Source organism: Ochotona princeps, chromosome 11 (assembly GCF_030435755.1).
Source record: "Ochotona princeps isolate mOchPri1 chromosome 11, mOchPri1.hap1, whole genome shotgun sequence".
Taxonomy (NCBI): Eukaryota; Metazoa; Chordata; class Mammalia; order Lagomorpha; family Ochotonidae; genus Ochotona; species Ochotona princeps.
In genome coordinates, this window is record NC_080842.1 from 21707413 (window position 1) to 21779088 (window position 71676).

The 71676-nt window shown below is 42.9% G+C and overlaps 2 protein-coding genes and 1 long non-coding RNA gene across 3 annotated transcripts; 1 reads left to right on the plus strand and 2 right to left on the minus strand.

The window, feature by feature from the left end:
- Positions 1–9883: 9883 nt before the first annotated feature.
- Positions 9884–16709, minus strand: TRIML1 (tripartite motif family like 1). The gene is made up of 6 exons (XM_004597841.4): positions 16132–16709; positions 15791–15886; positions 14236–14466; positions 13421–13443; positions 13151–13248; positions 9884–10764 (listed from the first exon to the last, which is right to left on the minus strand). The coding sequence occupies exons 1-6, from the start codon at positions 16579–16581 to the stop codon at positions 10211–10213; spliced, it is 1452 nt and encodes a 483-aa protein (XP_004597898.2). The 5' UTR covers positions 16582–16709; the 3' UTR covers positions 9884–10210.
- Positions 16710–17270: 561 nt separating this feature from the next.
- Positions 17271–18232, minus strand: LOC131481433 (uncharacterized). The gene is made up of 2 exons (XR_009246329.1): positions 18108–18232; positions 17271–17336 (listed from the first exon to the last, which is right to left on the minus strand). It is a non-coding gene; the product is annotated as an uncharacterized LOC131481433 (long non-coding RNA).
- Positions 18233–41175: 22943 nt separating this feature from the next.
- TRIML2 (tripartite motif family like 2) lies at positions 41176–54357 on the plus strand. The gene is made up of 7 exons (XM_012930543.2): positions 41176–41444; positions 41700–41795; positions 44885–45079; positions 46287–46427; positions 48331–48353; positions 48509–48609; positions 53714–54357. The coding sequence occupies exons 1-7, from the start codon at positions 41265–41267 to the stop codon at positions 54262–54264; spliced, it is 1287 nt and encodes a 428-aa protein (XP_012785997.2). The 5' UTR covers positions 41176–41264; the 3' UTR covers positions 54265–54357.
- The last annotated feature ends 17319 nt before the right edge of the window (positions 54358–71676 follow it).

Genomic DNA, 71676 nt, shown 5'->3' on the forward strand with positions numbered 1-71676 from the left:
AAGAGAAAGCTGGACTGAAGATTACACGCTTGCTTTGACAAAGCTGCCATGCATTGCACCAGCCAAAGTCTACCAGCAGACGAGTTCCGTGTGTTCCAGAATTGGGTCTGCATTCTTATCCCTGCCAATCTGTATCACTCAGATCTGTAGGAACCATGACCCAACAACAGACAATGTGATGGGCTTCATGATGGTCTTAAAGTAGGAATGCTGATGTATGAACATTTTGAACAATAATTTGTTATATTAAAGAAACATACTCACAGGCCCGGCGCAATAGCCTGGTGGCTTATGTCTTTGCCTTGCACACGCCAGGATCCCATATGGGCACCAGTTCTAATCCCAGCAATCCTGCTTCCCATCCAGCTCCCCACCTGTGACCTGAGAAAGCACTCGATGATGGCCCAAGGCCTCGGGACCCTGCACCTGTGCAGGAGGCCAAAAGAAGCTCCTGGTTCCTGGCTTGGATCAGTTTAGCATCGTCCATTGCGGCCACTTGGAGAGTGAATCAGTGCATGGAGGCTCTTCCTCTCTGTCTCTCCTTCTCTCTGTGTATCTGACTTTCCATAAAAATAAATAAATATTTTTAAATGGATACTAAATTACATACACACACATATTGCTTAAAAAAGAAAAGGAAATAAATGTATTTATAGCCCAGGGCAGTAGCCTAGTGGCTAAAGTTCTCACCTTGGATGCCCAGGATAACTTATGGGCACTGGTTCTAATCCAGGCATCCCTGCTTTCCAACCAGCTCCCTGCTTGTGGCTTGGGAAAACAGTCAAAGATGGTCCAAAGCCTTGGGACCCTGTACCCGCGTGGGAGACCCAGAAGAGGCTCCAGGTTCCTGGCTTAGGATTGGCTCAGCTCCGACTGTTGTGGCCACTTTGGGAGTAAGTCATCAGACAGAAGATTTTTTTTCTCCTCCTATCTGCCTTTCCAATAAAAATATAATAAATCTTAAAGAAAAAAAAGAATGAAGGCTATTTTAGCTCAAGAGAGGCACTTGTGTGTGGTTGAGTCATCAAGTCATTGGAACTGAACCTCAACTAGAAGTACTGCACTGAACAAGCCTGCTTTCTGCCCCTCCTGTGTAACAGTCTTGGCCCCAGGAGCGTGGTCTGACATACACCCCCTTACAGTCCTGTATGGGAATCCAACCTATTATGAAACACAGACACTTTTTCAGAAGTTTTTGCTGAAGTACAATTTGCATGAAGAAATTGAACCTATAAGTTTCTACCTCACTGCATCTGTACAAATTGAACACAAGATACATCCAATCCAGAGAAGAACACTTACAGAATGTCAAAGAGACAACACATTTAACAATTACTTGTTCAAATGTCTTATGAAATTTTAACTAAGTCTAACAAGTCTTTAGATCTATGCAAAGGAAAGATAAAAGAAACCTATCTTATTAGCGCTGGTGCCTAGAGATCAAACAAAGGAAAAAGATTTAGACTTTAAAAACTAATGCTTTCAATATTTGTGTTGCTTAAAACTGGCTTTTGAACCATGCTCATTAATAGAAAAGAACTAGTTATCAAATAATTGGGATCACGCAAAAGCATAAATCCCTCTAGGTTCACCTCAAGAGAATCTCTTGGCTTCTGCTACAGAAAATTAGATGTGTATTTGGGTAATTTGTGCCACCTTCTCCACCTATTCTCCAGAGTTATTCTCGTTATTGCTCCCCTAACTGCAGAAACCCAAAGATCTTCTTGAGATACTCTTCTCCCACGCAGGTGTGCTGAAAGAGCTTTCCTTTCCTGAGAAGGGCACAAGAACGGAATGTGACAGAGGGAAAAAAAAGGCTCTGAAAACAGTTGTAGCTCCCACACAGCTGTCCTTGCACCATACACACACATACACGTACTCCATTTATCAGAGAATCCACTTTCCAGTTCAACCCAGTATTTATCTCCCACCTGAGTAAAAAGCAGAGGTCCCAGACACTCTGTCTCTAACAGTTGTCTTTCCAAATGAAAGCAGACAAAACTGGTAAAGGAGCCATCTCCTGTGAAGCAAGAATGTGGGTCCACCACCACTGCGTAACACACAGTCTGGAAAGAACATGCCAGTTCTGAAGGCTGCACTTTATCATTCAGGTTTAACTATTTGAATTGAAAGGAAAAGAACGAATTCAGTAAAAACTAGTATCTGCAATGCTGTGGGATATTTTGGAAGACTTCCTCACAGATCAGGACTGAAGGATAGAATTAGGATTCCAAAAAGACCAGAGCTCAGGCAACATGCCTTGAGGCCGTCACAAAATCAAAAGTAAAGCTTCCATTAAAACCACAACCAGGCCAGGGAGTAGAGAAGTGAGAGCCATAGAACGCAATTTGCTCAACTTCCAGGTGCCTGCTTGGTCAAACCTGGGAGATGCAGAGTCAGCCAAAGTGGAACACGAAATCACAAGCATATTCTAGCTTTAGCAGGTGCCAAAGCTTAGAATGAATATTAATAATTAACAATATATATGTCTTAAATCTGATGCAGTTCTATGTACAAGGGTTATGGCATATGACCATCCTAGGAAGCAGATACTATTTTCAACTACATTTTCTAATGAGACAACTAAGACGCAGGGAGACTGAGCAACTTTCCCAGGGCCGCACTGTTAGTAAGCGGCAGAGACAGGATTCCAACCTAGGTGATGTGGCTTTACTGTCTCCTACCTCACACCTTTGCACCTGGCTGACCCAGAGACAAAGGTAGCCTGATTTGTTTGAGGCCCTCTAAGATCCTATACCTAGTTTTATAATTTGTAATTTTTTATGATTTTTGTTAAAGAGGACTTCTCTCACTGATATTAGCCTCAGGAATCACAAAACCCATTTCATCCTGCTAACTTGCCAATAGGAAAGCCGTAACAGGACAGCTCAGGAAACTGCATATCTGCAGATTTTCTCTTTCTACATGTATGTGCGTGACTTCATGTGTACCAACATATGCAAGAAAAGTGTGGAAATGGAATTAACGTTAATTTTCATGCAAAAAACCTCATACATAGTTTTTACATAATATACATTTCCACAAACTTTTTCAAAGTGTAGTTTACGTTCTTCTACCTGGAATGTAGAGTGGCAAAGAGATAGATCTTCTGATCTGCTGATTCACTTCCCAAATGTACACAAAAACCAAGGCTAGAATAGTCCAAACCTAGGAGCCGGGAACACCAGCTGGGCCCTTCGCATACCTGGCAGGGACTCAGGCAGTGTCGCCATCATGTTACCTCCCAGGAGGAATTAGCAGGGTGGTGGATAAGAAGCAGAGTAGCCAGGACTGGAACTGACCTGAGTTATGACGTATGGTGTCCTCATTGGCGGCGTCACGGCCACCCCACAACACCCCTGTTTAAATGCTCTCCTATGTGTGTGATTTCCTAGAGGTGTAGGACGCAATGCTATCCAATCTCATCTGCTCCCTGACACACGTTTATGTAAGCACACAAAGGTTCACAGCTGGCACATCTAAACCCTAACGCAATAGCTAGAGGACACTCATCTTTAGACACGTCTAGTCCGTTTGAGCACAGTAGCTGCAAAGGACTACTTCCACCCAGTCCCCTGTACGCAGTCGTCAAGCACTGCACAAAGTAGTCATTAGCAACGTTTGTTCTGTTGCCTAGGAGCCCAGAGCAAGGATGTGAGATTCCCAAGACTGCAGAAATGAAACTGACATGAAATGACATCACCACGTTAAAGCTGCTACTTGTGCTCATTTGCTGTTTATTGTACTTGTTGCCTTTTTAAAAACGGGCAATGGGATGGTTATTGGCATGACGGTTAAAAGGACTTACACAAAAGAAAACAATTCACGGAGAAGTTCTTCTTTTCAAAGGCTGTGGGAGAGGGAGGAGTGGCATTGTAACTTAGTGAATAAAGTCACTGCCTTCTGCAATGCCATCACCCTACAGGGACACTAGATTGGGCTGCTCCACTCCCAATCTAGCTGCTTCCTAACGGCCTTGGAAAACAGCAGGAAATGGCCCAGGTGTTTGGGCCACTGTCACTGTTGAGGAGACACAGATGAAGCTCCTGACTCCGAGCTTCTGCCTGGCCTGGCCTCGACCCATTTGAGCCATTTAGGGAGTGAACTAGCAGATGAAAGATTTCTCTCTCTCTCTCTCTTCCAAGCTCTGACTTTCAAATAAATAATAAATCTTCTTTTAAAAAATAAATTAAAGGATTCATTTCTTTGATAGGCATAGTGATAGAGAAAATGAGAAAGACAAAGAAATCTTCCATCCACTGCTCACTCCCCCAACTGCCCAAAACAGCTCGAGCTGGGCCAGGCTTAAGTCAGGAGACAGGAATTCTACCCAGTCTCCATCCAGGTCTACTAGCTGCATGGCTTGGACCAAATACTTGGACCATCATCTGCTGCATTGCCAAGCACACAAGTTGGAATTAGGAGTAGCACTGGGACCCAAAGCAGGCACTGAGATAAGGGATGTGGCTGGTGTCCGAAGCAGCAGCTTAGCCACTATTACAACACCTGCCTGCCCTAGCTGAAGTTTTGCATGAATGCAATTTTCCCTAAAAGAGGCTTGGGGTTGGGGAAAGGCATTTTGCAAAGACTTGGATGTCTGTGTTTTTCACACTCCACTCCAGCATCCTACGGCTTTTCTGTGCCCTAATTGAGGAATTGCAAAATGAAGTCTTTAGCGGGGAAGGGGAGAACTTACAAAAAGCTATTGTGCCCAACTTGTTAGCTGCTTTTATGTGTTCCCACATGTCATAGCAACTTCGTATTTCTACTCTGAGCATTGCTGAAATAACTTGTGAAAGTTAAAACAGCTATTCAAACCAAAAGACCTGACTGTTTTCAACACCTAACACTATGCAAAATTTCCCAAGATACCTTTTTTTTTTTTTTTTTTTTTTTTGAGAATCAGATCAATGCATTTGGCAAAGACAGCTGAAGAAAACATGTTCATTCACCTGTCCCAAAGTGTGTCTACCGTTTGATATGAACTCTGAGTTTTGGGACCACCAGCAGTGCACGAAGAACTTTGACAAGCACATGGCTTCAGGACAAACAGGCAGATTTCTTGACTCCAGAAGATACACTTGGGAGGTAGTTAGAGATGCAACCTAAAGTTTGCATACACTCAAATTCCTTCCAGCATCATTTATAACAGTTACCAATAGGGGAAAGTCTACATGTGATACAGGAGGGAAAGGATTAAGTAAATTAGGGGCAAACAATGAAATACTGCTCCCATTAAAAATTGTATTTTCTGAGACAATTAAATTCAAGATGTGCTCCTATATTACTCCTAGATGTTCAAAGACTAGGAAAAAAAATAGCTGTAAAGAACATTACAAGGACAAGTGGCAATTTTTTAATATGGATTATATACTAGATGATATTGTATTGTTTATTGAGTGTAAACATTTGTATGTGATAAATATAATTTAATAAGTGTGATGCTTCTTCAAACACACAAGTTTATAAATGTAGGAATGAAAAAAATCATATTCTCAAGAAGTATCTAATAGTATGAAGGAGGTTCACTAAATATGACCAAGCAAATATTCATCTTCATTTTGCTTAAAATAGATGTACAAAACACATAACCATAAAAATAGATGACAAAATATAAGCGTTGATTATCTCTATTTGTCAGACTCCACATGATTGCTTTGTGCCTTGCACATTTCTGTGTTTCTCCATTGTCTGACTGTTGTCCTTTGTTCTGCTCCCATCCCTCCAAGACACAGGCATGGGGAGAAATTCAAGAATGTGGAAAGCAGGCCTAGGACATTCTTCAGTTAGTGCTAGAGGGTGTTGTAACGCAATCCAAAATCAGATAAGGTACCAATATTCTCCAAGCATTCTAGGCTGGAGTTATGCAATAGCCCTGGGGGTTGTGGAGATGGTTGGAACGGGAGAATAGAGGAGGAGCTCTTCTGAAAACTGGCATTTTGTTTTGTCATTTGTATTTTGAGGCAAGAATAGATTGATTGATTGATTGATTGATTGAAGCTGCTGAAAGACAAAGGAAATCAGAAAACAAAAGTCAAACTTTTATCCTATGTAGAAAATCACTTTTGATATCCTTTGATCTCACAACTGATCATTTTCTCCGTCTTCCAACTGGGGCGGGGGGGAGAAGAAAATAGTTATGATTCTAGATTCCATCTTGGCAATGCCCAATGAATAAAAGACTGTGAACTGCTACTCCTGAAGAAATTGTCCACTCAAGAAAAAAATCAATGCAGGGGTCTAAGGAGCTAAAAGGAAAATAAAGGGACTATTTAAGGAACAGTGACAAGCTTCCACATGGACACTACCCCTGTCAGGACAAAAGTGCTTTCCCAAAGGCCTAGGCAATGAAACCCCCAGCCCTACAAGGTTGCATTAGAGCCACCCTCATTTTCATCTTCACCACTATGTCTGTCTGGCTTTTGGTTTGTTTTGTGGAAATCCTCAGTGAAAATTTTCTTGCAAATTTTTTAATTGTTGCTCATGCAAAGCTAGAAGAATAAGAATAGTTTAGACTAGGCCCCGCACGACAGCGTAGCAGTTAAAGTCCTCGCCGGGATCCCATATGGGCATCGGTTCTAATCCCAGCAGACCCGCTTCCCATCCAGCTCCCTGCTTGTGGCCTGGGAAAGCAGTTGAGGACGGCCCAAAGCCTTGGGACCCTGCACCCATGTGGAGACCTGGAAGAAGCTTCTGGCTTCAGATTGGCTCAGTTCCAGCTGTTGTGGCTGCTTGGGGAGTGAATTATTGGACAGAAGATCTTCCTCTCTGTCTCTCCTCCTCTCTGTATATCTGCCTTTCCAATAAAAAATAAATAAATCTTTTAAAAAAAAATAGTATAGACTGACCCTTCTCGACACACCCAAAATCTGTGGTGGGTCCAGTATAGTCAATGGTAAAGGAAAGTGCCACTCAGGATGAATTTGCCAGAAAAGAAAACAGGCTTACTTCTTTAGCAGTATAGATCCCTTTAAGACAATGAAGAAAAAGGGAACTATCACCTGACTTTCACTACAATTAAATGTAATGCATACTAACTTAAAATACTTTATCATTTTCATATGCTTTCATTCAAAAAAGTGATATTTTTTGGTGAGAAATATTGTCATTTTTGATGTGCGCTTCTGAGACTTTCTTTAAAAGATTTACTTACTTATTTGAAAGGCAGACTGACAAAGAAAGCTAGATCTGCCATTCTCCAGGTCACCCCCCAAAAACAGACAACAGCTGGGACTGAGCCAAGTCCATCCATATTTCCCATGTCGGTAGCAGTGACTCAAGTGTTTGAGCCATCATCTGCTGCTTCCCAAGTACATTAGCAAGAAGCACCCCATTATGGGATGTGGGCATCCCAAGCGGCAGCCTGACGTGCTGCACCACAATGCATGTGCCTCTGATGTCAAAAATGAATAGAGTCCATCTGATGACATCGCTGATAGGAAACAAACTGGTGTTGGGTTCCGCTCTAGAGTTCTCTGTCTGCCTTTAGGATGAAAACCTAAATCACAAACACAGAGAAGGAACGGGAGCATTTTCAGGGATTCCAAGACTGTTTCGTGTCTGTCTCCGTGCCTTTGAGACGCAAAGTGAAAATGTATAAAGTTGAAAGACAACAGATGTGGATCAATGCGACTGAAGAAACAAACCCTGAAATATGACCTCCCTCTATGGCCTTGCATGCTGAGTAGCAGATTCAGTTGTCAGTTATCGCCCATCCTAGTCTTCAACTCATACTGAAAGAAAGAAAAGAGGGGAGGGAGGGAGGGAGGGAGGGAGGGAGGGAGGAAGGAAGGAGAGAGAAAGAGAAAGAAAGAAAGAGAAAGAGAGCGAAGCAGGAAGGAATCCTACATGGGCACCAGTTCGGGTCCTGGCTCCGCCACTTGTGATCCAGCTCCCTGCTCATGGCTTTGGAAAGCAGCAGACCATGGCTCAAGCTCATGGGCCCTTGCACCCATGTAGGAGACCCAAAAAAAGCCCCTTGCTCCTGACTTCAGTCTAGCTCTGGCTGTTGAGGGAAATTTGTGATACTCAGCATTAGATGGAAGACCTCTCCTCTGTCCTTTCCTTTTCACTGTAACTCTGCCTTTCAAATAAAAATAAAACACATCTTTTAAAAAATAAAAATTAGGGCCTGACACGGTAGCCCAGTGGCTAAAATTTTTGTCTTACAGGTGCCTGGATCCCCTAGGGGCACCAGTTTGTATCCCAGCTGCTCCACTTCCCTTCCAGCTCCCTGGGAAAGCAGTCGAGGACAGCCGAAAGCCTTGTGACCCTGCATCTGTGTGGGAAACCCAGAAGAAGCTCCTGGCTCCTGGTTTCAGATCGGCTCAGCACCGGCTGTTGCAGTGACTTGGGGAATGAACCAGCAAATGGAAGATCCTTTGTCTTTCATTCTCTTTATAAATCTGACTTTACAATAAAAATAAAAAAAATTAAAAACTAAGTAATTAATTTAAAAAATAAAAAAAAATTTAAGCATGTGATGAGCTTTTTTCCCAAAATTTTTAGGAATGACACTGTCAGTGTTGCTTAGGTCTAACTGATTGTCTTGTCTGCTTTACCATTCTGCCTTCTCTGAGTAGTAGGAGACGGTAAAGGAGACACTGCCTGTGATTAGTGATGTTCTGCCATGTGAGTAAAGAATTCCATCACACATCACTCTGGATAAGATGAAGAGGAGGGAAGAATGAGGAATGTGAGTGCAACCTTCTACCCACCAGAATGTGGTCTGACACCAGACAACAGGAGCTCAGCCAGAAACCTGCCCTTAACACTGAACTGCTGAAAAGTAGCTTCATTTGGCCTACCAGAGAGTGAAAACCTTTAAAATATATATTTTTTTCATTTACTTTATCAGAAAGACAGAAGGAGAGACAGAGAGAGAGAGATCTTCCATCTACTGGTTCACTCCCCACCTGGCCACCACAGCCAGAATTGAGTTGACCCGAGGCCAGGAACGAGAAGCTTCTTCCAAGTCTCCAGTGCAGGTGCAGGGTCCCAAGGCTTTGGACTGTCCTCCACTGCTTTCCCAAGTCATAAACAGGGACCTGAATGGGAAGTGGAGCAGCCGGGACACAAACCAGTGCCCAAATGGGATCCCAGCAGTGCAATGTGAGGATAGCCACTAGGTTACTGTAATGGCCACTGAAAGCCTTCTTAACATGAACAACAAAAGCACAAAAAAATAATTTAATACAAGGTTGGGTGGAACTCCTTGGTATCATTGTCAAGATGTATTTATTGAATAGAAACTTTGTCATCTTCTGTTATACCAACAAACAACAGAAGGTGCCAGTCTCTTGTGATTATGGTAACACAAGTGATATTATTCTGAACACATGAGCTGTGATGAATGCAAACACTCAGGCCTCATGAATTAGAGAGAAAAGTAACTTTCAGAGAAGGCTGAGTCCTCAGTTCCTATCACCTACCCTGGAGAGCAGGACACATGTACCAGAGACCTCAGGAGGTCTGGGCTGCCCCAGTCTGTAGAGCTCTACACGCAGGACAAAGACACAATATTAAAAGAGTCCAGTGAAGGGACTGGTATTGTGGCACAGAGGGTCAATCCACTGCTTGCAGTGCCAGAATTTCGTAGAGGTGTAAGTTCATGTCCTGGCTATTCCACTTCTGATCCAGCTCTCTGCTAGTGCCATGGGGAAAGCAGAAGAAGATGGCCTAAGTGTCGGGGATTCTGCTGCTGAAGTGGGAGACCTGGAGGACATCAGATCCTGGTTTTGCCCTTATTCAGTCCTGGCCTTGCAACCATTTGGGGAGTGAGCCAGCAAATGGAAGTTCTCTCTGTATGTCTTTTCCTCTTCTTGGGTAATTCTGCCTTTCAAATAGATAATTGGAAAAAAAAAAAAGAGTCCACTGAATTACATATACTTAAAAATGGCATGTATTTATAAAGCTTGGCCTAGGTGGGATACAAGGTAAGAAAGGCTAGTTCTTCCCCTATGATTTGGGTGACAGTACACACACGGGGTAGCCTGAATGATGAATTAAGTTAGCAACACAGGATATGAACAGCAGTGTTGAAGTTGATTGTCTAATAGGAATGTTCAATGAGGGCGCAAGTCAATGGAAACTCTTAAGGAGGGGAGTTGCTCAGATCACCCGATATTCATACTGTCAACGCATTAATCATCTTAATCAGCAGTCATTTGTTGGTTTTAGCCCACATTCTCAGGGAAGCTCAAGGCATTGCTCAGGCACGGCTGTTCAGTGAGCAGATGGTAAGAGGGTCTGTATTTGTTCCTTCATTTGGGAGACAAGGGGAAAAGATAGGCCTGAGGCCTAAATTTTGGAAAGAGACTGGCGGGAAACTGTAGATGAGGGACTCATCTGTCACATTATAGAATGCTATGTGTCCACATTCATAGTCTAAGAAAACACCAACCCTGTGTACAGGCTCTTTAACATGCTGGCCTTTTAAGGGGGATGAGACCCAAAGACTATAATCGTCTCCGATTTTCAAACCTATGAGTGAGAAAAGGTCGCCAGGGGGCTTGGGGAGGTTCCCCTTTCTGCTCACTGAGTCCTTGCAGATGCCTACTTCCCACTCCGTCTTGTTGCCCACTTCCACCTCCCAGTAGTGCCTCCCAGTGGTGAAGATCTGAGCACCCAGCACCGTGGCAGACTGGTCAAATCGCTCCGGGTTGTCAGGCAACTGCTGTCGCGTTGTTCCGTATCGCACACTTTTCAGGTCCTCAGACAGGATTAGATAGGCGTTGGCTGTGGCTGGATCCAGGGTTACCTCCGCTGCAAGATGAGGAAAGAATGAACCCTGTGGCCTTCCTGAAAAGCCTTATATATGAGATAGGATTTTAATTAGGTCCTTAATATTTAGTCCTGTGTCAGGCACGCACAACAGCATAGCGGTTAAAGTCGTCGCCTTGCATGCCTGGGATCCCATATGGGCCCCAGTTCTAATCCCAAGCAGCCCCACTTCTCATCCAGCTCTCTGCTTGCGGTCTGGGAAAGAAGTCGAGGACGGCCCAAAGCCTTGGGACCCTGCACCTGTGTGGGAGACCCGGAATAAGCTCCTAGCTCCTGATTCCAGGCTTTGGATTGGCTCAGCTGCAGCTGTTGTGGCCGCTTGGGGAGTGAATCACTGGATGGAAGATTTTCCTCTCTGTCTCTCCTCCTCTCTGTATATCTGACTTTCCAATAAAAATAAATAAATCTTTAAAAAAATACTTAGTCCTGTGTCTTAAAATACAATTCAGGTGAATATAATGGAAGGGAAATGGGTTGTCAGAATCTCTGAACTGCATGAAATAGAATGAATCTTTAAAAGCAAACAGCAGAGAACACTTGTTGGCTTCGCTGGGAAGAGTGAGCAATCTCTGAGAGCAGAATGGAAGCAGTGCTGTTGGGAGACGGCTTTAGATCACAGCTCCATATTCTCCCAAGGATACCTGGCTTGTTTGTCAGCCAGGGTGGGAGGAAAACAAAAGCCGTTGCATTTGCTGAATTCCTCGCTATATGCTAAGTTGCTTCTCTTTATTAAAGATTTTATGTATTTAGAAAATGCAGTATGACAAAGAGACAGAGACAGGGACAGAAATAGAAAGCCTTCCATTCACTGGTCTATGCCCCAGCAGACCCCAGCTGCTGGCAGGGGCTTATTACAGCCCACAGCCAGGAGCACAGACCATGCGGATCTCCCACATGAACACAGGTGACCGAGCACTTGCTCCATCCTCAGCTGCCTTGCAGACACATTAGCAGAAAACTAGATGGGAAAAAAAGCCGCCTGGACTCACACGAGTCCTCCAATGTGGAATTTCAGTGTCACAAGTACCAACTTAGTCGGCTGAACCACAACTTCAGCTCCCACACCAAGCAGCTTCTATGGATTCTCATCTCATCGTTGTAATTTTCCCCATTTATATAGAAAAGGATAATAGGCTCACAAAGTTTAGGTCACTTCACCAAGTTATCAAGTCCTTGAACTGCAATTTCTCAACAGCATTTTTCATCATGCCACGCTTGAGGCACAGCCTCCTGTGAGTTAGTGGAAGCCCCCATGAGCATTTGATGAAGCAATTGATAAAACAGAGCTTCACAGTGACACAGGAAGGTGGTCATTGAAGGGCCTCCAATGTTTACACTCCATTTGCACAAAAACCAAGTGCCCGAGTCATATAATTTTATATTTTCATTTATAAGTCAAAGCCCAACTAATTATTTGTTAAGATTGAATTCTGTCTCCTCAGTTTCACTGAAAATTCTCCAAAAGCAAAGTTAACATCTGTCTCGCTCATCACCCTAGCAGGCTCACAGCCCAACAGCATAAAACTCAGCACACAGTAGCAAGTACCAAGTACCTACTAAGTGTGAATTTCTCTGGCCTGCGTCTGGGGACACGATGGTCCACAGGACAAAACCAAGAAACAATGCTGATCCCTCTTCATCTTAGACCACCTAGATAACTGAACATTCTCCAAGGATAGAGCCTCTTTGAATGTTCCTTCCCTGAGATGAAAGAGTTGAAATTGGCTTTTATCTTAGTGGGAACCGAGCTAGAAAAGAAGACACTTCTGCATGAGGGCTGAGTACCTGCATGCGAGTGTGTATGTGTGGGTGTGTCCGCACATGTGCAGCGGATGGAGCGGACAAAAAGAAAACAATACAAACGAAAGGCTAGGACTCCTTAAAAGGCAAACAAAGCCGGTGAAACATCTCCCCTGGCCACTGGCTAAGGCTCTGCTTGGAATGCCTAGCACCTACTGGAATGCCTGGCTCCAGTACCTGCCCTGCTCCACATTCTAGCTTCCTGAGAATGCATACTCTAGAAGACAGCAGGTGAACTCTCATCCGGGAACCAAGCCAGCTAATGGGAGTTCTCTCTGCTTCCCCTTCTCTCTCTCTCTCTCTCTCTCTCTCTCTCTCTCTCAAATAAAAGCTTTAAAAAGAGCACCAGTCATGCTCCACTGCTTCTGCCTGCCCAAACACAGAAACAGTCTTTGGCTCCAGCCTTCCCTGGTGTTTGTGGCTTGCTCGGGATGCCTGAGAACCTGGCGTCCTATGGTGGATATTTCACAAGAGAAGTGGCTATCCAAGCACTGTCCAAGCACCGCTTACGAAATGCTGGAGTTAGCTTTGGGCCCCCTAGGAACTCTGCCAAGTCCAACTGACTTACAGCTGAATTTTCGTAGCATCTCTCTCATTCCAGTGACGCGGCACAGACTCAGTTCTGTGGTGGTGGCCTCTGGACACTGAAGCAAGAGCGACTCACTCCTGAAAAAGAAGAGTGACCCCCAAGCTGTCCTTGGCACACTGCATACCTTGCTCCCATGTGACAATACATCTCATTTGCCCCAGTCACCTAGACAATCCCTTCCACATTCACAATCTATTCCATCACCACCATATATATCCAAATCTTACATAAGACAGAACGGAAGCTTACCTTTCCAGTGCTACTCTCACTTCCTGAGGGCAGAAGAGAAAAGTGATTAGCACCATGCATTCTAATCACTAGTGAAAACTGAGCCTTTGCAAAATCCACAGAATCTGCTTCCCAGGGCCCCAGCATACCTTACATGGAAGCAGGAAATAAAGTGAGACTAAGCCTATGTAAGTGTGGAGAAGCTGTTTGAGAGATACTAAAAAGTAGCGTTCTCCAGAACTGGTTCAGGAAAGTGATTTGAAGCTGGAGATAACCCACATGGCTTATATTTCAGACGATCCCAGAGAACACAGTACGCCCGAGCGGCAGTAGGGAAAAAAATTTGGTGAGGAATGCAGGCAGAATGGATGTAACATCTGGACTCTACCACCATGGAGTTATCTCATAGGTTAATTGCCTCACCGCCTTGCGTCTGAATTACCATGTCAATGCTACTATACCTTCATTCTGTAGATGACAAACACCTGTAGCTCGTATCTTACTAATACCTTCACCAGATGTCTGTGAAGATGAATGTACCAGCACATAGTAAGTGCTAATGAACAAACTTAATAAAGTAGTTGACAAAGCTGAGCTGCAGAGGGGTAGGCGCAGAACAAACTGGAGTCCTTTTCAGACTCACTTGGGACAGAACTTCTTCTGGCGTTTTCACCTCTTACTGGCATGTAAACAATCAATTACTTCGGCACATTGCTTTTGGGCTAAAACTGAGATTTTTCAAGTGAGGAAAATGTATTTCCTTGAAATACTATAAGTTTGTATACCTTTTTTTTTCTCATGAATTTTCCCCGTACACTCACAAAGTTTAGTCTCACCTCAAAAGATTCTATGGTTGAGTTCTGAAATGCAGACTCGATCTGCCCAATCATCTTGCTTAGGCTTCTGATTTGCTGGGTCAGCTGGATCTCACTGTCCCTCAGTTTCTTCACGTTTTCTCTCTCTTCCTTTTCCAGTAACTGAAGCTGTAGCTGCTCCTCTTCCTTCAGGAACTGTTGCATTTTCATATACTCTGACACAACAACTTGTTTACAAGTCTCTGTCTCTTCCTAGCACACACACACACACACACACACACACACACACAATGTAGTGAGGTTAGTAGCAGAAACACAACTGTGGATGCTTAATCCTCACAAAGATTCAGAGTTCTGCCGTGATAATTCTTGACTCTTGATACATACTTAGTCTACTGAGTACCAGAGTGGAGAAGTTGATGTTTTTGAAAGTATGCATGTGTGCTGCATGATAGCAAAAAAAAAAAAAACAAAACAAAACAAAAAAAACAAAAAAAAACACCTCAAAAGTTTTACTTCCAGGAGCCTGTCAGTATAGTGGAGAAAAGCAAAAATAACGCAAATGGCAGCTGCTGACCAGTACTATGAATTTAAATAGCAAAATGAAGGAAGAAAATTATGAAAGAATGGTGTGTTTCTTTACTCAACAAATATTTATCTAATGAAAAAGACTTTGCATTTCATACAAAGGAATAGAAATATACATCTCTCCCACTTAAGAACTCAAAGTCTATTGAGAGAATCAGATTCACTTATCTTTTTATAGCTAATTAAACATTTAGTTCTTTGCTTTAACTATTTGGCAGCTCAAATCTAAATCTGTGACTAATCTTGAATATAATTCAGCCTACTATTTTGCTTTTCTGCCCCCTTGTCTTTCTTTTTAGTGTGTATTCCCTTGTTTTTCCTGAAATCATTTGAGGTCATCTTTTTTAAAATTTATTGCAGGACCTGGGATGGTGGTGTAGTAGTTTAATCCTTGTCTTGCCCACACCTGGATCCCATATGGGCGCCAGTTCTAATCCTGGCTATTTCACTTCCCACCCAACTCCCTGCTTGTGGCCTGGGAAAGCAGTCGAGGATGGCCAAAGCCTTGGGACCCTGCACCCACATGGGAGACCTGGAAGAAGCTACTGGCGTCTGGATTTGGATCAGGTTAGTTCCCGAGGGATGGCCACTTGGGGAGTGAATCAACAGAGGCAAGATTTTCCTCTCTGTTTCTCCTTCTCTCTGTATATCTGACTACCCAACAAAAGTAAAACGTCAAAAAGATGTTTAAAAAATTTATTGCCATCCCATGTTATGTCCGTAAAACTATTATCCTAAATAATTACAATCAGAGTCTCATAATAAAGTTCGTTAGGTGCACAAAGCAAGGGAGGAAACATGTCTGCTTAGAAATGAGGGAATTTGAACTGAATCTTGAAACATCCAAGTGGACAAGTCAAGCAGGACAGGGATACTACTATGTGTATACTGGGAGGAAAAAAAACCGTTCTGATATGAGGTATGCCCCTTATAGTTCCCTTCAAAATACCAATGACAAATAAAATCCAAAAGTAAGAGCAGTACTAACCTTACAGAGTATCACTCTCTCCCTCTCATGGGTCAGTATAACCTGAGCTTCCTTTCTCTTTTTACGCAAAAGATTTAGGATTTCATGGAGTTTTTCCTGTAAAAAAAGAGAAACACCCTGTGGCAAACAAGAACAGCATCTGATCATGGAGAGACCTTGACAATGCTATCTACAACAGGATGCCTGGGACTCTAAAAAACAGATAAACATGGGGTCCACACAGGTTTCTGGCATGGTGCTGGGGAGGAGCATCATAATTGACACGCATAAAGAATATTATGGAAGTTGAGTGACAGAACCTGATTTAGATTGGGGGATTTCTATTGAGCAACCGATCTTACTTTATGTTGTTCCTCAGCCTCACTTGAGAGATACACTCGGTTTATTCCATGACATGGGATTGAGAAAGAATTTGTACTCTGCTCATCATCAGAGAACACCTTAGTAGTTGCAGCAGTTACTGCTGCTGCTGCTGCTCCTACTCTCCCAAAGTTGCCTTGTTCGTCCTCATTCTGTGACACCTGTGATCTGAGTTGCCTGCCAATAGAGGCCAACCTTCCCAAACGCTCATTGGGCTGGAAATGGGGGCCGTCCAAGGTCCTCCAGCACTCAGGACAAGATAAAGGCGTGTTATGTTCCTCCCAGCTCTTGAGGAGACACATCAGGCAAAAGCTATGCCCACACTCAGTGGTCACTGGGCTGTTGAAATAGTCCAGGCAGATGAAACAGGTGAGTTCTTCTCTGAGATTTTCCATCAAATCTGCGGTAGACATTTTCTCTGCGGTAGACATCAAGCTTATACCTATATTCTGGGATTAGAAAAGTCTTCCCTGCAGTTCGGTTGTTTTGAATAACAAGTGGGTGATCAACTGCTATGTTGTTATTACAGGAATTCTTACTCTCCCTGTGCCTGGCTCCACCAATCTATATATACTCTCCCAAAACAAAGCCAATTATGACTCAATGTGGAACTCCTGTACACAGGGTTCATCATCAACCACAAACTTTTATTGAATGTTTCACTATGTAACCCATGTGCTGAAAACTAAGGAGACTTGCTTCTGTCAGATTATTTCAAAAGTGATTACTGTGTATAAGTAATATCATAAAACTGTTACAACATCAATTGCAAGATTGAAGACCAAGGACTTTGGTGTAAATCACTAAAGATATCTGAATTATCATGGTCTCTACTAAGGTCTGAACTGCAATTAGGTCTAAATATTTTGGGAAATTCCACTAAAGCAACTTAGTCAAGAACAGAAAGAAAACTAGAATAATACATTCTAGTTTAGTTTTACGTTAGTTTTATTTTCATATTACATTCTAGTTTAATTAGCCTTTTCTCTGACAAAAATTCGCCAAGTACTAGATATTTTTACTTAATTATATTCATCCCAACAAAATGAGACTTTAGACATGTGGTGGATTACCAGACTCGTATTAATTACTCCATCCTATAGACCAATGCACTCACCTACCTGTCTCCACGGAGAAGTGTCTCAGGCAATGTTCTTCCTGGCAACAGCCACAAGAGGCAGTTATCCTGTGGAATAAATAAAAAGAATTTATGTGTACATATGCTTTTTTTTCATTTTAACTCTTTAAACATGCCCAAACTAGCCCTTCTCAAACGAAATAATGGAAATAGGAAAGAAAACATAGACACATTTATTTTAGCCCTTGATAAAGTAAATATCAGAGTGGAGAAAGTATATAAGACAGCCACTGTGATTAGTGTTAAATGCTGTAAATACACCATGCCACAGGCTTGGCCCACCTTCCACATACTGTATGCCAAGAAGTGAGAGTAAAGCTCTCCCTCAAAGTTGGACCACTAAGTTCATCATTTGATATGTAGATTTTCAGCTTGTCACACTCCCATTTAGCAATCTTCCCTACGTCTCCACTATCTAAGTTATTTCATTAATCTTTTCCTGACTTGCATGAATAAAATAATCCTTTCCCACTGATGTCCAACAGGATGCTGGGGATTTTCTTATCTTGAGCTTTGAGAGAAAGATTTCTGGCCCAAAATTATTCTTCCTCTATTTATTTCCTCCCTGTCAAAACTCACCTTCCCAAAGTCTTAATTCAACATGTTTTAACCATGTATTCTTTACATAATATTTGTGAATTATTGAGACAAGAAATTTAAACTAAGAAAGATCAGACCAAAGGGATGCTATTTTAAATAGGAAAGATGGACAGCATCATGAAACCTATATCACTTAAGTTGTTTCTAGGCTACTAAACACCCCTAAACTATTGCTACTAGTTAGTATTAAGTATTTAACAAAAAGGAAAAAACACTAACTTTCAACACTGAGAAAGGAATTTATGGGTTATCATCCCCGGTCAATGTGCTACTCCCACATAAACCCAGAAAAACCCTTTAACACTGAACAAAATCATTAAAATAAGCCTTGTAATAGAGTTATGGCAACATCACAAAGCAAGTATTCCAATTGGGAATATAGAGGGAGTGGCATATTCTATGTTCAGTTCACACTGATCTTTTCTACCCCACTTCCTCCTTTTAGATAAACTCCTACGTTTCATAATACAAATGTATCTTATTTATCTATGAGTAGAATAACTTTTTATGTTGAATCAGGAATCAACTTATCTGGAAGTTTCAAATGAACAAACAGAATGACAGAATCAGTCATCTGTCTAGCTAGAAGACAAAAGAAGGGCCAATCCAACTACCTTCTACAGATGATGAAGAAAACCAAAGCTAAAGTCAATTGAATTGATTCCCTAATACTTATTAAGTCAGTGGGATCAAGATAATAAATTTAGTCTCCTATCTCCCAGATATTCTTTTGTTAGCACAGTGCTCTGAATTGCCTCTATTGAATAGTAAGTGGATGACAATTTACAATTATCTCAATGAAAGGAATATCACTCAAATTCTGCCAAAAGAAAATAAGACAGCTGTAATTACAGTGTCATAGTGTGACACGTACTTGAAATCACTCACTACAGTCGCTGTTGGGTTATACAAGCTCCCTTAACCACCTCTTTGACCACTTAACCACTCCTCTTAACCACTTCCTTTATAGATGAAATAAACTAGATTTGGACTGCCATTCCAAAATATTTTACAGGTTATTTGTGTTGTGCACATTAAGCTGATGTTTGACGTGCCTGAATCCTGTATGGGTACCAGTTCAAATCCCATGAGCTCCACTTCTGATCTGGCTCCCTACTAATGCACCACAGAATCTAAGGATGGCCAGGATCCAGTGAAGCTTCTGGATCCTGGCTTCAATCTGGTGCGGTACAGATGTTGCAGCTGTCTGAGGAGTGAACCATTAGACAGAAGATCTATCCCTGTGTGCTCTCTCTCTCTTCATCTATCTATATATAGCTCTAGCTCTGTCTCACTTTCCTGAAATTCTCTCAAATAAATAAATCCTTAAATGTATGTGTATGTGCGTATGTGTGGTGATTCTTAAGGCACTACACTGCTACACATGATTTATGAGGTCAACAAATCTAGCAGTTTTTCTCTGGCCTGTCTCCTCATGAGGAGGCAATAGTAGGGATAGCGTAAGAGGTCCACAGTCAAAATTATCACCATGGTAAAGTTAGAGTTTGAACTTGCAGAAAAGAGGAACTTTAAGCACATTGTGAGGATTTGTTATTGTGAGGCAGTGGAATGCATGGAGGCTTATATGAAAACTATCTTGCTTGAAAGACTTGTTTTAAAAACACAGCCATCATTTCATACTGGTCTGGAAGACAGTATTTATTATCCAACAAATAAATTAGGAAATGTTGGGATGACTAAATGGACAAGTGAATAAAACTGAATCGTGACCTAGCAACTTTTCCAACGTGCATTCCAGAAGGATGTGTGTGTACGTGCGTGCGTGTGTGTGTGTGTGTGTGTGTGTGGAATATTGTTGAGTGTCCTAAGTGTCTATTCTCCTTGCCTGTAGTTATGGATTTCTACTATTTCATTTCTTTTCTATTGCTTTTTCATCCTTTCACTTTATTTCTGTATGTGTTTCAGTTCTTGATTATTACCAACTTAGGAGCATTGCTGTTAACCATGTAGACAAAGAATGGGGTATGCGAAAGAGGGGACAACTGATAACAGTGCAGTTTTTTAAAAAAAGATTTATTTCTTTTTATTGGAAAGGCTGATTTATAGATAGAAGGAGAGACAGAGAGAAAGATCTTCTACCCACTGGTTCATTCCCGAAGTGGCCACAACACCCAAAGCTGAACCAACCTGAGGCAGGGGAGCCAGGAGCTTCTTCTGGGTCTCCCATGAAGGTACAAGGTCTGAAGACTTTGGGCCATCCTCTACTGCTTTCACAAGCAGGGAGCTGGATGGGAAATGGAACAGCTGGGACAAGAACCAGTGCCCATGTGGGATCCTGGCTTCAGTGGCAAGGATTTAGCTACTGAGCCATCGCACTGGGCCCTACAATAAAAACTCTCATTATTATTAAATGGTCATTTTATTTATTTTTTAAAGCTTTATTTATTTTTATTACAAAGTCAGATACACAGAGAGGAGGAGAGACAGAGAGGAAGATCTTCCGTCCGATGATTCACTCCCCAAGTGAGCCGCAATGGGCCGATGCGTGCCGATCCGAAGCTGGGAACCAGGAACCTCTTCTTGCTCTCCCACGCGGGTGCAGGGTCCCAAGGCTTTGGGCCATCCTTGACTGCTTTCCCTGGCCACAAGCAGGGAGCTGGATGGGAAGTGGAGGCACCGAGATTAGAACCGGCGCCCATATAGGATCCCGGGGCGTTCAAGGCGAGGGCTTTAGCCACTAGGCCACTGTGCTGGGCCCGGCAAGGTATATTTCATGTTGTGCTCTTATCACAATAAAATAAAATACAGGAAAAAACTGCAAAATTCACAGCAAATGGGAGTATTTGCTATGGTAAGCCTGACATATCGAAATAAATGACTTTTTGCTTCTTTATTATGTAATTTTTATAGAAAAATATAGGTTTCCTTTTGCGGGGGTTACTTAACTTTTAATATGTCATCATTTATCCAGTAATATTTATTTATTTATTTATTTATTTTGGAAAGGCAAAGTAACAGAGAAACAAAAAAAAATATTCCATCTGTGTTCACAAATGTCCAGAACAACTGGCCTGGGTCAAGTTACGGCAAGGAAGCTGAAACTCCATGGGCCTCCATTCATGTGGCTGAAACTCAGGTACTTGAGCCATCATTTGGTGCTTCCCAGGCTGTGCTTTAGAAGCAAGCTGGAATGGAGGGCAGAGCAGGCTCTAGAACCCAGCGCACCAATATAGTATTAATACAATCAAAGCAATGTGCTTTTATTATTATTATTATTATTTATTCTATTTATTTGAAAGGCAGAGTGAAGAGAGATACACACATATACACGTTCACCTGTGAGTTCACTCCTGTAGATGGCTGCAAAAGCCAGACTTAGGCCAAGCCTAAGCAAGTAACAGGGGAACTCCATCTGGTATACCCCATAGGTGGGAGTAGTCTAAGTACTTAGACTGTTCTTTGCTGCCTTTGCAAGTACCTTCTCAGAGTGCTAAAGCAGAAATAGAGCAGCCAGCATTCAACTGGCACTCTGAAATAGGATCCCAGCCTTGTAGGTGAGGCATAACTTGCTATGCCACAATGACAGTCCCACAAGCACTGTCTTACCCACTGCACCACAATGCCCACTAGAGCATTTTGTCAATAGCAAAATATTGCAGAATAGGTGACAACCAAGAAATATAAGGCATGACATGCAGAAACCCAATTGATGAAGCAATTCTCTTCAGACTGAAGAATAAAAATTCTCTCTGAGAGTTGGTTTCACCTGTGGTATAATACAATTTTTCAATTGTTTGTGATTCCAATTGCAGTTTTTATTCATTTAGCTAATAAGCATTAAACCTCTGCTATAGAGTTCTGTGCTAAAAATGATATCATTGGGCCCAGCGGTGGCCTAGCAGGTTTGGCTTGAATGTGCCAGGATCCATATGGATACCGGTTCTAATCCCAGCGGCCCCATTTCCCATCCAGCTCCCTGCTTGTGACCTGGGAAAGCAGTCAAGGTCGGCCCAAAGCCTTGGGACCCTGCACCTGTGTGGGAGACCTGGAAGAGGTTTCTGGATCCTGGCTTCGGATCGGTGCAGCACCAGTCGTTGTGCTCACTTGGGGAGTGAATCATTTGAAGGAAGAACTTCCTCTCTGTCTCCTCTTCTCTGTATATCTGACTTTGCAATTAAAAAAATAAAATAAATCTTTTAAAAATGATATCATTATGACTAAAAAGGACTTCTCTTTGGGAGTGGCAAAAAAATGACCACATGAAAAGAGTATGTGCCCTAAGCTTGGCAACTCCTCTGTAGGGACACAGTCCCTGCAGGTGAGCACAAGAACCAAGAAAGAGAGCAGCCCAGCCCAGGCCAGGTTATGTGCCCCATGGATTTACCTTTGGCTCAGGTCCGGGACAATCTAGGCTGGAACAGTTCATATCATCCGCTTACAAACCCAAGAGCCAGAATGGTGTGTGGTTCATGCCAGGTCAGGCCGCAATACCAGCCAGTTCACATTAGGACCAGGACTGGGGGCTGGTTGCACTGGCTAGGTTGTAGCCCCCACCAGTGTGAGATGGAACAGGGGGAGGGCTGGGCCCGGCCAGGCTACAGCACCCATTGGCAAATGCCAAGATGAGGTGGGCCATACATACCAGAGAGGGCTGCAGCACCTAACTAGCACACGTGAGACCTGGGAGAGAGTGGGCGATCCTGATGGGAGGGGTGCAGCAGGGAGATTCCCTGCTGGGCCACTATTCCCACCAGTGAGCGTGAGAACTGGGAACTGGGGCAGATCGGGCCGGGCAGGGCTACAACACCTGTTGGCCTGTATGCAAGCTAAATCGGGGGCAAACCAGGCTGGACGGACTGTAGACTGTACCTACTAGTTCACGCATAAGCCAGAGGGGGTAAAGTTTGGTTGGGCTTTGCCACAGGAGCAGTTAACAGATGCTGACACGGAGAGTGGGGACGGGGGGAGGGGGAGAGGGTAAACTCTGTCAAGTTAAACTGCAGAACCACCTGGCGAGCACAAGATCTGGAGTGGCAGTTGGCTCATTATGGAAACAGTGGGCACAACCCTCTTGGGTAGTCATTCCGACCAGTGAAAATGAGAACCAAGACTGGGACTGGCATGGCTAGACAGAGAGTGGCATCTGCCAGCACGTGTGTGAGCTGGATAGTGAGGCTGGTTGGGTTGAACTAGGCTTCAAAGCCCATTGATATGTATGAGAACTGAATGGGATGTGGGACAGACAGGACCAATCTGCTGTACATCCTGGCAAGCACGGGAACCAGGGCGGGGGGCAGGTCCGGTAGGGGTTATTGTGGGTCACTCCGACTAGGCTACAACTCCCACTGGTGCACATGAAGGCTGAATGTGCGGTGGGCAGGATCAGGCTGGCCTTCAACACCCATTGGTTTGCTTAAGAGATGGGGCTGGAGACAGAACTGACCCAGTAATTGCAGCCACCAGTGTTCGTGTCGGCTGATGTGGGTGATGGACTGAGCCAGACCCTGTATTGGCAAGCACACACAAGAATCAGGTCAGGGATCACCTCAGATGAGGTTTCTTTGGGGATACCCCCCAAATGAACTGCTGGACTCAAAACTCCAACCATGCAGGAGATTGCAGTTTCCGTGGTCTGACTGTGGAATGCATGTGTCAGAGCTGGGCCTCCTCAGTGGCTTAGATGGGACAGTGTACAGCATATCCAGATGTAAACGGAAAATTTGGCAGTACACTGGAGCCTACAGAGGACACCTGGTACCATAACAGAGGACAGAGGACACAGCAAATTAATCAACTACCCCAGCCAAGTGCTGGCAGTGAATACCTGAGCCAGTGGGGACTCTAAGATTACGTCAGCTGGAGGATTCTGAAGAGATTTCATTATGACTGGAGTGACAAGACTGACAGCAGTACAAAACTGCTGAACTATCAAAACCTGTTGAGCAGGACCCTCAGAGCATGCCTGACATCAGGGACCCTGGGATGGTTGGGAGGTTGGGTGTGGCTCCTCCCTTCCCTTTCCCCTCCCTCCAGATACAGGAAGGAAAAAGGGAATGTCAAAACAATGTTCACACTCACCTTCCTTTAGCCACTGACCTTTGACACCCTAATTAAATATGTAAAAAGTATCAAAAATAAAATTTATACAATAAAAAAGAAGAATATGTGTCTTAATAGGGGCTGGATTTAAATTTATCTACTGCTTTGGAATTTAAGTGAGGTGAATATCGCATTCTTACTGTAATAATTATGGAAAACATGGAAGAAATGACATTTGATCTGGACTTTTAAACTAGGCTTGAGTACATTTCAGGTGAAGAAATGTACTACTACTAATTCAAAGTAAGAACATTGAGTATCTGAGACACAAAATACATGATCTTGGAGCGGTTCATAGTATCACAAATAATTTCTACAGCATTTTTTAATTTCAAAATACTCAAGGACCCAGTCAGCTTGGAAATATTTGCCTCTATACTGACACACCCAAGGTGGAGACCAGATTCATGGAGGCAGGGGATCCTCAAATTACAACATTTTGGACATGGTGGAAAGCTGCAATCCACGTACTTCTACCAAGTCACCTCCCTTCGTCATTGAGGGCTGCTGTCTGGCTGCTTGATCAACCGACACATCTTCATGTAAGAATTTAAGGTGACATGCTTTGTCAGTTGACTGCTTTCTAGTAAGTCTTTTATTGTTTATCCCCTTGTTTTAAAAATACAGTAAATGTTGAAAATTCACTTGTTCCAGGCTTCATGCTGAGTTACACACTTGGTAAAAAGGATGAAAAGCAAAGATAAAGCAAATGGGTTGAATTTGGGAGCCTAAAAGGAAACTTTTAAAAAATCAAACTAATATATAGAAACAAGAATAAAAAACACACCATCTAAATTTAAGATGGACAATTAAAAGAAAAGAGATACAGTCTCATTTCTTTCCCCTCATGATAGTAGGAGACATGAAGTCTAAGATTTAAGATTTCTGGAGAAAAATAATCTGAATTAATGCCATAGAGGTAGGATTAAAATCAATGAAGAATGATGGTAGCTTAAAAATAAAATACCTGGGGCCCGGCGGCGTGGCCTAGCGGCTAAAGTCCTCGCCTTGAAAGCCCCGGGATCCCATATGGGCGCCAGTTCTAATCCCGGCAGCTCCACTTCCCATCCAGCTCCCTGCTTGTGGCCTGGGAAAGCAGGACAGGACGGCCCAATGCATTGGGACCCTGCACCCGCGTGGGAGACCAGGAAGAGGTTCCAGGTTCCCGGCATCGGATCGGCGCGCACCAGCCGTTGCAGCTCACTTGGGGAGTGAAACATCGGACGGAAGATCTTCCTCTCTGTCTCTCCTCCTCTGTGTATATCTGGCTGTAATAAAATGAATAAATCTTAAAAAAAAAAAATAAATAAAATACCTGAATATGAGGATCACATGGTCCATGCCTTGCTTCTGAGAGGCCACTTTCACCTAATTGTCCAACAATTATTAAACATCTGCAGAGTTCTAGGTGTTGAGATAAAAACCGACAAAGTAGTGTTTGCTGTGCTAACCTAGCGGCCAAAATCCTCGCCTCGCATGCACCTGGATCCCCTATGGGCACCAGTTCTAATTCCGACAGTGCCACTTCCCATCCAGCTCCCTGCTTGTGGCCTGGGAAAGCAGTCGAGGACGGCCCAAAGCCTTGGGACCCTGCACCCGTGTGGGAGACCCAGAACAGGCTCTTGGCACCTGGCTTCAGATCGGCTCAACTCTGGCTGTTCTGGTCACCTGGGGAGTGAACCAGCAGAAGGTAGATCTTTCTTTCTGTCTCTCCTTCTCTCGGGAAAGCTAACTTTGCAATAAAAGTAAATAAATCTTTAAAAAAATCGACAAAGTATCACCCCATACTAGACTAGTACTTTATGGAGAAGAAAGCAAATGCTTATGCATATGCTTTGTTACCAATGTTTTCATGAACTCCACTTCTTACTCTTCTTAGGGAAATCTTAATACTTATTCCAGACTATCTCTTGCCATAAAATGTATGCTGAGAGGAAAATACATGAGATCAATACATACAAATGTACATCTCCCACTTTGATCCAGGTATTAAGCTCAGCACACATTGATTGTCTGATCACGGCATCCTCACCCTATGAGGCAGGTATTAATTTTAGCCCTATTTACAGATGAGAAAACAAATTCTAGTTGTGTAGTTTGTCTTCGATCCAGAGAGGCAGCATAATTATCTAATTGAATCCATGCTATTTAGCGCAGTTAGGCGGCCATGTCCAAAGAATGGGATGTGTCACAGCTGATGTAATCCAAAGAGTTTTGAAATTGTAGCCAAAGGCTGGTGTGGTAAGCAAGGATCCAGTCAAGTCAGTCTCTGAGAGTAAATGGACCCAGTGGTGACCGGCGCTCGATGTTCCGGGGCAGGGAGCACTGCTGCGGTGTTCACCTCTTACAGCCACAGCTATTAAGGTCAGAGAAAGCAGCATTTTGCTTTCTTCCGGGTCATCTAACGACATAGCTGTGAAAAAGAACAAGTGTAAGCAGACAAGATCCTTTGTGCCACCACAACTCCTTCTTGGACTCCACGGTGCGAGCCAAGGAAATGTGACTCAAGGCGTGAGGCTGTGTTACTATGGATGAGAAGGAAACCAAGGAAAGGTAGCAGAAGATGAGGGGTATTGTGGGAAAGAGCATGACAAAGGGAATGGAACCTTGCTAGCAGAGCAACTGGGGACAGAACACTGAGTTCACGGTGAAGGTCGGGCCAGGACACTGACAGCACACACTCATCTTCAGATACACTGTCATCTACAAGTCTGACTGTTCTTCCCCCCCCACAGCCTTCTGAAACTTCCTGTCTCCTAGATGTTTCTTAACTGTATATGTCAATCACGTGCAAAGGAGAAAAATCAACTAGAAATGCATGTGCCACCTGCAGTGGTTCTGAGGGAGTTGATATAAAATCCTAGATAATTTAGGGCATTCCATAGTGCTTCTTAGCATCACTTTGAATGTGTTAGAAATGCAAAATCCACGGCCCAGCGTGGTAGCCTAGTGGCTAAAGTCTTTGCCTTGTACACACCAGGATGCCGTATGGGCACCGAATTCATGTTCCAGCTGCTCCCACTTCCCATCCAGCTTCCTGCTTATGGCCTGGGAAAGCAGTCAAGGATGGCCCAAAGCCTTGGGACTCTGCACCTGTGTGGGAGACCCAGAAGTGGTTCCTGGCTCCTGGCTTCAGATCTTCTCAGCTCCAACCACTGCGGCCCCTTCGGGAGTGAACCAGCAGACAGAAGATCTTTCTCTCTGAACATCTGCCTTTATAATAAAAATAAAATAAAATAAAGATAAATCTTTAAAAAGAAGACTTTTTCAGGTCATTCTGATGTACTGTAAAATTGGAGAGCTAGAGGTTTGGGCATCACGCTTATTAATAGGTCTCCAGATATTTCTAATGTGCAATTAAATTTTACAAGTTAGCTTTAAAAGATTGGGTTTCAAGACACCAGCTGAGGGGCCGGCACCGTGGTCTAGCGGCTAAAGTCCTCGCCTTAAACGCACCGGGATCCCATATGGGCGCCGGTTCTAATCCCGGCAGCTCCACTTCCCATCCAGCTCCCTGCTTGTGGCCTGGGAAGGCAGTTGAGGATGGCCCAATGTATTGGGACCCTGCACCCGTGTGGGAGACCCGGAAGAGGTTCCTGGTTCCCAGCTTCAGATTGGCGCAGCACTGTCCGTTGCAGTCACTTGGGGAGTGAATCATCGGACGGAAGATCTTCCTCTCTGTCTCTCCTCCTCTCTGTATATCAGACTTTGTAATGAAAATAAAATAAATCTTAAAAAAAAAAAAAAAGACACCAGCTGAAAGTTAATTCTTTTGCCTTTCCCTAAAACCTTCTCTCCCTCTGAAACCTTCTCTCCCGCCAACCCCTACCCCTTATTACAGACAAGAGCTTCTGGCGTGAATGTGGGTTGTGATAAGCACTGAGAAGCCTAGAGCAGAAGAATTAAAGCCCCAGACAACTTCTATACCAAGTGAGAACTGTGGTTGGGAAGAAGGTGCGAAGTGACTCAGAAGATAAATCCACGTGTGAGCTGGCAAGGAAGGAACTCTGATTCTGGCTGTTACAAAAGGCCTGGCTGCAGTGAACTGCTGCTCCCCTTACTCCTTCTTCCTTCTTTTCCTTTGCAAAAAGCACAGAGGCTGCCTTATATCTATCCCTATTGCAACAAAGAGATCACTTGTGGGCCCGGCGGCGTGGCCTAGCAGCTAAGGTCCTTGCCTTGCATGCACCCGGATCCCCTATGGGCGCTGGTTCTAATCCCGGCAGCCCAAGTTCCCATCCAGCTCCCTGCTTGTGGCCTGGGAAAGCAGTCGAGGATGGTGCAGAGCATTGGGGCCCTGCACCCGTGTGGGAGACCCTGAGGAGGTTCCTGGCTCTGCAATCATGGCAGATTGTTGAACATTTTAGTAAATGTGCATTTATAGAATCAAATAGAGTTCTCTTAGGTTTTGCGGGTTTTTTTTTTTTATGGTAGGCTTCATGTTGAGTCACAACTCACAAAACTTTGCAACTGGTTGCAGTTCTCAGAAAAAAAAAAAAAAGATAATGGCAGTGGGGTGGAAAAAAAGAAACTGCCATCAATCTTCAAAAAGACAAGATGGCTAAAGCTTGGTGGTTAAGTATAAAAATGCAGAGGAGATAGTCACTCATAGATGATACCAATATTCTTGAACAACCAAGTGAATGTGGCTGCCTTAGACATGGGGCAATTACAAAGGTGCTCGTCCAGGAGGATCCTAAGTATACATACAGCACTCCATTTTGGACATGTTGACTTTAAGATGCCTGTATGATATCTGGATAGAACTTTCCATAAAAGCAGGGCCAGCACTATGGGGTAGTGGCTAACTTGTAATTCCAGGATCCCATATAGGTGCCAATTCAAATGACAGATGTTCCCCTCCCCAGATATCTCTCTACTAATGTTCCTGGGAACGCAGCAAAAGAGATCCCAATTGGCTGAGCCCCTGCACTCATGTGTGAGCCCCAGATAGAAACTCCTGGCTCCTGGCTTCAGATGGCGCAGCTCTGGTCATTGCAATAATTTGGGAAGTGAACCAGCAGACAGAGAATCCCTTCCTTTCTCTAACTCTGACATTCAAATCAATAAACCATCTTTTAAAAATCCAGATATAGATATATATATATGTATGTATAAACACATACATACATACAAGTATGAAGATCAGCTGTAAGATTAAAACTAGAAGTAAGGATTTGGCATATAGAAGGTAACTAAAACCTGGAGAACAATTACTCAGAAAGACTTTATAGAAACAGAAGTCCCATAGGAGGCAGGTGAAATGCGAAATTCAATTACATATCAAACATTCCTAAAAATTGCCCTCCAAGGGTAAGAGATCCACTCGAGGGCTAAAAATAGCATGTCCCCATAATGCAAAATACGGGTATTCTTCTGTGATAAGAAAATCCCTGTGGGTCCCTTGTGATTTTCTCCCACATACAGTGCAGAGACATGCAGCCAGGCACCAATGCAGCAATCGCTTTACCACCACAATCAACATTCACACTATTCTGCTCTTGGCTCCACTGGACTGGACACTATCTTAGCAAAGCTCATTTTGCTGTTCCTCTGTGCCTTTTGCCCTTGCCACCCTCGTTCACTCTCAATGCTTCCTCAAATCGATCATCACTTTCACTTCCCAGAAAAGATGATCCTATAGTTGCCATGTATTTTCAGTTTTACTGTTGTCAAAAGTTTGTACGTCCTTGACTATACGTGTGTGTAGACTTTGTAAAGGTCAACAATTTTTTTTGATAAGTATCCGGTTTGGGTTGTACAGGTAGGTACTCAATGTTGTACCCTCACATTTAGAAAAGCGATAGTATTTCTAGTTTGTGATTTGGTAAAATGTAAGATGTCTTTGATTTTACGAAATCACTTTTTACACAGTGGGAATGTAGATATTTGAAACAAAAACAAAACACCCTAAGATCAAATTCTAGATGTCAATGAAAAAGACACCAGTATATTTATTAAGATGCTAGCTGGGCCTTGAGCAAGATCCCTGTAAGCCTCGGGCACACACATCTGGTCATTTTGCCAGTAGACTTGCAGAAGAACTGAGCAACAAAGCAGGCACACAGAGGCCGACTCACGGCCTTCAATGGTAAGATGTCAGTCTTCTCCAGGGGTAGTAAAGGAAACTACGCGGGGTTTTTGCAGCTTCAGCACTCACACCCAGCTGGATCCTTCAGCAACGGCAAACTCATTTCACTAAGAAGCCGGTGATTTCCTTGCCATTCAGAGAAATATTAAAACCAGGTTCCTTATATTTTTGGATGCATAAAAATCTGTCAGCACTACTCATATGGTCTATAACTTGGCTTACAAACTGTAAGTCTAACTTAAACACCATTGAAACATAGGTGGAGACCTGGGATTCTAGCTAAAAACCCACACTTTTTTAAGACATTGCAATGTTCAAGAATTTTAGGTTGATTATATTTAAGTATATAATATCACTTATAATTTTGTTCTTGGGTAAATTATTTGGAAGACAGACTATTGAAATAGTAAAAAAAAAAAAAACAAAAAAACTCCAGCGGTGTTTGGCGCAGCAGGTAACATACTGCTCGGGGTACCCACCCCCGTATTGGAGGGCCTGGGTTTATGTCTCACCTCCTGCTGGAATCCAGCTTCCTGCCTATGTTCACCCTGAGAGGCAGCAGGGCATTATGGCTCAGACAGCGAGCTGGGGCTCTGCCAGACTGCAGCTGCTGGCTCCAGCCTGACCCTGTATGGACTCGTGAAGCCATTGGGAAGTGGACCAAGAGAAGGAGATCTCTCTTCTCTCTAATCCCTCCTCAAGAAGTAAACTAGCAAACAATTCTAAAACATTCAATGTAATATTTAAATTGTTAACTACAGACTGACTATATGAAGATCAAATGTATGGACTTTAGCGGCTAAAGTCCTCACCTTGCATGTGCTGGGAACCCATATGGGCGCGGGTTCTAATCCCGGCAGCTCCACTTCCCATCCAGCTCCCTGCTTGTGGCCTGGGAAAGCAGTTGAGGATGGCCCAGGGCCTTGGACCCTGCACACGTGTGGCAGACCTGGAAGAGGTTCCTGGCTTCTGGCTTCAGATCCACTCAGCTTTGGCCATTGTGGCCACTTGGGGGAGTGAATCATCGGACAGAAGATCTTCCTCTCTGTCTCTCTTCCGCTCTGTATATGACTTTGTAAGAAACTTAAATAAATCTTAAAAATTTTTTGCTTGATTTTTATAACAAGACTAAACCAAAAAACTTAAGGAAGCCTGTTTTCTGAGTTTGCTTTTATAAATACAACGCTTCTGAATAGTTTAAGCTAAAAAACACTGCCCTGTGGCACCCCCTAACCTAGACATAAGATTCATGTGTTACATAGGAAGGCCCTTGAGCAGTCATGGAAAACACCATTTGAAAACTAAGCTTTCCCTAAACCAAAATGATTTTGAAAGAACGGACAAAAAAGCAGTCTAAATGATAGGAAGAAACAAAGAATGTATTTGTTCTGCACTTGGTAATAGCTTTCGCTTGGAGCCACCAATCATTTTAATGAAGAAAGCGAGCTTTCATTTATCTGTTTGCCCAACAATGTTTATCTCCAGAAATGAGTCTGAGGGATTAATGAAAGCTACTTCAGGGAGTGAAGGGCGCCTTTGTTTTCAATATACCCTACCCCACCCCACCTCCCTTCCCACCCCCTCAGTTAGAGCTTCCTTGGGGAAGTTTTTGCAGATTTCCTGGGATATTTAAATAACTCCATTCATTCCTGCATCTCAGAGCCCTTTGTACTTCTTACTGGCTTTAGTGCTGCAGTTCTGTCATTTGATGCTTTAATCATCTTTCTCTTGCATCAGACTGTGCAACTCCTTCTGTCAGTGGTTTTCAAACTACTGATCACAACTTACTAAAAGATAAACTTTGACCGAACTTGGACCAGCAATTCATGAAACAGCCTAGGCGTCACAATAGAAAAAGTACCCTGTAGCTTCTGTTTTTCAATGTTGGTTTCTATCCCTTATGTTGACAGGATAGCATGAGGGTAGGGATCATATGTACAGTCAGATTTTCCCTAAACATTGTACTCTAAGAGTTTTGTACCTATGTAGACAAGCATAAAATTGCTATAAAACACAGGGCTGAATGACTTCAGCTTTGATCACCAAGCTGTATAAGATTCCCTTTGTGAAAGAAAATTTCACATCTAAAAATGTCTGGGGCCCTGGTGGCTAAAGTCCTCACGTTGCACACCCAGGACACCATATCGGCACTTGTTCTCATCCCGGAGGCCCCACTTCCCATCCAGCTCCCTGCTTGTGGTCTGGGAAAACAGTCGAGGACGGCCCAAAGCCTTGGAACCCTGCACCCGTATAGGAGAACTGGAAGAGGCTCCTGACTCCTGGCTTCGGATCAGCTTAGCTCCAGCCCTTGTGGCCACTTGGGGAGTGGTTCAGCGGATGGAAGATCTTCCTCTCTATCTCTCTTCCTCTCTGTATATCTGACTTTGCAATAAAAATAAATAAATCTTATAAAATGAATACTGGTTTCTTCCTGTCAGCGCTCTTCCCAGAAACAACCAATTTTGAGAAAATGCTTTTGGTCTGCCAATTACATGTAGAGCTGCAGTCCTTTGTCCTTAAGGCCAAACAGTGTAAAAGTGGTAATCAGATCTGCATGACCTTCTCTCACCAATTCCTCCAAATCTTTATCTCCTGAACCTCAGCTGCCTTCCTTTGCAATCATAGCTTTATCCTTCTCTCCCTGGATTACCCCCAAATGGAATAATGATATAAATCTCATGTTATAATTGGATCTTAGAAAAGTGGAAATTATACAAGCATCTATTTCATTATATGAAGCAAGTGTTTTTATTCAAATGCAGATCACAAAATCTATGATTTATATGTATATATATATATATATTTTAAAGATTTATTTTATTTTTATTGGAAAGGCATATATAAGAGAGAAGGAGAGACAGAGGAAGATCTTCCATGCAATGATTCACTCCCCAAGCGACCTCAATGGTCGGTGCTGTGTCGATCCGAAGCCGGGAACCTCTTCCGGGTCTCCCACGCGGGTGCAGGGTCCCAAGACTTTGGGCCGCCCTCAACTGCTCTCCCAGGCCACAAGCAGGGAGCTGGATGGGAAGTGGGGCCTCCGGGATTAGAACCAGTGCCCATATGGGATCCCGGAGCGTTCAAGGCGAGGACTTTATCCACTAGGCCACACCCCGGGCCCTAATTAAGTCTTTAAAAGACGTATACTAGTTATTTTTGGATAGCAGAAACAGTTTTATGCTTATGAGTAATTTAATATTTAAATAGTTACTAAAATATTTGTGTTCATGCGAGTTCTGTTAATATTTTATTTACTTGGAAGAGTTACAGAGGGAAGGGAGACAGATCTTACACCCTGCTGGCTCGCTCCCTAAAGGACCACTGAGCCAACTGGAAGTCAGGAGCTTTCTCCGGGTCTCCTTAGTGGGTGGCAAGGATCCAAGCACTTGGTTCATCCTCCTCTGCTTTCTCAAGCACCAAAGCAAGGAGCTGGGATACAAAATGAAGCAGCCAGGACTCCAACAGGTAACACTATAGGATGCTGCACCATAGGTGAGAGCATAACTCATTATGCCACAATACTGGCCCCGCATAAAAAACTTTTTTTTAAAGAAATGCTTTCATAAAAACTCTTGACTTCAATGTATAATCTTTACAACCTTTGTGTGATTTCATTGTTTTTGTTTGCTTGTTTGTTTCTTACTTTATTAACGGCATTCCATGACTAAGAAACAGCCAACAGTTTGTGACTAATGAATACCTGGTTCAATGGAAATATTCCTTACCCACTGCTGCTGCTGCCTTCTGTCTCTGTCACTTGTACCACTTCCATGATGGACCAAAATGCAGCTGAGCCTACCTTGCTGACAAACATAGAACTAACACTGAAGATGGATTGGGGATGGATTTCCCATACTCCATTTTGAGAGAAGATGGATGAAACTATTTTTATCTTATTTTATTTCTTACCTGCCCTTACTCATTGTGGCTAGGACTATGAAACTATAAAACCACTTGCAGTGAGGGTACACTTCACAAATCACCCCACTAAGTGAATTTCTGTTAACACTAATGCTCTGGATTTTATAAAAATATTTTTACAGCATAAAAATTTTCTACTTGAATTATTGTTGTTGGCGTAAGAACCTTTAATTCAGAGTACTTAGAAAGCTTTTTGGATTGTCGTTCCTCAAAGCTGGCAGTTTGGACAGACTGCTATTTAATGCCAATCTTCATCTAGCAAGTGCACTTCCCATTTCTAAAAGATGCTCTGATCATCAGATGACTTTACTGTGCGGACTCCTTGTTTCACACGAAGATGTAAAACTGCATGTTTTCCAGTCATACTGAGAAGCAAGTAGGTTTTACTATCTCGATCATGGAGTTTTATTGTTGAAACTGACTGTGATGGAGTAGTAAAAATTTCTTAAGCATATAAATGATTTAAAGAGAGGAGTGGTTTTAAAGCTTAATATGTGCTTCAATATCAATTACATAATTCCAACTTTATCAAAATGTACTTTTCTAAACAAAAGAAATTGGAGACAGAGATGCTCGTTATTCCCCATACCCAGTTGCCCCTGCATCAGCTCTACGACCTCTCCTGCTGCACCCTCCCTTATTAAGGAAAGCACTGCTCCAGACTGGGCTGCACAAGGAAAGAGAAATGCCTCTGCTGTGTGTTACACAACCTCCCATAAACTGCTCCCAAATTTACAAAAGGTCATTTCACTCTCATTTTGTATATGATGCTCAGTATTCAGTGACTTGCTGAATGCCATGGTAATTAAGTGGCAGAGCTAAATGTAAGCCCACTTAGACTGTCTTCATCAAGTAAACATAATGCTTTCCTTAATGTATGACCCTTGGCAAAATCCCAAACCTCATTTGCTCAGGGTTAATGGATTCCAACTAAGGGTTGGCACTATGGCTTTAACTCTGACCTCCAGTGACAGCACCCCATGTGGGTGCCAGTTCAAATCCCAGTTATTTCACTTCCAGTCCAGCTCCCAGTTAATGTATCTGGGAAAAGCACAAGAAATTGGCCAAGTGCTTGGCCCTTTGCACTCATGTGGGAGATCTGGAAGCAGCTCCAGCTTCCTGGATTTGGATTAGCCCAGCTCTGGCCATTGCAGACATCTGGGGTTGAACCAGTGGATGGAAGGTCTGTCTCTCCTTCTCTGTAAATCTGCCTTTAAAATAAAAATAAAATAAATTTTTAAAGGATTCCCACTAAAGACAGCCCTTTTGTTTGTCAGATTATGTTTTTAGTGACGAAAACATAGAGATCTCGGCCCTGGAAGGTAAGGTAAAGGTAGCCTCCACATTTCTGTGCAAATTAATACTTGAGAGAATTAGACAAGCATGACTTGGGGGCAGTATGATAGATCAAGGGGCTAATCCTCTACCTGCAAGCACCTGTAATGGGCGCTGGCTCTAATCCCAGCAGCTCCACTTCCCACACAGCTCCCTGCTTGTGGCCTGGGAAAGCATTCTAGGATGGCCCAAAGCTTTGGGACCCTGCACCTGCATGGGAGACCAAGAAGAAGCTTCTGGCTTCTGAAGAAACTTGAATAAGTACTAGAGTTGTAGTATATGTGCTGCCAAAGCAAGCACAACTACTGGAGCTCTTAGTCACGGGAGGTAAGTAAACTATGGAAAGTTCAGCCCCAGCTTCTATTAGAACAGCAGGGAAGGAAGAACAGAAATTGGCTCCTCCTGATAAATAATAATATGAGGGTCGTCATATAACTCTATCCCTTTCTAAAGTGGGATAGGAAGTGGGGTTACTACAGCAGAGTTGATTCCAGAAGGAATAAGTGTCCTCATTCATCATCACCCCTGTTCGTTTCCTCCAGAAGCTGCCAGGAGATTACCATGTGGCCTCACCAATAGTTCAAGAACTATGATTAGCAAACACGACAGGAGTATTAAAAGTTCATCATGAATTGCATGGTTCGGCCATAATTTTATCCTTTGACAAGGAGAAAAGCATCACAATTACTAAAAAATGTTTTCATTAGTAAAAAGCTTTCCTCTTTTTTTGTGGATTGTCTGTTTGAGAGGCACATTTACAGAGAAGCCTTCCCACTCCACTGGCTCTCCATCCCAAATGACCACATTAGCCATAGCTAAACAGATCTGAAGCCAAGCGCCAGGAATTTCTGGTTCTCCCATGTGGGTGCAGGGGTCCAGGGAGCTTTGAGCCATCCTCCATTGCTTTCCCAGGCCACAGGCAGGGAGTTTTATTGGAAGTAGAGAAGCCAGGACTTGAACCAGAGCCATCTATGGGATGTCAGATTTTCAGGTAGAGGATTAGTACTCAGAAACCAGGCCAGCCCCGGTTTTCCTCTTCTTTTTCCTTAAGATTTTTATTTATTAAAAAAAAAAAAATCTTTATTTATTTGAAAGACCAGAGTTAAAGAGAGGGAGAGACAGAGAGTTCCTCTAGATGCTGGTTCACTCCTCAAATGCCCACCCCAGCCAGGGCTGGGTCAGGATAAAGTTAGGAGCCATGTCTCACGTGGGTGGCAGGGACCCACATAGTCAGGTGACTTTGTGCTGCTGTCCCCAAGCACACCTGCAGGGACTCCAACAAGCTGAGCAACCCAGACTCAGACAAGCCCGCTGATTACAGAGCTGAACCATTGTGCCCCAGGTTGGCCCTTAAAGCTTTCCACTTAAAACTTGTAAATAATCTGTTTTTCTTATAAATGTATCTTTCACTCTAAATTTATCTGACCCACCCTGTAAAATCATCTTGTAAAACCTGAGTCATGAACTTGAGGCATCTTCTTTTTTAAATTGGCAAAACAATTGGTTGGCACTGTAATAGGGACAAGTTAAAATTATAAGAAAACACCGTGGAGTTTGCCATTAGGCAGGTTGGGATTCTTATCCCAGAACTGTAGTCTCCTGCATTGAGTGCTCTTGTTTGGTTCATCTCTGCTGCATCTGCCTTATGATCTGTGAATGCTTTCAAACCTCCCAGGTTAATGGGATATATAAAGGAACAGAGCCTAGCACAACATATTGAACTGTTTTTAGAATTACCTTAAAATGTTGCATCTTCTAGAATTAATAGCATACTCTACTGAAAAGCAAAGGCTACCTTTAAGAGACTCCAGAATCTGAGAACTATCCAGATGTGTATGCTCAATTCAAAGGATTTTGGACAAAGATGTCTGCCAAAATACATAACTGTGAGTTCTGAAAACTCAAAGGACAGTGAGAATAATTGAAAGAGTAACAGATAAGACCTTCACAGAAAATGGCTGCCCCAAGGCTTCAGAGGAGAAACGATTGGGTAGAAAAAAAAATTCCAGAGTAGAAAGGCAGGTTGCTCAGGCTTAGCAAAGGAGGGACAAGAATGTGGTTTATTTAAAGGAGAGTAAGGAATTTGAGTTCAGAAGAGGGCATGGGTGTGGAGTATTGCTGGAGATAAAGGAAAGAATGTCTGAGTACCTGAAACTCTAGAAGGGTAGAACCACATTTGGAGAGGATCAGAGAGCAAAGCAGAAGTTTTCTCATTGCCCAGTCAGCAGTTAAAAAAAAAAAAAAAAAAAAAGATACTGAAGTTGATTATCGTAGGACGGATTGATGCAATAAAAGCCTTCCAGGGGACAGAACTGTAAATTTAAAGAAACTGCAGATTCCACTACTGAAGCCACCTGTGCAGTGTGGAGGGCTGCCCCGATCTCCCATCTGTGACACACTGCTTGGGCAGTTCTCGCTACTCTTGGTTTTCTAGCTGTAAAAAAAAATGTAATGATCACTTTCTTCAGCAAACATTCTGGGAGAAATGAAATCATGTGTTATTCTCTAGATAAAGTATTTGACAATTTATTTTTTTTAAATGTATGGCTAACGTGAAAGCAATTAGATTGTAGACTTTTCCTCCTGTGAATTTATCAGTATACACTTCAGGTTCATCTTAAAAATACATAATTAGGAAGGGAACTACGACCCACCAGGAACTGTACAAAGAAACTAAGCATCCATCCGGAGAGTGGGCCACACAACTTTCTTAGGGAGCTCACCAGAAATACAAATTATTGGACCCCACCCTAAAGCTATTGAGTCACAGGCCCCCGGGGTGGGGGTTGGGCCTAAGAAAACTGTTTCCGTAAACTCAGGTGATTCGAGGGCTGGCTGAAGTTTGAGAAGGATTCTCCTAGAGGAATTCCCGGGGTACTGTACGAAACCTTGCGGATGTCTACTCAATTCTATGAGGGGGAGCAATTGACAGATACAAACTCACCAGGGCTGTAGCCGTTTTCCGGAAAGGAAATAACACAAGATTACAGATAAAGTAAGTAAGCTTTCTTCTACCAGATCATTTCTTTTGTTGTTTTTAAGATTTTATTTGACAGGCAGAGTTACTTTGAGACACAGAGTGGGGGACAGAGAGGAAGAGGGAGAAATCTTCCATGTTCTGGTTTATTCCACAGAGGGCCATGATGGAAGCTGAGCAACGCTTCCACATGGGAAACCTTGCTTGCCGCTACCAGTGCTTTGACTTGCGGTACTACTGACTCCGACAGTTTATTCCTGGTTTTCTATAAAGTCCTAAAGAGATTTTAACTGAAAATGTGAATCTTCTGAAAGATTTTCTGGAGAAAATCAGAGAGACCAGAACTAAACCCTCTAGCACCCCAAGATTTAGATATTGGAAAGACGTGGAGAAAAAAAAAATTAAGATGCAGAGACCCAGACCAAGAGACGAAAATGTTCTAGAAGGGCGAGGTCAAACTTGTTGATGGCTTGTGAAGGTAAGACAGGAAAGTTACAGGGAGACCGAGGCAGAGTAAAAGCGATTATAGTATATTGAGACGCGGGGGAGAAATATAATTTACGTAATATTTTAAGCGCTACTTTTTTCCATATAAACATCTCAAAATCAACAACAAAAGGAAAAAATGACAGGACAAAAAAAGAAGTGAAAATGATTCTTAAGCAAATGAAAATAGCAACTTGTAATGAAATAAACGCGAATTTTTGTAATCAAATAAATGCAAATTAAAATGTATGCAGATCATATCTTTTGCCTAGTCAGTTGGCAAAAATGCTTTGAAGTGTTATCATACACTACATGGAGCATAAAATCAAGCCACGGATTGAGAAACTGACAAGGTGAAACTTATCAAGATTACAAACATATATTGGTTATTCCCCTTTCCAGAGATTTTGCCTTTAAAGCCAAAATTCTCAACTTCATGGTTTTGTGGCAGGGGCGCATAGTCTGGGTCACCTCTGCTGGCGTGAGAAAGAGCGGGGAGAATTTCTTTAAAAGTGTACCCAACGCTCGCTTCCGCCCAGAAAACACTTTTAGCAAGACAAAAGTGTCTTCCTGCCTTTAGCTTATCATGAAAACGGAAGGAAGTTACCAGTCACGCTCATCGGGTGGATTTTTGTTGTATCAGAAACAAGCTGGAAAACAAATAAACACAAGCTAGATGGCCTTTCTCCTGCACCCTTGTTGATTGTTAGCCGAGGTTCCAGTCACCAAAATGGTGCCTGAAAGATACTACTTCCACCATTTTCTTTGGTCTTGCCTCTCTTGGCGCCCCCTACTGTCACAATGAGAGATTTCTCTTAAATAAATCTTGATTTGTACACTGAAATTGCATGAAAATTCTTTAATGTGAGACAATAATCGAGGTTGCCCTCGAATTTCACATCGAATTCCCTGTGACAATTTCAGGACATCTTTGTGCTCAAAATCATTGATAAAAATATAGATAAGGTTTGCTTCTATATGTTGACATCTAAATTTGCTGCATGAGAAATTAAAACAGCAGCTTAAGATGAATAATAGAACACTTCTATTCAGTAAACTTTTTGTAATTATTGAAAAATATAGTTTCATTGTTTCGCAAATTTCCATTTATTTCTTCTCAGTTATCCCGGTATGGGTATGCTGTTTACATTAAAGTAGGAAAATCAGTTCTCACAAAAGCTTAAAAGGGGGTGCTGGCACCACAGGGTGCAGGATTAGCCCCGCGTCGGGCTCCTGACCCACTGCCAAGGGTCCTAGCACTTGTCTTCCAGGTACATTAGAAAGGTAGTTTACATTTCTGGGTTGCTAGGCCAGTCCCGACGCAGTTGGTATAGTTTCAGGTAATGCAGATGTCCACGCAGTGAAAAGGTAAGTCAGTTCTTGCGAGCCAGATTTTGAAATGCTGCTTTAACAATGTTCCTAAAAATCATACACACGAGATGCAAAATACCTTTAAACTTTGTCAGAAAGAAAAAAAAAAAGAATGAAGAGCTGGTTTAGTTGACGGCACAGAAAGAGTATGGGTGGGAGTGAAGGCTTAGGAAAGGACGCGGGAGTGCTGAGAGCCGTCTGTCAAAAAGGCTAGCTAGCAAAGTGGGAGAGAATGGGAATAGAAGAGGATTTTGAGAAATTGGTACTTGATGCTAAGATGTCACCCCCAAAATGACAAGAGATAGAACAAAGCAAGGAAACTAAGTCAACTGAAAGTGTGCTTCACCGGCAAAGTTTACAAAATTCAAGCGGTAACACATTTCAACAATTTGGCTAAAATAATATTTCTAGGGAAAAGGTAGAAACAAAGGTCAAACATAATCATACAGTTGTGATAGCAATAGAGAGGCATATTATTGATTGCTTCTTTGAAAATGAAACGAGTAAGTGAAGGTTCTATCTCTTAAGAAAGTTTTATGGTTGTAATTTTAAGAACCTAAATGCCCAGAGTCAAAGTAGCCTGACCTGCTGGGTTCAAAAATTTAAGGAGGCACTGAATTCTCACTCTCAGGTGCACCTTTACAATCTTTGAATATGAATGGCTCCTTTATTTTGGTATCCTGGCACCTCTCTTAAGGCTTTCAGAGAGTGTTACCTTGAATTTCTGCCTCATTTGCACTACAAATGCCTAGTTTTACCTCCTCCTAGTCTCCGATTCACCCTTCGCTTAACACCCTGCTTCCTAAATGACTTACCAGGAAGTGGTGTACCTGATGCTGTTTTAATGCTATTGAGATTGTCAGAAACTTTGAGAGATTCTCTGTGATCTTGCAACACTGGCTTAACTCTTGTCTCCTTTCCCAGGCACGAGGCTGCCTATGGTTTGCTGGATCTGAGGAATCCAGATTGTACTGACCTGCTGTCTACAGGACCAGTTTTCTTGGGTGTCTGGCAGTTCACCTTGACGTTGTCAAGTGTACCTGCTCGCAAACCAGACGGCAGCCTGCCAGTCTTTTCCTTCCCAGAGTTTACATCAGGAGCAGAATCCAAACACAAGCAAGGAGCAGTAGCCAGGATGTCCAAAACGCTCAGCTCACAGCACATCCCAGAAGATGCCTACTGTGAGGTTCACCTGGAACCACCACAGCTGTTCTGTGAAGACGACCAAGTCGCACTTTGCAGCAAGTGCTCCCAGTCTCAGGAGCACAAGCATCACCTGGTATATGGGATACAAGAAGCTGCTGACAATTACAGGGTAAGCCTCTCTCCCCACCACAGAGCACTCTAGCCGGCTTGGATTGATTGATTAATTGAGCAGAAGTTATGATTTTTCCAGATGTTGATTAAAGTGTAACAAGCAAGTACCATGTTCAGCTGAGCCTTCAATTTCATGGCTAACAACAACAACCCAAAACAGTCTATTCTTAGCCATTCAATTGTCTAATGATAGGAATCCAGCTCTCCTAAAGCGATGAACTTATCCAACGTCCTGTGATCTGTTTCTCCACAGAATTCATTCCAGGAAATGTTAAACACATTGAGAGAGAAACTTGAAGTAGCTAAAAGTGTATTGGCTGATGAGCAAGAAAGAATGGTGATGATTCAGGTCAGTACTTGTCTTGGTTCTTGGAAGAAATACATTAATAATGTTGGGTAGCAAATAATGTAGACAAAGTAAAAAATAAACTGCAAAGCTGGAAAAATTTCTCAAATCCATAAGGATGAAAAATGCTAACACCTAAATGCATGGAGAGCTCTTAAGTCAATATGAAAAAGTCTAGAAATTCAATGTAAGATAGAAGAAATGAGAGTTTATTTTTAAAAAGGCACAACTTTTAAGATCTATTTTATTTGAAAGACAGAGTGACACAGGGACAAACCTTCCATCTGTTGGTCCTAATTGAGTACCACAACCTCAACTGAGGTAGGCCAAAGCCAGCAGCCAGGAATCCATCCAGGTCTACCATGTGGTGGCAGGGGCCCACGTTCTGGGGCCATCTTCACCTCCCTTCCCAAGGGCATTGTGTGGGAGCCTGACTCAAACCTACGCTGTGATACTGTCCAAGTGATTGTTTAATCCACTGGATACCATAACCCTGGCCCCTGCAAAGCACCATTTACACATACCAAAGGGCTGTGAGCTTTGCTAGCAATAGAGGCATACACATTAACCAGATTAATTTGTTAATGAAGTCGCATTTTCAACCTTTATTGGCAAGAATCAATAAATTAACAATTTATAACAACAGCATTGAGGGAACTAATATTGTGGATCATAATGATAGCCATATAAATTGTGAAACTTTTTTTTAAAGATTCATTTATTTTGATTAGAAAGGCAGATACACAGAGAGAAGGAGACAAAGAAAGACCTTCCCTCTGCTGGATCACTCCCCAAGTGGCCACAGCAGCCAGAGCTGAGCTAATCTGAGGAGCCAAGAGCCTCCTCTGGGTCTCCTACACATGCGCAGGGTCCCAAGGCCCTGGGTCGTCCTTGACTGCCCTCCCAGGACACAAGCAGGGAGCTGGGTGGGAAGTGGACCATCTGGGACACAAACCAGTGCCCATTTGAGATCTCAGTGTGTGCAAGGCAAGGACTTTAGCCTCTATGCTACCGTGCTGGGACAACTGTGAAACCTTTTACAGGATAATTTGAGAAATGCTACCAAATCAGGAACTCGTCATCTATTATACATATCAATTTCAAACTGAGTGTTCAATTTTTAACCCTGTTCCATTTCACAGGTTCCAGAGCTCTGGGTCTTCTTTTTCTTAGTTGTTATAGAAAAATAAATGTCCAGTTGTAGATGACAGGGGAAGAAAATCGTGTAACCACAGAATTTTTCAACCCGTTCCCATATTTCCCCAAGCATCGTACATTCATCAAAGATTAAAATCCCACTACTTGCCAGGCACAATGTGAAGTGCTGAGGGGCAGAAAAAGCAATTCTGAACTTGCAAGATTTACATTTTAGTGGGCATAAACAAAATCAGTTGAGGGTTTTACATGATGGATACGTTTTTAGTAAACTGGCCAAGACCTTGTCTTCAGAAAATTGTATTTCAGAAGACTCAAAGGGGTGTGGGATGAACAGACATAGTTATCTTAAACAAGATTATCCTGGGCAGAGGGGACACCTGTGTGGAACTGCGTGAACAAAGTGGAGTTTTTAGAGGATGTAGCAAACAAGAAAAGGGCCCCAATATGGAATGTAGCTAGCTTTAAATAGCATGAGAAAACCTCTGCAGGTTTAAGAGAGAAATGGCGATGTCCCTGCCATTTCCATGTTAATATTCTAGCTGCCAAGGTGAGAATAGATTGTAGAGGCTGAGAGCAAAGGTGGGGCGATCCGGAAGGAAAGGCAAGGCTGCCGTCACCAGGCCCATGCGGTAAGAAGCAGCTGGCTGTTGGGTATATCAGGAGGTGAAGTATTTATCTCTCCAAGAACTCGTTTCAGGGGTCAGCATTTTTAGGTCGGTGAGCTCAGCTGTCTGTGATGCCCGTGTCTCAGATGGGTGCTGGGTGGAGTCCGAGCTGCTGTACTTCATTCCAGCTCCCTCCTAATGTGCCAGGGAAAGCAGCTGAAAATGGCCCAACTCCTTGGGCCCCTGCCATCCACCCACATGGGAAGTCCAGATGCAGTTCCAGGCTCCTGGTTTCACCACAGCCACTGCAATCTTTTGGGATGGAAGATTTCTCATTCTCTAAGTCTGCCTTTTCAAATAAATTAATGAATCTTTTTAAATACTACTTCCATATATTTTATCTCCAGCCCAGACTTCCAAATGGAAATTTGTATGTCCAAATTCCTGCTTGGCATCTCTTTCTGGATATTTAATGGGCCAATCAAATTCAGTCATATCCAGAGCTGAGTTCCTAATATACTTCTACCTCTGAAATCTAGCCTTTGTGTAGATTTTCTATGAGGGTTAGTAACTGTCTTCCAGTTCCTTGGTCAAAAAGCCTTTGTGTCGGGCCCGACATGATAGCGTAGTGGTTAAAGTCCTCGCCTTGCATGCGCCAGGATTCCATATGGGCGCCGGTTCTAATCCCGGCACTTCCCATCCAGCTTCCCTGATTGTGGCCTTTCTTTTATTTATTTTTATTGGAAAGGTGGATATACAGAGAGGAGGAGAGACAGAGAGGAAGATCTTCCATCTGTTGATTCACTCCCCAAGTCAGCCGGCCGGTGCTGAGCCGATCTGAATCCAGGAGCCAGGAGCCTCTTCCAGGTCTCCCACGCGGGTGCAGGGTCCCAAGGCTTTGGGCCGTCCTTGACTGCTTTCCCAGGCCACAGGCAGGGAGCTGGATGGGAATTGGGGCCGCTGGAATTAGAACCAGCACCCATGGGATCCCGGAGCATTCAAGGCAAGGACTTTAGCCTTGAATTTTTTTTTTTCCACATACCGCTAACTAAATCAAATTTTAATGGCACTAACATCTGGTCTTCCTTGTTCACAGAAGCTGTAGCTTTTTAGCTTTTCTAAATTAACTTAGGTGCATTTCCTGTTTTAACATTGTGGTGATTTCTTCACTGATTTTGAAGCACATTTTATTCTTTTTGCATTTGGATTTCTTTCTTTCCCTGTACTTTATATTTTCTTATCTTTGTATTGGAGTTAGAGAAGGAGAAAAAGTATGTTGTAGTCAATCTGTTATGTTTAACCTCAAATCTATCTGTATCTATGAGGAAGGAAGAGGAGCAGAATTTTAAAAGGATGATTGAGTCTGAATATAGAACAAAGTTCCATTTGCTGAGTGAAGAAAATTACCTGAACTCTCTGAAGCTTGAAGAATACATGTGTGACTCAAATTTGAGGGAAGCCAGTGTGAATCTACTGGCCAAGTTTGGCATGGAGCTAGAGGAGAAGTCCCGAGAAATGTTACAGGTGAGTTGTTGAAAATAGCATCTGTGCAATATTTAAGACATAAAAAATGAGTAAGTGTGCCAGTTCCAGAATAAGACGTCCAGGGACAACTGTAGATGTGTTCCATAACTGTATATAACCATTCCGCGACTATCTGTTTATGCTTGCAGCAATTCAGTGTCTGTGTGCCTATCCTTATCCATGCATAAAAAGGCACGTAGATGAGGTGTAGCGCTGTAAATGGGCTTCACCATAAGCCATTGGTCAGAATTTAATCTTTGAAAACATGCTGTTGGAGCTTTTATCCAGGATTTGATCTTTTGTGGGTCTGTTGCTTAACCTCTGACTCAATTCCTTCAATTGTAAGAAGGAGCTAATATTGGTCTCTAATTATAGTGTTGCTGTGAGGTCTGAGAAAGATAAGACCAAACTCCATCAAATAGTGTCTTGCTGGGTTGGTGTGGAAGCACAGTGGGCTAAATTTCTACCTGCAGCTCCAGCGTCCCATGTGGAGGTTGGTTCAAGTCTCAGCTGCTCCACTTCCAATTCAGCTATCTGCTTATGGCCTGGAAAAATGATCAATGCTGGCCTAAGTCCTAGGAGTCCACATGGGAGATCCAGAAGAAGCTACTGGCTCCCAGCTTTGGATGGCTCAGCTGCAGCCATTGAGTCCATCCGGGAAGTGAACCAGTGGATGGAAGATCTCTCTCCCTCTCTTTGTGCCTTCTTTCTGTGTAAACAGTTGATGAATAGTACATATTATTATCACTCATATAGCATTTATTGCTAGTAAGAGATTAGACAAAACCTGCAGGAGTGAGCATTTAACTTGGCAGTTAAGACTCTTGCATTCCATATCAGAGGGTGTGCGTTTGGGTGCTTCCTCTGTATCCAGCTTGCTGCTGATGCAGCTGTAACAGCTGAAGTCATTGGGTTGGTGCCATCCATGTGGGAGAACCAGATGGAGTTTCTGCTTTCAGCCTCAGCCTAGCCCTGGCCATTGAGCACTCTCTCTCCCCCCAACCCCATTATCTGGCTTCCTGCATCTCAAATAAATAAGCTGAGCTTATTTATTTATAAATAAATGAGCTGTCCGGCTTGACAAGGCCTTAATTATGTCCAGTTTTAAGTGGCAGGCAGAATAATAGATTTCTAAAGATACAGTTGAGTTAGAATTAGTGAATGGGATGTTAGCAGTTGGAAAAATAACAAAAAAATACTTCTGCAGAGACTGACTGTTCTGGGGAGAGAGAACATGAACAAGCTGAAGGAGAGTGAAGCCCGGGTTTCGGAACAGATTTGCAGCATCCAAAGTATCATCACAGAACTCAGCAACAAGTGTGAGGAGCCTGCCTTCACAGTGCTCCAGGTAAAACTCTGGACAGGAAGTGGGACGTGGACAGTCCTCATGCGGCAACTTGGAGAACATGGTGTCCAGGGCTCTGCAACCATGCATGAAGTCCTCACTGCTGTTTTCCAGTTGCTTTCTGAACTGTCATAAACTTACGGTATTCTGTCAGTTACTATGAGATGGGGTTTCGTTGTAAACTTATCAAAGAGCGGGTTTGACCTAATTATTCTTCCATATGATCCATTGTCAAATTGTAGTATATATTTTCTTTTTGTTTTTATGTGTTTTTTTTTTTTTTTTTTGAAAGGCAGAGTTACAGATAGAAAGGTCTTTCACCTACTGGGTCCCCAAATATTTGCAACTGCCAGACTGAAGCCAGGAACCCAGAACTCCATCTGGGTGTCTCATGCAGGTGCAGGGGCCCAAGGACTTTGGCCATGTTCTGTTGCTTTCCCAGGCACATTAACAGGGAGTTGGATCAGAAGTTGAGTACACAGGACTTGAACCAGAGCTCATACACAATTTAATCCTCCGTGCCACAATGCTGGCTTCTCCATGTTATATCTTATAAGCATAGAAAAGATGCTGAAACACTTTTTGTTTTATACCGAATAAGCAAATATGTATATAAATACACGCTTGCTAACATGCACAGCTATACTGTGGAAAGCTTAACGAACTATGCACAATTAAATACTAAAAGTTAGGCAGGAATGGCATTGTGGTATAGTGGATAAAGCCACTGTATGTGATACTAGCATCCCATCTGTATGCTGATTCATGTCCCATCTACTCCACTTCTGATTCAGCTTCCAGATAATGACCTAAGAAAAACAGCATACAATGGCCCAAGTGCTTGGACTCCTGTCACACATATGTAAGTTTAGATGAGTTTGCCCAGCCCTGGCCTTCACAACCTTTGGGGAAGTGAACCCATGGATGAACTCGACTTTCTCTGTATACAGTTTCTTTCTATTACTTTGCCTTCAAATAAGTAAATAATTTATTAAAAGTAAAGCATTCATATACTTTGTCTAGCCAAAATATGTACAAGACATGTATGCTTAATCACCAACAACATTGCAAACCAAGGTGAGATCTATTTGTATGGCATATGGTAAGGTCCAAATGTTGTTATTTCTCCCCAGTGTCCCCCCACATGTGTACTTTGGAGATCCTCACCTCAAAAGGTGATAGTATTAGGAGGAGGACCGTTGGGAAGCTATTAGTCCTGGGTACAGATGCCATCAACTCATTAGTGCCTTTGTAAAACTCCAAAACCAATTATCCCTTTCAAAACAGTAAGCAATCTACAAGAATTCACAGACATCAAATCTACCAGTGTGTAGGTCTTGAAATTCCCAGACTGCAGAGTTGCAAGAAATTCTGTTGCACTAAGTTTCCTGGATTCTGTTGTATTTTGTTATAGCATTCTAACCAGACGAAATATCTCACATGTTAAACTTTGTATACTAGCACGCATTGCCTTTTTAGAAAGTAACTATTTTTTGACATCTGTTCTGTTTCCCTTTGCAAGGTAAAAGATTGTATTATCAGTGTGTTAACTTAATATCTCTTGACAAACCATTAGGAAAGTTATAAGTTCTGGAAATTCTAGAGCTAAATCTAGTTCCAGACTGTTTAGGCAGATACATCTCAACTATGTTCGGATCCTGAGCTGTCTGCAACTACCCACGCCAGCCTCCATCTGCTTGGGTCTAACTATCACAATCATAGAAAGCAAATAGACTGCACCATCTGAAGGGTTTCGACTTATCACCATGAGCCTGAAAAAAATTATAGGAATATTGAGTTCGTTATCGCAAAAGAAGATATTTTCATGAGTTAAGCTCTGGCGTGGGGAGGAGGGAACACCTTGGTTCAAATACCCTGTAATGACTTTGTCTCTTTCTCTTCTTAGAATGCAAGACATATTTTGGAAAGGTAAGTGCTCAGAGTGGGATGTGCTGATGAGCACACAAGGGTGGGAATGCTGGGAGAGGAAGAGGGAGGTCCTATTGGCAGAATCAAATGAGGTCCAGCTTGGAGGGCGAGGACTGGGGTCTGTGCACATCGCTGAGACTGTCCTTTCTTTATAGGAGCAAGTCCCTCGTGCTTCAGTGTCTGCAGCCTGCTCTTATCACAGAGATGAGTTTGTGCCATATAAAAGGAATGAGCAAAATGCTAAGAGTGCTCCAAAGTAAGTTGACACCTACCCATGATTTTAGGGTCCTTTGATTTTTGTAGTTAAGAATCAAGTGACCATACCACCATAAACAAAACTAAGCTCTAGTAGTTTAAAGATTTAGCAAGATTTGTATGTATTAGTGATCAAGAAAATAGCTACATGATTATTTGTCAAACATTTTTTCTGCAAATATTCTGTATGACTTTCCCAACCCTAAAACATAATTTTAGACAGATTTTCAATACTTAAAAATGCAAAACTTCCTGGGGGAAAATGTCAACATACATGACAAAAAATTTATGTCTTCTTTCCCTATGGCTTTGCCATTTTCCAGACCGTTCTTTCAGTAAAATCACACAGTTGTCTAGCCTTTTGAATCCTCTTGGCTCACTTAGCAAAATGGAATAATGACGCATCAAAATCAGTGGTTTGTTTTTTATTGTTGGGAGTATTTTATGCGAGGATATATGCTCATTTACTCTTTCGTAAGTCCATGGACACCTAGTTGCACTCAACTTTTTGCTATAAATTTGACACTGAATTTTTGTGTAGATATACCTCATATTGCTTGATTTACTATTGAGAAGGAGGATTACAAATTGTTTTCCAAATTATCAGTACCATTTTGCATTCTTACCAGTAACGGTTGTTGCTACATCCTCTCCAGCTTTTGTTATTTTTTTTTTTTTAAGATTTATTTATTTTTATTGGAAAGGCAGATAGAGAGAGGAGGAGAGACAGGAAAAAAGATCTTCTGTCTGATGGTTCACTCCCCAAGCGGCCACAATGGCTGGAGCTGAGCCAATCCGAATCCAGGAGCCAGGAATTTCTTTGGGGTCTCCCACGTGGGTGCAGGGTCCCAAGGCTTTAGGCTGTCCTCGACTGCTTTCCCAGGCCACAAATAGGTAACTGGAAGGGATTAGAACTAGCCCCCATATGGGATCCCAGTGAGCGTTCAAGGCAAGGACTTTAACTAAGCCACCACACCAGACCCATTATTTTGTTTTCTTAGAGCCAACCTTGTATATGTGTAATGGTATCTCATTTTTAAAAATTTGTATTTCTGGGATTACTAACAATGTTGAACATATTTACCCTCTGTACAATGGTAAACATACAAATTTTCCCCTGGTTTAAACTGTTTATTTTCTTATTAAATTTTGGAATTTCTTCAATTTTTTACTTAACATTTATCTTACATGTGTTTTGCAAATGTCTTCTCATATATTTTGTATTGTTTCCCTAACCATGTCTTTTAAAGAATAGAAGTTTTGTGTTTTTGATGAAGTTTAATTATTAATTGTTCCTTTAGGATTTGTGTTTCATTTATAACTTATTTGCTTTCTTTGTAGTTTTGAATTTACATTAGGTCTGTGATCCATTAGGAGTTAATATGTGCATATATCTCAAAAATGGTACAAATATTTTGATCCTGTTTCTCTCTCTTTCTGTCTGTCTCTCTCTCTCTGGTTTGTTTCTGTTTTGGCAAATGAGCAGCCAGTTTTTCCAGGGCTGTCTGTTGATGAAACAGATATCCTTTCTTGATTGAACTGACTTGACACCTTTGTTGGAAATCAATTGGCGTATATGACCAGGTCTAATTATGGATTATAACAGTCCTATTCATCGAGTCTATTCTTTTGCCAATACAACATTGGCTTGATTGATAATCAAATAGTATTGAAAGAAGATGCTGTCAGTTTGCCAAATTTATTCCTTTTGGAACAGTTTATTCTAAATTCTTTGCTTTTCTATATAAAGTTTCAAAATCACCTTGTTGACTGCTTCAGAATAAGCTTACATGGGATTTGGTGGAGATTACCTTGAATCTATAGACCAATCTGGGGAACACTACATATTGACAATGAAAAGGCAGAAATTTCAGAGAGAATGGGACAGAGACAGAAACATCTCATCTTCAGGTTCCTCCTCTAAATGCCTTCCATAGCTAGGGCTTGGACAAGCTGACACCAGGAACCAGAAACTCCAAGTGGTTAAAGCAAGAAGCCAATACTTGGACCATCATCTGGTGCCTGCCAGGCACATTACCAGGAAGCTGGATCACAAGTGGAGACACAGAAATGTGAACAGGATGTGGACATTCCAGATGGCACCTCAGCATACTGTGCTACACATCTGCCCCAGTGATTTGTAGTTCTCAGAATTCAAATATATGTGTTTTTTGAGGGGAGACCGATGCCATAATACTTGATTACTTTTTTTGAAGATTTATTTATTTTTATTACAAAGTCAGACTTACAGAGAGGAGAAGAGACAGAGAGGAAGATCTTCTGTCCGATGATTCACTCCCCAAGCAGCCGCAACGGCTGGAGCTGAGCCGATCCGAATTCAGGAGTCAGGAAATTTCTTCCAGGTCTCCCATGCGGGTGCAGGGTCCCAAGGCTTTGGGCCTTCCTCCACTGCATTCCCAAGCCACAAGCAGGGAGCTGGATGGGAATTGGGGCTGCTGGGATTAGAATCAGTGCCCATATGGGATCCCAGTGCGTTTAAGGCGAGGACTTTAGCCACTAGGCCACTGTGCTGGGCCCATAATACTTGATTTTTTAGAGCTATTATAAATGTTTTTAAACATCAGTTTTTAATTTACATTTCACTTATTTAGTTTATTATGGATATTTAGAAATCAAAATGATTTATACATTTGAGTCCTTTAGCTATGTTACACTCACTCATTAGTAGCGGCTTATATAGATAGATTCCCGTTGATTTTCTATTGAAATAGTAGCGTTATCTGTAAGTATTGTCAGTTTCATTTCTTTCTTTCTAATCTGCCATCTTATCTCATTTTGCTTGCCTTATTTGTATTGGCTTAGGTTTTTAATATGTTGAATAGGAGTCAGCAGAGTGGACACTTGTCTTAATCTTGACCTTTAGAAAGAAGAAATCTAAATTTTTCACCTGAAGTTTCTGGTTAGCTGTGGGTTCATATAGTTGCACTTCATCTTGTTGGAGGAAGCTTCTCTGTTGTAGTTTGCTAAAACTTTTCGTCATTCATGGATAATAAATTATAAAACTGTTGTGGTGCGTTAAGGATGCTGCTATCATATTTCAGAACTCCATTTAGTGTCAGCTGCTCTTAATCTAACTTCCTGCTAAAGTAACTGGAGAGGTAGCAAAAGACAGATTAAGTGCTTGGGTTCCTGCCACCTAATGGGAAACCAGGATGGATTTCCCTTTGGCTAGGCACAGACCTAGCTTTTGCAGACATTTGGGGAATGAACCAGTGGATCGAGTATAGCGCTCTCTCTCTCTCTGTCACTCTGCCTTTCAAATAAATAAAAATTAAATCTTTTTTAAGAAAATCCAAAAGTATGCAGGAACTTTTTATGTATCGCTTGGCAGGTTAATTTTTTTTCTTCTATTAATATGGTAAACCATATTGATCAATTTTTCTATATTGAGCCAGTCTTGTCATTTCCAGGTTAAACACTTGGAAATGATGCTTTACCCATTTTATATGTTGCTGTATTTGGCATATTAATATTTTGTTAAGATTTTATACATTTATATTCATGAGGGGTATTTCACTATTTTTTCTTGTAATAAGTGATAATTTTACTCTGATTTGTTTTGGTTTGAGTGATCTATTTTGTTCTTTATCAAATCGGTTTAGTCTTTGTTCTTATATTTCCTATATCTTACAAATACTCCTAAGGTTCCTTTTTTCTTTCTGGCCTTAAGAGCACATGCTTGATGTTCCACGTTTCTGAAATTCTTTACAGGTTTATTTCTGCCAGTTAGTCATTAGCAATTTTAAAGTGTGTGCATAATGATTTTTGATAGTACATTTCCCGTTCTTTGTCATATTATTTTTGGAAATTCTTTGCTGCTAGGAATGAAAAGATGTATTTTTCCAGAGAAAGTCTACAGTTGTTTCTGCCAGCCGCCTATAGACGTTAAGAGTCTTGGACAACCTGAAATTTAAAGTGCAAGGCCTGTGGTCTTTGAGACCATTCTAATCATGTGAATTGAGCTTCCAGTCCGAGGTTTAAGTCAGTTTCATTTACTGGAGTTAGGGAACAGGTCTTAGTGCTATTGGATTAGATGTTAGAAATAAGAAACAAAGGACTACCCTAGTTTTTCTTTAATCACCAAGAGCAGTAAAGGTGCTGTTCAGTAAGAAGCATCAACTGCAGAGAAAGCGGACTGGAGTTCCACTTTGGATATATTATGCTTGAAATTCCAATGTTATGTCTGAGTACTATTTGCCAATTTGTTTGTGGAATGAGCCATGAACATGTAAAAAACACTTTTAAGTAAATCAAGTCAAGTCACCAAGGGAATGAGATATGAAAACGGTCAGTTTCAATCTCATTTCAGCTGTAAGGAATCATATTGTGCTTTCTTGTTGTGAGCTTGATTTTCTAGAACATTCCATAAGTTTTCCAGTCTCTGCTAGTACAAGGGCACTATGCAAAGTTTGTGGGAAAACAGAAACGCATATTTTGCAAAAAAATAATTTCAAAATCTGTATGTAATTTTCTAATAACATTTTCTATGAACTTGTTGAAGATTATTTTCTATGAAGTATGTTGTATGCACAGACTTAAAAGCATTTATATGATAAAGCCAACTCGCTTTAATTCCATCTGCATGAACTTTTTGATGAATACTCAATAGTACTTAATATCAATGTTTTTTTAGGAATCCAAGTCACGTTCTGGGGGAGATTTAAAATACCTAGACTGATTAGACAGATAAGAGCCAAGTAACTTTTGTTCTACTGTCAGACTCCAATGTTTCTGACCGCTCCAGGCCTTATCAAGATCTTTAAGAAACTAGAGTTGGGATCCAGGTGACATTTGGTGAGCCTGATGATCAGGACTGTTTTACAGCTTCTTGGTTTAAGGTACTTCTAACTCTTCCATCAGTCCAGAATTCCTGATTTAATTCTTCTTCCTCAGGTACAAACGTATCTTTTGATTGTTTTATTGACTTCTTTTCATGATGTTTGCTAACAGAAGTGCAGTTTGGAGATTGCTTTTCCTGGACCCTCCTCATATCTGTGCCCACTCATCCGCAGACCTGCATGGCAGTGTCTCTTGCATTGGTATCATTGAACTCCCAGGTTAACTTAATGTCTCTCTCCTTACAGGAAACATAACTTTGGATCCTGAAGCAGCTCATGCTTGCCTGGTTTTATCAGAGGATCGGAGAACCATGAGATGTGGCAGTACCCAGCAGGCTGAGGCTGGCCACCCAGAGAGATTTGATTTTGGTGCCATGGTGTTAGGTGTGGAATGCTTCACCTCTGGGCAGCACTACTGGGAGGTAGATGTGGGGAAGGCCACCAAGTGGCAGCTGGGTGTATGCAGGGATTCAGCGCAGAGCAAAGACAGCAAGGCCGGCACTCCCGGGGAGAGAGTCTTACTCATGGGAGCCAAGATGGGGGCCGAGTACACCTTCTGGGTCTTCCCACCTTTACAAAAAGTCCCCCTAAAAAAGCAAATACTGCAAGTTGGGGTTTTTCTAGACTATAAATATGGGCAGGTATCCTTCTATGATGCAATGGAAGGATCCCTCATTTATAACTTCTCTTGTCTTCCCTTCCAAGGAGCTCTTAAGCCTGTATTTTCTCTTTGTATCCCAAATGGAAGCACTGATTCAGACACTCTCACTGTCTGCCTTCCTCGTGTTCCTTCCTGAAACACTACTGTGAACCCTTAACCTTCAATTACGGGTTAACCCAACAGTACAAGAAACCAGAAGGCTAAGAATAAGGCTTTGTGAAATAATTTATATAAAGTAATTCAATAAAAGACTAGCTTGAACTGGAATCCATTTTAATAGAGCCTTTTGCACTGATGTGACTGTCAATGCATGTTTACTGGAAGAAGTTGCACGTAAGTTGAATTCTGAATGATGGAAACTGAAAGATAACAGGCTTGTTACAACAACAAGTGCCTAACACATCATAGCCTGGAGTAATTAGAGAATCAATATGTTCTAGGATAGTTAAGATTAGGTTAAGAATTCTTGCTATATTGAAAACACTTGCAGAATGAGGTATAATTAGGAGGAAACACAGGACCTTGGATTTGAGTCTCATCAGAGGTGCCTTGTTGAAGTAACATCCTGTCAATGACATTCAGGCCTAATTTTATCAACAGTACCAAGACTTCTAACATTTATTATTCCAAATAGACAACTATTACTTAATATGCCTATATATTTTATGTAGACAGCAAAGAGGTATTGTAGTAAATGTGAATTTTCAAAAATAGTTTTGAGGTGGTTTTTTTCTGCTTCTCTGACAAGGAAAAATTCAGTCTTTGAAAAGGAACCCTACAGTTCAAGGCTTCAAAACACACAAGAAATATTGTAAAAATGTAGTTGCTCTCCTTTTTCTTTGATAACTCACGGAAAAAATGCTGTATCCTAAATCCCTGCTCAGGTGGTTATATAATGCTGAGAAGAAAGCAAAATATTTACTGGGGGACTTTTATATGAAACATTTACATACTTCATCTCCCTCAGTGTATTAAGCAATCTATTAAGTATTATTCTTATTACTCAAGTATAGAAAATGAAACTCAGCTGGTTTAACTTTCCTGAAGTTAGGTTTCTATGAAGTAACAAGGATAAGGAACTAAATATAGATTACCATGTGAAAAGACAAGCCCTGGGTGAAATTTTAATACATTGGGATCCTATCATGATGGCTAGCATATAGGACAGAGAAATTATATCCAAGTTTTTCTAAAAATGTAAGCCAGTTTCTGCATGAAATGGTAGAAGCGTGCTAGTTGCATTGTCCTGTGTGTGTTGCAGAAGCGAAGTTTTTCAAGATAGGAAGAGATAAATATGAGAAAATTGCTTGTGTTAATTTAAAAAGTCTGGATGTTATAGTCTTAATCACTTGCCCTTGGGGGAGCATTTTTTAATTTGTTTTCTCTGTGTCTGTCTACATCTCAAAGACATTTAGCGCACACATGCGCGCGCGCACACACACACACACACACACACACACACAGATTTCTCTTCCACTGCTTCATTCCCCAGATGCCAGCAGTACCTGGGGCTAGACCAGCCTGATCCCCAAAGTCAGGTACTCATTGTAGATGCCCCATGTGGGTAGAAGGGACCATTTACTGAAGTGACAGGGCCTGCATTAGCAAAAATCCAGAAGCAGAAACACAGCAGAGATCTGCTCAAGCACTCGGAGAAGTGGTGCAGGCCTCCCTGGTGGCTTCATCACCGCAGCACTAAGCACCGCCCATGGGGAAGCTTTACATTGAACAGCTAGGATTCTCCTGGCTCCTGGCTTCAGATAGCTTAGCTGTGGCTGTTGCGGCTGCCTGGGGAGTTCATCAACGGGTGGAAGATCTTCATCTCTGTCTCTTCTCTCTGTATATCTGACTTTCCAATAAACATAAGTAAATCTTAAAAAAAGAAAAATTTCCAGCCCAGGTTTTTTTTTTTTTTTTTTTTTTTTAAGATTTTATTATTACTGAAAAGCCGGATATACAGAGAGGAGGAGAGACAGAGAGGAAGATCTTCCATCCGATGTTTCACTCCCCAAGTGAGCCGCAACGGGCCGGTACGCGCCAAACCGGAGCCGGGACCAGGAACCTCTTCCAGGTCTCCCACACGGGTGCAGGGTCCCAAAGCTTTGGGCCGTCCTTGACTGCTTTCCCAGGCCACAAGCAGGGAGCTGGATGGGAAGTGGAGCTGCCGGGATTAGAACCGGCGCCCATATGGGATCCCGGGGCTTTCAAGGCGAGGACTTTAGCCGCTAGGCCACGCCGCTGGGCCCCCCAGCCCAGGTTTTAAGCCCTGTGAAAATCGTTCTCATTTTGAGGCAGTAATGAAAGAGCCAGGTCCTTCTCAACACTAAAACCTCATTTATAAGCCTTGTTTGATCAAAGTTTTTGGAGGAGTTCAATAGTCGACTTTTTTTTTTTTACTTTGAATAACAGAAAGCAAGTTCATCTTCTATATTATAGAGATGCTTCCTCATCTCCAGTTGCAACGAGCCAAGTTGTTCTACTTTGTATTGCTGTCAAAATTCTTATTTTTAGAGATTTTTTTAATTGAAAAGCAGATTTACAGAGAGAAGAGACAGATATCCCAGTGTTCATTCCCTAAGTGGCAATGGCTAGAGCTGAGCCCATTTCATGCCAGAAGCCAGGAACAACTTCTGGATCTCCCACACAGGTGCAGCGTCCCAAGGCTTTGGGCCGTCCTTGACTGCTTTCCCAGACAATGAGCAGGGAGCTGGATGGGAGGTAGAGCAGCCAGGATACAAACTGGCATCCATGTGGGATCCTGGCACACGCAAGGCAAGGATTTAGCCACTGAGCCATCATGCCAAGCCCGTTATCAAAATTCTAGGTTTTTGAGAAATCTTTGGCTAGGGATCAGAGATTGGCAAAATTTTTCTGCAAAAACCAAAAATTAGAAAAAGAGATAACTAATATTTTAGGCTTTATTGAAATCCTGTCCCTCTTGAAGCTAATTGAGAATGCGCAAGTGTGGTCCTAGACGATACTTAGATGAATGTGACCCTCTCACTCCTAACACCTGTTCAGTTTCTCTAGTCACTGGAGAGAGCCATTTGAAAAGATGCTTTCTTAGAGCTATTTATTTGAAAAGTAGAAGAGAGTGAGGAAGAACGTGATCTTTCACACACCGGTTTATTCCCCAAATACCCAGAGCAGCTGAGAATGATCCCGACTCAAGTCACAAACCCGGAACTTCCAGGTCACGCATGCGGGTGGGGAGCAGCCAACTTCTCTAGCCTCCCATGGTGTACACGATCAGGAAGTTGGGCTGCAAGCAGAGCAACAGGAACTTAACCAGGTACCCTGATTTAAGGCACTGGCATTTCAACAGTTCTCACTCCTGCAGGCAGCCTGTGCAATGATGAAGCGGGTAAATGGTATCAAGCTGACAAAAACCTTTCAATGGCTTCTCACTGCTTCTAGAATACAGGCCTGGTCTCTTTGTCAGGACATGAGTGGCTCAGCACACACTCGCCATCTTGCCTGTCTCCCCTGCCTTTGAATTCCACTGTTAATAACTAATCCCAAACACAGAAACCAGAAGACAAAGCAGTGTGTCCTCACTTCAGGATGTTATCTCACACCATTACAAGGATTGTTTGAATTCTAAGAGAATTACTTGTGTTTGACTTTGCTGTTTACCATTTACAGACAGTCCATACACTGTGAAGTTGGATTTTAACTTGGATTATTATGTAGCAGAAAAGATCCTCTCAGAGGTTTGGGTTTGATTGCCCTGTAGAGTATTGGCCAATTTTGTCTCTAGCCTAAGCAATCTTATTTTTAACATTCCTTTTTATCCATCATAATCTTTATATCCAGTTTTTCAATTAACTCAAAACCAACTTCACCATCTGACTAGTTCCCTAATTAACGACTGAGTTACATCTTTAACACATATTCGGCTGTATCTGCGTGAAGCTCCTGTTTTTATGCTCTTGAAAACAGTACTTTGGATGAAGGTAATGTGACCCAGCAAATTAGACCACCACTTGGGATGCCCCTATTGGAGTGCTGGTTTGACTCCTGACAACTCTGCTCCTCTTCCAACTTCCTGCTGGTGTGTCTGGGAAGGCATCGGAGACCCAGATGGAGTTCTTGGCTCTTGGTCTCATCATGACCTAGCCCAAGCTGATGTCACCATATTGGGGAGTGAACTAGCAGATGGAACACCATTTTTTTACTCTGCATTTCAAGTAATAAAATAAAAAACACAATAATGATATGTGATGCAACCTCATGGTCTTCTAAAATGATGAATGCTCAATGAAGCCTTCCAGCCACAAGAGCTTTGCTTATCCACTTCACTGTGTTCCATTCACAATTTACTTTTTTTAAATGACACCTATGACATCTTGCATGCATCCAAGAAGGCTTCCTTCATATCCTTAAAAGTAATCAATCCCAAGATATGTAGCCACTGCTACAGTTTCTTACACTGCAAAGCATGGATTAAAGAACACAGAGGTGATATGGAGGATTCACTTGCTGGGGCTGCCACAACAAAGTGTCACAAATGGGTTTACATAACAAAGTTAATCTGGTACTGCTGGAGCCTAAAGGTCCAAAGCTGGTTCCTTCTAAGATCATTTCTACACATGATTCCTAACTTCGGATGTTTTACTGGCAGCTGTATTGGTGCTCCTTGGCTTGTTGCTATAACATTTCCTCTTTTTTTTTTTGAAAGATTTACTTTTTTTATTACAAAGTCAGATATACAGAGAGAGGAGGAGAGACAGAGAGGAAGATCTTCCATCCGATGATTCACTCCCCAAGTGAGCCGCAACGGCCAATGCTATGCCAATCCGAAGCTAGGAACTTCTTCCAGGTCTCCCACACGGGTGCAGGGTCCCAAAGCTTTGGGCCGTCCTTGACTGCTTTCCCAGGCCACAAGCAGGGAGCTGGTTGGGAAGTGGAGTTGCTGGGATTACAACCGGCGCCCATATGGGATCCCGGTGTGTTCAAGGCGAGGACTTTAGCCGCCGGGCCCAACATTTCCTCTTGTTTTCCCTGTGTCTGTCTTCACATGGGACGTTTTCAAGATTAGGACACTAACCATACTATCAAGTTATGGATTTGCCTTACTATAATGACTTTCTTTTAACTCAACAGTAACTGTATTTCCCAATAAAATCACATTCTAGAGAAAAAGTTGCCATCTGCTAGTTCACTCTGCAAATGCTTGGGAGCAGAAAACTCAGTCCAGGTCCCCCATGTGAGATGCAAAGAACCAAATATCTGAGCCACCACTGCTGGCTCCTAGGGTCTGCAGGAAGCTGGGGTTGGAAGTAGAAACAGGATTTAAACCTAAATACTCTTCTATAGGATGCTAGTATGCCAAATGGTGTCTGTAGTGCCAGGCCTCTTCTACAATTCCCGCTCCTTTTAGTTCTTATTTTTTTAACAAGCAGAGAAAGAGATTTCAATAGTGGGGAGAAACACCATTCAACCTGTAACAAAATCGGTATAAAAATGATATTCCAGGGCACCAATCCATGTCCCTGCTGTCTCATTTCCAATCCAACTTCCCAATAATGGCTAAGACAATGTAACAGAAGGTGGTTAAGTGATTGGACCCCTGCTACCCACCAGAAATATCTGCATGAAGATTATGGCCAACACTAAGTCCAGCCTGGCCTCCTCCCATTCCCAGCTCTCCTGTTCCAGTGGAAGTAATGGCCCAGTAATAGAGTCCTTGAAGTTCACCTACAGGCCTGTTCCCACATCCAGGTCTTGCACACGCCAGCAGCCCAGACTGAGATGGCCTGCTCCCATTCTCAGCATTTACCAGCAGATGTTAGTCTGGTTTAACATAGCCTGCCGTAGTCCTAGCCCTCTGTCAGCGAATGCAGCAACCTAACCCACCCTGGCTCACCCTCAGCCTTCATGTGAACTGGTGAGTGTTGTCAAACTTGTCCTGGCTCTTGGCTCCTGCACCTGCTAGTGTGAGCAGTGGATTGGTCCTGCCCAGCCTACCTCCAGACCCAACTCACATGTCTGGACAAGTGACTGCATTTCAGAGTGGTCTGTTCCACTCAGCCCTGGATCTTGCATGTGTTAGTGTGTTGGGGGCACTGACAATGCCCTGCCCTAAGATGACGCCTGGACCCTACTTCCTCTAGGAGCCTTGGAAGTGCCCTGTGATTGGCCCTTTACCACTTGCCTCGGGCGTGTAAGCTGATTGGATAGGATTGAGAGAAAGCCAGGGGCCTTGGGGGAGGGGGGAGGAGGTCCTCTGCGTAACTGAATTAACTGAAGGCTTCTGGGTAACGGATTAACGGATAGGATGGATATATTAGCCAGGGGCTTCTGCCCAAAAGATAGAACTGAAGGTTGGAATAAAGTGCCTCTGAAACGATCTCCAGTATCGGGTGATTTCTTCCGCGGGACGGGAGACCCCGATACTAGTGGGTGCTGCTACCTAGCCCAACATGGCTGGCCTGCGGTCATGGCACTCACCAGTGGGTACTGCATCCTAACCTGATTAGCCCACATTCATTTTGGCTCTCGCTGGTTGTGCTGTAGCCTAGCCTAGCCTGGCCCACCCCAGACGCAGCTCTCATGTGAACCAGTGAATAAGCATCACTATTGCAAAGCTGTGTGGGCAATTTCCCAGTTCAAAGAAAAAAGTTTACAGAAGCAAGAAACAGAAAACTGAAGCGGATTTCTTCTATGAATCCAGCCTTATGTGTGGTATGTGTCATGTCTAGGGCTACCAATCAAAGACTGTTAGGAAAATTGTTGCTGGGGTAAGGCATATTTGGAAGTAGCTTTATGAAATTGCAAGTCTTGGCTTTTTGGTCTAATTCATACCTAGGAAGTGTTCCTTGGGAATGCAGAATGTCTGCACCTATCCCAATGAACCGTGAAGACATCTTTACCATGAACACATTTTGTGTATGGGAAATATACCTGTGGCAAAAAAAAAAAAATCTATGGATCAAGTGAAAAATTGATTTCATAGTTGTAACCTGGAAAAGGTGCTCTACAAATATGCATAGAAGTCAAGCTATAAGCTTTATGGCTGACCTACATACATATCTGGGTGAAGAATTAAAAGGAGTAGTTCAGGAAGTCTCAAAACTCATACACGGCTTGACCAGATCTTCTGTCCTTAACTAAGGGTAGGGCAGTGTGCCTGAAGTAGTCTGCCCAGAGCTATACAGAAGGAAAAGGAAGTGACCTCACTGTAGCTAATGTTCTTGCTTTTGACTAAAGCAAGAAAAGGAATCAGAATAAAAAGAACATAGAGGACCCGGCACGATAGTATAGTGGTTAAAGTCCTCGCCTTGCATGTGCTGGGATCAAATATGGGCGCTGGTTCTAATCCCGGCGGTCCCGTTTCCCATCCAGCTCCCTGCCTGTGGCCTGGGAAAGCAGGAGGACAGCCCAAAGCCTTGGGACCCTGCACCTACGTGGGAGACCTGGAAGAGCTCCTGGCTCCTGGCTTCGGATTGGCTCAGCACCAGCCATTGCGGCCGCTTAGGGAGTGAAGATCTTCCTTTCTCTCTCTCCTCCTCTCTGTATATCCGCCTTTCCAATAAAAAAATAAATAAATCTTAAAAAAAAAAAAACAAAAAAAACAGAGAATTCCCAGGAAATAGGAAAAGGATTTGAAGTTTTGATTGCTTGGATTTTATATTCAGAATGTGATAAAGACTCTAAGTAGTACTTTGAAGTTAAACAATGCATAGGTAAGGAGCTAGAAAATGTAGAGAAGGTTGCATTTTTAATTGTACTTTCAGAATTTATAGAGTGTATAAAAGAATGAGGGCCTGGAACAGTAGCCTAGTCCCTAAAGTCTCACCTTGCTCCCACCGGGATCCCATATGGGTGCCACATGGCCCCACTTCCCATCCAGCTCACTTGATGACAACCCAAAGCTTTGGGACCCTGCATCCGTGTGGGAGACCCAGAAGCTCCTGGCTCTTGGCTTCAGATCAGCTCAACTCCTGCCATTGCAGCCACTTGGAGTGAATCAGCGGACAGAAGATCTTCCTCTCTCTCTTTCCAATAAAAATAAATAGATCTTTTTAAAAAGTAGAGAATAAAACATTCGTCCTGGGGAGAATCAAAGGCGAGATTAGAACTTTGCCCTCACATGAAAACAGTTCCCTGAAGCAACACATGGATATGTCCAAATTACATGCAAGAAAGGGCTCTGAATTTAAATATTATGTGCCTTTAAAAAATAATTTAAAAATCTGTGTACATTCACTGTCTGCTGGGTAAGGTCCTAAATGCTTTCAATCCATTTTCCCACTTCATCCTTTCAACTTTAAGAAGCAGAAGCTTTTATTGTCACTTTACAGGACCAGAAATAGAGCCAAGAGGCTCAAAATAACCAGAAAGCGATAGTTTGAACTCTGAAAACCCTGGCTCTTTGTTCTTTCCCTTAAAGGTTTTCACAGGTAGAGAACTGAGGTGGTTGAGATGAAGGTAAGCAATCCCGAGACCTGGCAGAGATGTGGAAGTAAATTCACATTCCTCAACAAAATAGTGGAAACTTAATCTAATGTTATTTTAAGAGATAGATTTGTGAATTTTATACTCAAAGTTTAAAACTAGATGAAAACCTATGTGAAAAACCTTTTTTCTTCCAAATAGGTTTTTAGAATCAACTGTACCCCGAGAAGAGAGTACAGCTGTACAGAGTACCCTGTATTGTGTTTCTTGTTTGAGAGAGGCGAACTAAACTGCTCTTCCAGTTGCTAGAGGCACTAGTAGATTTTGTGCTTGTAAGGAGAGTGGCGTTTGTGGTCCTATGGCTTTGAGGGTAACAATGGCTCCATTATGGGTACTAGTTTGAATCCCAGCTGCTCCAGCTCCACTTTCTTTTTTTGAGATTTATTTGTTTCCTTATTGGAAAGTTAGATATGCAGAGAGGAGAAGAGACAGAGATGAAGATCTTCTGTCCATTGATTCACTCCCCAAGTGGCTGCAACTACTGAAGCTGACCCAATCTGAAGCCAGGAGCCCAGAGCCTCTTTTGGGTCTCCCAGGCAGGTGCAAGATCCCAAGACTTTGGGCCATCCTCTACTGTTTTCCCAGGCCACATGCAGAGAGCTGGATGGGAAGTGGAGCAACCAGGACAAGAACTGGCACCCATTGGGATCCTGGAGCGTGAAAGGTGAGGACGTTAGCCACTAGGTGGTATACTGTGCTGGGCCCTCCAGCTCCCTCCTAAAGTGCCTAGGAAAGCAATGGAAGATAAACTGCCTGGGCCCTTGTAGCAGTGTGGGAGACCTGGATGAAATTTCTGGCTTCCTACCAAAATAAGTTCCTGGCTCCTGGCTTCAGCCTGGCCCAACTCCAGTCACTGTGGACATTTGGGGAATGAACCAGCAGAATAAAGAGAGGAAGGAAGGGAGGGAAGGAGAAAGGAAGGAAGGAAAGAAAGAGAAGTAAAAAGAAAAGAAGAAAAGGGGTGAGGATACAAGCGAGGGAAGAGTATCCATCTCCACTCTCATAATGTCCTTTGCACTGTGGAATTTGTGAAGCTGAAAACTATTTCTACATTTGATGTTTAGACTCAGAGTTTAAAATACCAGTGCATTTAGTTAGTAGGCTTATCTGATTTAGACCTGGGATGGTTCTTTAGTGCATTCTCCTTACTGTGTTGTCTAGCTAGACCCTGCGGAAGCAAAATGCCATGTTTTCAGAAATGTTGCCAGATAGTTGATGTCACCTGCTACCCTTGAAATCAGTAGAGTATTTCCATGAGGGAAATCAATAAGCAGTATAAATTAAGGCTCCCCACCTTCAGTTGATCATTAAACATGTGCCAGCACACAGATGCCTGTAGGTGCTATTTGTAACAATTATTCTGTATAATTTTTCAGGCTAAAAAAAAAAAAGCCAAAAAATCATTGATCTTAAAATCTTCATTCTGGGGCAGGCGTTAACCTGGTAATTAAGATGCCAGCTTAAGGCAACTGAGCCCACATCATTGTTCCTAAGGTTCAATTCCTACCTTCAGGATTGGACTCCCGTTTCCTGTTAATGTGGACCCTCGAAAACAGTGACAATAATGAAAGTAAATGGGCTTCTGGTACCCATATGAGAAACAGACTGAGTCCAGCCTCTGCCCTTGGGTGCTCTGCACGTTGAAATAGTGGATGGCTGGTCTCTATTTTCTTTCTCCCTTGCTGTCTCTCACTTGCTGTTTCTCTATCTCTGATTCCATCATCTATCTCTCAAGTTAATAAGTAACTTTTAAGTTAATTTGCTTCAAGCTCCCTAAGGTGGTGGGCAGGGTGGGATGTTACGCTTTTAATTAGGTTTGAGTATTCTTTTAATTCTTAATCTTTGTCTCATCTAGCATCCTCTTGTTTGATTAGCTAGCTGTATCTGTGTTTTAAAGATATCTCAGGCAAGCACAGCATGAATGATTTTAAAAAAAACTGACTAGGAGCTTAGTGGGTTAAACCTCTGGCTTGCAATGCCCCCATCCAATACTAATGCCAGTTCCAGTCCCAGCTGTTCCACTTCCAATCAGATTGGTTCCCTACATCCCCTCAGTAGGAGATCCATAAACAGTTCCTGGATTTAGTCTGGCCCAACTCAGGGCACTGCAGCCTTGTGGGAGTGAACCAAATGACAGAGGTCTTTCTGTGTCTTGTCTTGTGTGTGTGTGTGTGTGTAACTCTGCCTTTCAAATACAGTCTTAAAAAAAAAAACAGCTGGCTGACTTGGGGAATGAACCATCGGATGGAAGAGCTTCCTCTCTGTATCACCTCCTTTGTATATATCTGACTTTGCAATAATAATAAAATAAACCTTAACAAAATAAATAAATATCCTACTCCTCCAAGTCAGGTTTTTGTTGTTGGTGTTCATCAATTAATTATTTGAAAGGAAGAGTGACATAAAGCGATCTTCCATTCTCTGGTCCACTCCCTAAATGCCTTCAACAACAGTGACTGGCCCAGTAATTCCTTCCAGAATTCCCATGTGGGTGGCAGGAACCCAAATATTTGAATATCACCTACTGTTTCCAGCTTATACGATGGAAGAAATACAGTTAGGAAGGGGAGGCAAGACTCAACCGCATGGGCCCGGTGCAATAGCCTAGTGGCTAAAGTCCTCGTCTTGCATGCGCCAGGATCGGAATCCCACATGGGCACTGGTTCATGCCCCAGCTGCTCCACTTCCTTTCCAGCTCCCTGCTTGTCGCCTGGCAAATCAGTAGAGGATGACTCAAAGCCTTGGGACCCTGCACCCAAGTGGGAGGCCTGGAAGAAGCTCTGGGCTCCTGGCTTCAGATTGGTTCAGTCCCAGCCATTGCGGCCACTTGAGGAAGTGAATCATCAGACGGAAATTCTTCCTTTCTGTCTCTTCTCTCTCTATGTCTGCCTTTCCAATAAAAATAAGTAAATCTTTAAAAAAAAAACTCAATCCCATTCCTCAACTATGGGATACGTTGTCCCAAGTGAGAGCCTAATCTACTGTGCCACAGTACTCCTCCACCATTTTGTTTTATGCAACTGCAAACTCTTTTTCCAAACATCTCTACCCGTTCTCAAGTTTCACTGTTCAAAAAATATAACATTCAAAAAAAAAAAAAAAAAACCCTATGGCTGGGAGATGCTCAGTGGTTGAGAGTTATTTTAATGCATTTAGAAAAGTATCAAATGCTATATTAGGCATGACCTTAGTCTATAGCAACAACTCACTTGTCAAAACTGGGTGACTCAACACAAAAATATTTAAGCTGACAGGTGAGGCCATCCTCCCTCAGAAGGTTCTTCCAGCTTGTGGTGGCCTCAGTAGTTTCTATCTGTGGCTGCATTCTCCCAGTCTGTTTCATCTTCATGTAGGGACACTTGTACCGGATTCGGTGCCACCAAACAATCCAGACCAAGATCCCTAGTCTAATTTATCTGCAAGAACACTTTTGCCAAATAAGGTTACACTCACAGGTCCCAGGAATTATAGCATGGACCTGTTCAAGGTCACTCCAACCAATGTAGGACCTGAGTTTCACAAAATGAGTGAAGCATCCACTGTGCTCTCAGTAAGCTCGAAGTCTAAACAACCATACAAACAAACGTGTAACTTTGAAGAATCATGTATGAGGTATTTCAAGGGCCCAACGTGTGGCACAGATAGTAACACCGCCAACTGCAACATCACCCTTCCAGATGGGCACTGGTTGGTGTTCTGGCTGTGTCACTTCTGACTCAGCTCCTTGGCACTGACGTGGGAAAGCAGTGGAAAATGGTCCAAATATTTGAGCTGCTGCCACCTGCCTAGGAGATCCTAAAGAAGCTTCTGGCTCCTGACTTCAGACGGACGCAGCTCTGGCCGTTACAGTCATCTGGGGAGTTCTGTCCTTCTTTCTGTATGACTATGGCCTTCACATAAATAAGTAAATTTTGTTTTAAGATTTTTTTTTTAATTTTTATTACAAAGTCAGATATACAGAGAGGAGGAGAGACAGAGGAAGATCTTCCGTCCGATGTTTCACTCCCCAAGTGAGCCGCAACGACCGGTGCGTGACGATCCGAAGCTGGGAACCTGGAACCTCTTCCGGGTCTCCCATGCGGGTGCAGGGTCCCAAAGCTTTGGGCCGTCCTGGACTGCTTTCCCAGGCCACAAGCAGGGAGCTGGATGGGAAGTGGAGCTGCCGGGATTAGAACTGGCACCCATATGGGATCCCGGCGCGTTCAAGGCAAGGACTTTAGCCACTAGACCACGCCGCTGTGCCCATTAAGTAAATGTTTTTAAAAAGGTATAAAACACAGAGAAGTAATAGTAATAGTCTATCTTTCCAGAGTTGGAATGGTGTGAGGGGTCAGGGGAAGTACGTTACTGAGAAAGTCTTAGTGGGGGTGAGGTGGCTTCTAAGGAGAAACAAGCCTAACAGATGATTTGGGTTATTTAGGACAATGTGGGTGACTTGGAGAAGATTATTAGACAAAAGAAATGCCACCACAAACTCAATAAGGAAAAAAAGCTGGTTGGAATAGTCCATTTACAAGAATTACTGGAATATAAAATTACTCTGGTGCCAAATAGAATGAGCAGGAAGAGAATCGGCCTCAGACATTTGTGTGCAATGAAAGCACCCCGGGCCCTTGTTCCAGGGGCATCTCTGGTTGCTCAGGTATGAAATTGGATCTGAAATTCTGCATTCCTGAGAAGTCCCCGAGTGATCATTCTCCCGGACCACACTGAGTACCACTGACATAGCCCAGTGAATTGAAATCCTAGAGGGAAAAAAAAGCAAATGAACAGAGCAGGGAACTGCTGATGAGGGTGGGCTGGAGAGCACTTCCACTCAAAGGAAATGTGCAAGAGAAAACAAAGGGTCAACTGCAGCCTGTCTTCATATTATTTTCCAAGAGAAATAGGAATCAGTACTTTTTAAAAGATTTTATTGGAAAGGCGGATATACAGAGAGGAAGATCTTCTGTCTGATGATTCTTTCCCCAAGTGGCTGCAATCGCTGGAGCTTGGCCAATCCAAAGCCAGGAGTTCTTCCGGGTCTCCCACACAGGTGCAGAGGCCCAAGGCTTTGGGCCATCCTTGACTGCTTTCCCAGGCCATAAGCAGGGAACTGGAAGGGAAGCGGGGCTGCCGGGATTAGAACCAGCACCCAGATGGGATTCAGGCATGTGCAAGGCGAGGACTTTAACGACTACGCTATTGTGCCGGGCCCAAATCAGTACTTTTGATCAAAATAATTCAAAGTTCAAAAGCCAAACAATGGTTTTTGTTTTTGAAATATTGATCTGCTTATTTTTGACTCCTGGGTAAAACAACCTCAAGATTCTTTCAATGAGAATGTCCAGGGCCAAAGGTTGTAGAATAGCTGGTTAAGCATGATGTTTGCCGCCCATATGGAAACATCAGGTCAAGCTGTCGCTGCTCCACTTCTGATCTGGTTCCTTGCTAATGCTCCTTGGAAAGCAGGGGAAGGTAGCCCAGGTGTTGAGCTCCTGCCATTCACGTGAAAGACTCAGGGTTCCAGGGGTCTGGCTTCCACCTGGCCCTGTCCAAGCCTTTGAAGTCATTTGGGGAGTGGACCAGCATATGGAAGATCTTGTTCTGTTTCGATCTCTCCCCTTCTGTCAGTCTGTCTTTAAATTAAAATAAATAAATAATATAAATAAATAATAAATACATAATAATAAAATAAATCTTTGGGAAAAAATGACTTTCTGGAGGTAGAAGATGCACAATAATTTTGAATATACCTGGGAGGCTGAAATAAGATTGGCCTAAGGGTACAGAGACCAGCTAATTGCTCATGGAACACTTAGGATTGCCTCATGGAAAATGGGCAGAAATAACTGCTACATTTAAGCAATAGTGACAGAAGTGATCTCATTCTAAGAAGATGGAATCACCTGTGGATATAAGGACCAGAAGAGGGGGGGAAAATGATACCTGATTCTATCATGCAACTATATAGTAAAGTGAAACCCCAGCATTTTAGCATGGCCAGTGTTTGGTAAACTGGTTTTCTTAAGGTCCCTGCAAGGCATAATTTAACTTAGAGAGAGGTTCTTGGAAAATGGTTATGTTTCTAAACAGTCATCAACGGCAAAAGCATCAAGAACGGGTTGAGAAGATATCCTTCGAAATCGGAGACGATGACACCACTTTTAATTTCAATCTGTAGATTCCTACCAAGTGCAGACAAGTATGTCTGACAAAGACATTCAGGATTTGCTAGAGCTAGGCTATAGAAATGTCAAGACACCCATGTTTTCTTTTTTTTTTTTTAAGATTTATTTATTTTTATTGAAAAGTCAGATATAAAGAGAGGAAGATCTTCCACCTGATGATTTGCTCCCCAAGCGGCCACAACAGCCAGAGCTGTGCCGATCTGAAACCAGGATCCCAGAGCTCCTGTATATACATACAGAGAGAGACAGAGAGAGTCCTCCATCCATTGATTGACTTACCAAATGCCCACAATGGCCAGGAATGGACCAGAACAAAGCCAAGAGTTTCATCCGGGCAGCTTGTTCTTCTAGGTGAGTAGGAGCTGAAGTACTGGGGCCATCTGCTTCTCTCCCAAGTGCATTAGCAGGGAGCTGGATGGGAAGCAGAACAGGTGGAATTAGAATAGGTGCCCATATAGAATTCTGGCATTGCAGGCAGTGGCTATCCCTGCTATGCCATAACAGTTCTGTCTTGTAGGGCCCATTGCAGGAATGGGGTGCTCATGCCCCAAACTGCTCAGGAATGTAGAGATGGATTATCAGCTGGTTCCTGAACTCTATGTGCGCGCTCTGTTATTGACTGACTTAAAATTATTTCCATATCCTCTCTTGTACCTCAGCTTAATCTTCTGTAAAATAGGGAAAAAATAAAATCAAAATAATTTAGTTGGTACAAAATACTAAGCGAATCAGGTTCCCCAAAGTTCTCAGCATTTGACAAATAGCAAGCATATTAAGAATAAGGGTCCCAGCCACTAATAATGTGAAATTCATGTGAGCCCTAGCTTGAGAAATCAACTTCTTATTTGAGAATGGACAAACCTTCTTCCCTTTCCACGATTTTTTTTTTAAGTTGGGACCTTATAGAAGGTGAATTTCACTTCTTTTTTGTTGAATTTTGGAGTCTGTAGTATAGTAGCCTTGCAAAGGACCTTGCTGACTCATTCATGGAGCCTGACCCATGAGAAGAAATTTGGGGGTGGCTTTCAAGCACTAGGTTTGTGGTAATATTACTAATACAGGCACGTATTTTTTTTTATTTTGATGATATTAACAGAGTTGATTAGGGCTCAAAGGGTCAAGGGCTACAGGAAAGTGGGTAAGATCTTTGTTTCCACATTCTCTTCTTTTCTTCCTGTATCTCGGGAAAGGGGAGAGCCAAAGGGAGAAACAACACCCACTCTCCCACCCATCCCAGGTCCCCGATGTGCGGCATGCCCCGAGGGCACTGCTCAAGTGGTTTTGATAGTTCAGCTGTTCTGTATTGCTGCCAGTCTCTCCATTCCAGCATGATGGAATCTCTTTAGTATCCACTGGCTGACACTGTTCACCTTGGCATCTCCACTTACTCAGATTATCACTGCCACAGCTGGCTGGGGTAGCTGATCAATCTGTTCTGTCCTCTGTTGTGGTATCAGGTGTCCTCTGTAGGTTCCAATGTGCTACCATATCCTCCATGTGCACCTGGATATGCTGTCCACTGCCCTGTCTGAGCCGCTGAGAAGGCTCAGCTTTGACACATGCACTCCACGGTCAGACCATGGAACCTGCAATTCTCTTCATGGTTGGGATTTTGAGTCCAGTAGTTCAATTAGGGGATCCCCAAAGAAATTTGTTCTGAAGTGATCCCAGACTAGATTCTTGCATGTGCTTGCCAGTACAGGGTCTGGCACAGTCCGTCGTCCCTATCAGCCTATGCACATGCTGGTGGTTGCAACTGCTGGATCAGTTCTGCCTCCAGCCCCATCTTCTACATAAACCAGTGGATGTTGGAGCCCATCCCAATCCTGCCCACCACATACTTGGCCATGTAAACCAGTGGAAGCTGCAGCCTAGTTGGGACGATTCCCAATAACCCCCGAAGATTCTACCCCTGGACCTGGTTCTCTCGCGTGCTGGTTGGTGTCATGGCCTTGCCTAATGTGACCCATCCCCTGTTCTGACACTGAGTCAGGTACTGGTACCTAGCCCTGCCAGACAGGCCCTCAGCTATGGCTTTCGTGTGGACTGGCGTGCGGCAGTCAGCAATGTCCCATGCTAACAGCCCATCTCAGGACTCCCCTGTGGGCTGGTGAATCAGTCTGACCCAAACAGATGTTATGGACTCTCCTCTCCAAACCACCGGGTCTCAGTCCCCACATTTGCAAGCAAGTTCAGTGACCCCATCGCTGGGAGTCACACAGGATTCATCCCTCACCTACACTCACATTGGCCTTGTCCATGGATGTCCCAGGGCAGCCATTACATACCCCCAAAACCCGAGAACTCGCTGCCAGGCAGCCAGCAGGCAGAGCCTGGCGCCACTTTGCACACTGGCCCCCCCAAAGCCCGGGACCCACTCACCGTGTGGCAGCAGTGCCCACGGCCTGAGTCCCAAGCACTGGCTCCGACCTGACTCGGGTACCCTCAGCTGCCGCCATGCCGCTGGGGGAGGGCAGCTTTCCTCAAGCCCCGCAGCCGGAACACCCCCGAGACTCCGCCCACAAGATGGTGGCGGCAGGGCGGAGCCAGGAGCCTCGTCCCCTTCCCAAAATTCCCTCACGGCCGCTTACCGTGAAGGGAGAAATCGCTCAGGCCTGCAGAAGCCCAGGACTCACTCACCACATGGCAGCAGTGCCCACGGCCTGAGTCCCAAGCACTGGGTCGGACCCGGCTCAGGTACCCTCAGCTGCCGCCATGCCGCTGAGGGAGGGCAGCTTTCCTCAAGCCCCGCAGCCAAACCGGTATGTGTTCTTCTGATGAATCTTAAAGACTATAATGATTTTTAAAAAACGTTCAAAGAAAGCTAAAGGCTAGATCCAGCCCATCACACTCAGACTTCTGATGTCAGACAGTGGTTTAAAGCAGTCAACTTGATATCTTAAATTTAGCTTAGGGGA

Bases quoted from the DNA above. Each gene is read 5' to 3' on its own strand.
- TRIML2 (XM_012930543.2), top strand. From the start codon at position 41,265: ATGTCCAAAACGCTCAGCTCACAGCACATCCCAGAAGATGCCTACTGT. The intron at 41,796-44,884 runs GTCAGTACTTGT...TCTATGAGGAAG, and splicing joins AAAGAATGGTGATGATTCAG to GAAGAGGAGCAGAATTTTAA. The intron at 48,610-53,713 runs GTAAGTTGACAC...CTCTCCTTACAG, and splicing joins AATGCTAAGAGTGCTCCAAA to GAAACATAACTTTGGATCCT.
- TRIML1 (XM_004597841.4), bottom strand. From the start codon at position 16,581: ATGTCTACCGCAGAGAAAATGTCTACCGCAGATTTGATGGAAAATCTC. The intron at 15,887-16,131 runs GTAAGATCGGTT...CTTTTTTTACAG, and splicing joins AGGCTGAGGAACAACATAAA to GAAAAACTCCATGAAATCCT. The intron at 10,765-13,150 runs GTAAGTCAGTTG...CTCATCTTGCAG, and splicing joins GATGCTACGAAAATTCAGCT to CGGAGGTAACCCTGGATCCA.